This window comes from Miscanthus floridulus, chromosome 14, assembly GCF_019320115.1.
Source record: "Miscanthus floridulus cultivar M001 chromosome 14, ASM1932011v1, whole genome shotgun sequence".
Classification (NCBI taxonomy): Eukaryota; Viridiplantae; Streptophyta; class Magnoliopsida; order Poales; family Poaceae; genus Miscanthus; species Miscanthus floridulus.
In genome coordinates this window covers 25,430,574-25,502,662 of record NC_089593.1, presented here as the reverse complement: position 1 = coordinate 25,502,662, position 72,089 = coordinate 25,430,574, and the positions used below count along the sequence as shown (strand labels likewise).

The window sequence follows — 72,089 nt, the reverse complement described above, 5'->3', positions numbered from 1 at the left end:
GCGGAGGTCCTGAATGAAGTTTGGGCGCTCATCTCCGATGACATGTTCTACGGGATGTCGGGGAGTGCTGACCTCGATGGTGACCCATCACCCCGATCTAGACATTGTGGCCATCTGCTAAGGATATGCCGATGGGTGGAGCGCAGATGAAATCCATGCGTTGGGAGAGTGTTTGGTGCCACATGCACAGATGGTCACTGAGTAGGTCACCGCGCAGTGGGTGGAGGCTCGTCGTTCGACCGTGGGCGCAGACATGCTTCGGGAAGTTGTCGTCCAGCCTATGGAGGCAGCAGAGGCCGGATCAAAGGCGAGCATTGTCCCACCCCCAGCAGAGCCGAACATCATCCCAACTGGAAACGAGCTACCTTCATCCTCGTCAACCATACCGTCAGCCGATACCACCGGGGGGCCATAATAGAGTTAGAGTAGAAATAGTCAGTTCATGTAAAAGATGAGTTCATGGGGGAGCCCCCGTTTGAATAGTTTGCATTCGTGAATATTTTAAGTTCATTTTGTGATGAAATCACTCATGAGGGGAAGCTTGTCCCATCCATCCTTGTTTTTACCCTTGTGTAGCTTTGTTTTTTTTCCTTTCTTTTTCGCACCTAGCCGTTGACCCATAGGCTGCAACCTTAAGAACCTGGGCATGGCCCGTGAGGCTCAGCTACTCATAACCGTAGGTCGTGGTGGGGTGTGATTTGTCGGGAGGTTAAAGTGCAAGTTATGTAGGATACTCAAATTAACAGAATGCCCTTTCGTTTGGGCGCTGCCCTTTCATTTGGGCAAAAAGTATTACTATATGATAGTAAAAAAAGGAGGGTGGTATCGCACCCCCATGGAGCCCCTGAGCGATCTAGGCCAAGAGTGCTCGGGCTGGGGCGCTGTAGGAGCAAACATTGAATGAAAATAAACGGTAAGACCGAGTTTTAGGGAAAGAAACGACATAACTGTTCGATGTTCCATGTGTTGGTGAGAATATTGCCATTGTCGTCCTTCAGCCGATAGGCACCCGGTCGGATCACCTCGGTCACCATGTAGGGTCCTTCCCATGGTGGAGAGAGCTTATGTTTCTCTTTGATTGACTGGGTCCTCCGGAGTACGAGATCACCGACCTCAAGGATCCTCCCCCTGATTTTTCTTTATGGTACCTGCGGAGAGTTTGCTGGTAACGAGCGGAGCAGATGACAGTTGTCTCATGAGCCTCCTCAAGTAGGTCGACCGCATCCTGCTGAGTCTCTGTGGCTCGGTCTTGGTCGAAGGCCTTTACTCTTGGGGTGCTGTGATCGAGGTCGGAGGGCAACACTGCTTCGACTCCATATGCGAGGAAGAAAGGGGTGAACCCTGTGGACCAGTTTGGGGTCATTTTTAGGCTCCAGAGGATCGCTGAGACCTCTACAACCCATCGCCTGGCATACCTTTTGAGTCGATCGAAGATGTGGGGCTTGAGTCCTTGGAGGACCATGCCATTGGCCCGTTTGACCTGACCGTTAGTACGCGGGTGTTCGACCAAGGCCCAATCGATCCTGATACCGTATCCATCACAGAAGTCTAGGAACTTCTTCCCGGTGAAGTTTGTTCCGTGGTCGGTGATGATATAGTTAGGAAGACCAAACCGATAGATGATGTCGAGGAAGAACTTGACTGCCTCTTCTGAGCGGATATTGGTGATGGGCTTCGCCTCCATCCACTTGGTGAACTTATCCACCACTACAAGTAGGTGAGTGAAGCCGCCCAGGGCCTTTTTGAGGGGTCTGACCATGTTGAGGCCCCAGACCGCAAATGGCCAGGTGATAGGGATGGTCTGAAGCTCCTGCGATGGTAGATGAGTTTGCCGAGCGTAGAACTAGCATCCTTCACACCTGAGACAACCTCCTCTGCATCTCAGAGTGTAGTGGGCCAGTAGAAACCTTGGCGAAAGGCTTTCCCGACCAGCGACCTCGGGGCTGCGTGATGTCCGTAGATTCTGGCATGGACTTCGAGGAGGAGCTGTTTCCCCTGGTCGGTCGGGATGCACTTCATGAGTACTCCCGATGGACTTCATTTGTAAAGTTCATCACCTATGGCGACGAACGTCTTGGTGCGTCTAGCGATTCATCGCGCTTCAGTTGTTTCTAGTGGGAGAACCCCCTTGAGGAGGTAGGCGAGCATGGTGCTCTCCAGTCGACCAAATCGAGTGCCATCATGGCGATGTCGGCGGGCGACATTGCCATGGAGGCACCAAGATTGTAGCCCCCGAGCACTTGGTCGGGGTCGGGGCACATCGAGGGGTTGAAGCCCCCGGGTACCAGATTGGTGTTGGAGTGGTCTGGCAGAACAACCCGAAATAACACACTTACGGAGGCGCTTGTCTTCCACTGACACTAAGTGCCCTGAGAGCGAGCTACATCGAGCAGGTTCCGTCGAGCACACCCCGAGGGAAAGCCCGATTGATCCATATTTTTCCCCAAGGACCCAATAATGAGAAGGAGTTACAATACTTAGTCCATTTCATACATCCAGAGTTCTTAAAAATTATATTATTACATTACCAACTTTAGAGTGTGGAATATTAAACAACAGAATGAAAATAAACATCAATTAAACATCTATCGATAATAAACAAGGATCTGTCTGTGCCAACAGAAGAATCCTTTACACAACGGCTACTCCTCAAGTAGTACCAGCAATAGGGGTAAATAAACCCTGAGTACACAATGTACTCGCAAGACTTATCCGACTAGTGGGAATAATTTCCCGACTCCAAGGGATATGATAAGCTTTATGGTTCGCTAGTTTCCTTTTTTTTGTAGAAAGCAATACTAATAGTGGATCCTTATTTATGTTATTATTAGCAATCATGATTAATTCTTTATCTTGCCATTCTATGTAAACACCTGTTCTACTTTCAAGCAAGAGTTGAGCAAACAGTTCCATTTCATCACCTTTCATCTTTTAGTTCTTACTACGATGCTAGACTATAGACAAGCCGTACCGTATTGTCCGGCGATTCACGAATCAATGTGCCCAGCTGGGTACCCCAAAACACATGCTCCACTTGTACCCTAGGCACAAGCAGGACCAACCCATCACTCTCCTATCACGGGGTCCAGGTCCCTATCTAAACTTGGACTCCAAGCCCCCGCTCCTAAGTCCCAGACTCAGTGCAGTGCTTAGACCTCCACCATCCTCACCTCCAATCAGTCGGTCTAGAAAGAGCTGGAACCCACGACAAGAGAGCAACAAGTCTTCCCTGCACCCATACCCAAGTATGTACTCAAGATAATAAGTCTGTGACTTGCCTAGAACCCAATGCAATGGCCGGTCCTTAACAGACACAGACAGGGAAAAAGTCTAACCAAGTTATGCCCTGTTGGCCGTAGGACATAACCTCTTACACCCACCAATACCCAAACCATATCCCTGCCCGGTCTCCAATTTCCTTTCCACCATTTTATCATGAGTGATAATAATCACCTATTGTGAGTAACGGTAGGTTACTCACGCTACCGAATCCTGAACAAAGCAGCTACTTGACCTATACTAGTAGGACTCATAGGTAAGTATATTTATGCATGTAGTTTTCATGAAATGCATGTAACGTAAACGCACATCATATATATATATATATATATTCAATGAGCATTCAAAAATAGGGGTTATGCACCGGGGCTTGCCTTGGGTAGGCGATGTGTCAACAGAGTCAGCAACGAATGGCTTTGGGGCTCCCTCCTATATGAGAATCTCCTCCTCGTACTCCTCAATGATCTCCTCGAACTCTTGTTCGCCCGCATGAACGAACTCTACCAACTCGTTATCTACATGCATGAAATGATGATGCAACACTTAGTAATACATCAACAACGACTCTTAAAATACGAACACACATATCAAGCTACTATGCTAGTTCTACAGACTAAGGTGCTAAGTTACCTATTGTTACCACAAACAAGTATGAAACACGGCATGTACTATCTTAGCAACTAAAGGTATTCTTACTCTTAATACCGATTTACTATATATATACTAAAACAATGGGTATTAGCTACCCTATATATCAGTCTACTCAAGTGCTACAAAAATTACAGTGAGCACATAATAATCTAATGAACCTACTGTAAAAATTTCATGGCTAAAGCTATCACCAATTTGCCACAAACATTCTTACAAATATTAAGCTAAATAATACTAAGCTTTCCTACATGAATTAATGAATGTATCATTATCACATATAATTATAAACTAACTACACCAACAGATAGATAGCATTTTTGTGAACCTAACAAATTTTGTTTTACTATTTTTGGACATCTACAAAATTTAATATAATTTTTCAAAGTTCAGCTCGAAACTAAATTGAATAAACCTTTACTACTTTACTAGAAAATGAAAAACCAAAATCCACCGCGCGGCCCGTGAGCGAGCGGCGCGGGCCACTCCCGCGCAGCGTGCGCGCATACTCAACCCACCAGCACGGCCCACGCGACGTGGCCCAACTACGCGTCGGTGGCCCATGACAGGGAGACCCGCGTGCGCTAGCCATTTTGTGAAAACGCCCTCGGCCTACCCGATAATAGCGCGAGCACTAAGCGTACTATTCCATCAGTCTGTGATTATGCAAAACAGCCCCTGCAATAACCTGTCTTCACATCAGGGAGGTCCTTGACCTGACTGCGCACGCCGGCGTGGTGACCAGTGGCACCGACGGCTCCCGCCAGGCACCCGGGACCCTCCTCGCCCTATCTAAGGAGCCGGTACCAGCCTAGGCACGAACACGAGACGTTGCGTGATGAAAACATGAGCCAGGACACCGTAGTAAAGTTGGACCATGGCGGCGGAGCTCCACGGACCCAAACGAGGTGGTGGTTCGACCGGAGGCGGCCCGAGCCAAGCTAGGCGCGTGCACCCGGACGGTGCGGTGGTGCACCGTGGTGGTAAGACTGCGTCAAGGGTGGCTAGGAGGTGATAGCAACCTGGCAAGGGTGCATTGGGTGATGAGTAGGTGGAGGCAAAGTGGGCAGTACAACAGATCGAGCGCAAGCAGCTCTGAAATGGGGGCCTTCCGCCGACGCATGCCGATACGGTCTTATCGACCTGACGGGAAGGAAGCTCCAAATTGGAGCATGGCGCGGCAAGAATCACTACAAGATGGGGTCAGGTGGCTGGCTGACTACAGAACGGAGCCACGGGGAAAGTTAATTGGACCAAGATGACTCCACCAAGCCAAATTGAAGGTGCGGGTCCGGTGACCATGGCAACAGAGGAAACAGGGGAAGGGCCGGCATGGCTTGGCTCGACGTTGCCGTGGCAGGACGTGGCTGTCAAGTCAGAGTTCAAGCGCGCATGTGCTATAGGCCATTGGGGAATCAGCCAAACACGGTCAGGGACGGTTGGCCGCATTGCCATAATTAGGAAGCCTACGGTGGCTCGGTCCTTTGCGCCGTAGTAGCTGGTGTCGGTCTAGGGAGAGGCAGCAGTGTAGCGTCGCATCAAGTGCGGATGTGATGGCAAAGGCAGGCGGGGCAAGCCCACACGCATGCAGCCATGAAGGATCAGCAGCAGCAGTGGCTACGCGACAGTGGTGGACGGAGCGCAGCATGCCCGGGGACGTAGCACGACACGACGGCGAGCAACTACGGCACTACGCGACAGTAGTCAGGACCAATGTTTTCAAGACATCCGATTAATTGCGATTAATTGTGACTAATCGTCCTGGACGGTTGGAGCTACTTGACCAGGGCCTCTGACTCGGCCAGACCGTCCAGGAAATTGGACGTCCGATTAGTCATCGTCCAGTCGCGATTAATCATCCATCCAGGCTGTGTGGGCGTCCAGCCAGAGAGTGGGCTGCATCTTAGAGTTGGGCCTATCTAGTTGTCTTATATTTTGGCCCAAGCCCATTAGGGTTTCTCTTCTTTCCTACCCCTCACTCCCTCAGCCTCTCACTCACTCAGAAGTCAGCAGAACACACTCACTCCTCTCACCTCTCCCGTCCAGCAGCAGCCGCCGCCTCCATTGCTGCAATTCTGTAGCTCCCTCTCCTCTCCTCCCTTCTAGTTCCTAGCTGCTCCCTCTCCTCCCTCCCTTCTAGCTGCCCTCCCTCTTCCTTGCGGCTACTACTGCAGGCGCGTAGGCCAGCAGATCCAACGGGTGCACAGGTCCAACTGTGCAAGGTAGGAGGACTGCACGACGAAGATGAGTTCCTCCTCCTTAGGTTAGTCATCAGTCATCACCTCCTCGTTCAAGCTTGATGCTCTACCTGTGCTTGAAGCTTATGCTCTCTTTCTCTGTGTACTTGTGTAGATCTGGATCGACAGCGGCAATGTGCAGTGGAAGTGTACATGCCTGAAGCCATTCAAGGAGAAGTTGGTTCTGCTCCAGCCTCCTCAGTTGCCTCAGGCTCAGCTGTTGCTGGTTCAGCATCCTCAGCTGCTCCAGATGTTGCATCTCTTATTGAGAAGGCCATAGCAAAACTACCTCTAGAAATGGCTGCTGAAGCCAAAGATCCCAAGAGGAAGGCCAAATCTCGAGACCCTGGATGGAAGTATGGGTGGTGGCCAGATATTGCAAAGAAGGACAGTGTGCAATGTATTTTTTGTAAGAAGATAACTCCATCAGGAATCAGTAGGTTCAAATAGCACCTTGCTGGAGGTTATGGTGATGCAATTAAATGTGGAAGTTGCTCTGAGATTATTGCTAGAGAGATGGATGCTTACATCAAGAAGCATACAAGGTCTGCAGTTGTGGTAGTTCCTGAAGTTCAACAAGATTCAAAAGAGGGTGAAGGTGATGAAGTTACTGAAGTTGAACCAGAGAAAATGCCTAGTTCTGGGACAAAGACCAAGCAGAAGCAAGCACAAGAAAAGAAGAAAATAGCTCAAGCTTCCATCGCTGCCTATATGGCTGCTGCTGGTTCATCTAAACCAGCAAATCAAAAAACACCAAATCAGTTGTTGCCATGCTTCGGAAGACACCAGAAGAGGTAGTTTCAGAAAGGCACAAATTCAAGACTTCTCAGCCTACTCTAGAGCATTGCACAAAGAAGGAGAACAAACAAGTTGTTGATGACCATGTAGCTGATTTCTTTTATGAAAATCATATACCATTCAATGTCATTAACTCAAGAAGCTGGGAGATTATGCTCGAATTAATTGGACAGTATGGACCTGGGTACCGCTCACCATCCATGCATGAAATTAGGGAGCCATTGTTAGAAAGGGCTGTCAATAAGACAACAGAACTAAGAAAGAAGCATGAGGAAGCTTGGAAAGAGTATGGTTGCACTCTCATGTCTGATGGTTGGACAGATACTAGCCATTGTCATCAAATCAATTTTCTTGCAAACGGTCCAGTAGGGACCTTCTTCCTAGGTTCAGTGGATGCATCAAGTGAGGTAGCTGATAAGGATATGCTAGTAGATTTGTTAGAGAAGCAAATTGACAAGATTGGAAGGGAATATGTGGTGCAGGTTGTCACAAACAATGGGTCCAACTTCAAGGCAGTGGGAAGGATTTTAATGGACAGGATCCCGCACTTGTTTTGGACACCTTGTGCTGCCCATTGCCTAAATTTGCTGCTACAAGACATTGGAGAGATTAAGGAGTTGAACACTGTCATAAATTCAGCAAAGAAGGTGAGCAGATTTCTATACGAGCATGGGAGGATACTTAATCTAATGAGACAACAAATAGGTGGGGATCTTGTGAGGCCAGCTGTGACTCGGTTTGCTACCTCTTATCTCACTTTGGCAAGTATGTATAAAAATAAGAATGGCTTGAGAGCTTTAGTTGTTAGCGAGGAATGGCACAATAATCCCCTGTCTTTGTCTACTTTAAGCAAACGAGTTGAGGATATTATCTTGTCTGCGCCATTTTGGACTAAATTGGAATATTGCTTGAAAGCTTCACAGCCACTTCTCATTGCTCTACGGATTGTAGATGGAGATGAGACACCAATAGCTCCTGAGATCACTGCAGCTATGGATGTTGCAAAAAACACCATAAAAGAATCTCTAAAAGATAAACACGATTTACTTGCCGAGGTAATGGTGTTATATGATAAGAGGTGGGAAACCCAAATGGAGCAAAAGCTATATGGGGTAGCCCTTTTCTTGAATCCAAGCAAGTTCTTTGCCATAAGGGAGAAAGACAAGAGACAAGCTGGAAGGTTAAGAGGCATGTTCAATCAAGTTCTATGGAAAATGGAGACTGATTACGATGTGTCAACCAAGATTTCACAGCAAGCTGATGACTATGAACAATCCGAAGGTGAAGGCTTCTCAATGCCTTTAGCTATAAGGGACAGAGAGAAAAAGAACCCTAGTAAGTTTAGAACATTTTCTTTCCTTCTATTGTGCTGATTCTATTTGGCTATGTGCTGATTGTAGTCTAATTGTGTTTCAGTTCGGTGGTGGAGTTCTTATGGTGGCCATACATTTGAACTACAATGTTTAGCAAAGAAAATAATCAGTCTTTGCTGCTCAGCAGCAGGTTGTGAGCGTAGCTGGAGTGAATTCTCTAGTGTAAGTATCATTGCTAGAGTGTTAGTGTTGTTGCAAATTGTAGATCAATGTGATGTTCTCATGTTAATTTTTTTTCTGCAGATCCACACCAAAAAGTGGAATAGATTAGAGCACAAGAGGTTAAACAAATTGGTTTATGTTAATTACAACAAAAAGATGACAAACATGTTTTAAAAAATTCGAGAACTTGGTTGCAAAGGAAAGAGGAGCAACCCTCTCTTGCTAGAAGAGTTTCAGTGGGATAGTGAATGGGTGGATGAGAATTCTGAGGAGGTGCCTTGGGCTGTTGTGGATGAAGTTATTGGTGCATCTGAGAATCTAAGGAGTCGTAACTTGCATAGGGCTGCTGCTACCCGTGCTGCAGCCAATGTCCAGAAGATTTATACTAGGAACAAGAAGCGTCCTAGGAGGACTTTTGCAGCACCAGATATATCTGGAGGGGAAGAAGATGATAGTGACCATGATGCCCAAGAAGATCAACATGCATCTGATCCTGTGGTACCATTGGAGGAGGATGAAGACACCCGTGGAGATGGAGGAGGCTTTCGTGTAGATGCTGATTTACTTGAGTAGTTCTTATCATTGGCCATTTTGTCTATTTATGTACTGGACTTGATGTATGCACTATGCAGGATGCACTATGGCAGTGGCAGTGTGCCACTATGCACTATGCAGTTCTGGACTGGTTTAAATTATGTGCTTTACTGTGTTAATTTACTTTGTTGATCACTTCATTGCCTTTCACCTAATTGCCTTTGTTAATGTGCTTTATTTTTCTATAATTTCAGTTTGGCAGCAACAGCCAACAAGACAAGAAAGGGCTCTACAGCAGCCATGTAAGTGGCCAGCTGACCTATCTATCTAGAGCGGTAGAGCCTAGAACATGTAGTATACTAGTGTGTGTATATATATATATATGGTATATATTTTATATTGTATATATATATATATATATATATATATATATATGGTATATATCAGTCCCCATATGTAGGGGACGACCAGGGGACTCGTCCAGGGTCGATTAATCGTCCTAGATGACGACTAATCGTCCTGGACATCCTAGACGGTCCTCAGGCGTCCAGGCTCGACCAGCCATCCTGAAAACATTGGTCAGGACTGGCCAAGCCACAGGCTAGCCGTGGCCAGACCGAGGATGGCCCTAACCCAGCCACATGACCACATGCTCGTGGCATGGCCGGGACAACCACGGCGAACCCAGGCACATAGTCACCACGCACCGAAGACAGGCGGCCGAGACATGAGGGCGTGCACGGTTTTTGAAGCACCAATTCTGGTCTAACTAGCCTGCCCAAAGCTCATCCACCTCGATGAAGCTAAAGAGAGTTGGTTAAGCTGCTAATAGGACCTACCCGCTTGAACCAAGGTGGATTGGAGAGGGAGATAGGGGACTGCCAAGCTAGCAGTGCTGACCGGCATCCAGAGCTACAGCTAGGCTATCAAGTTACTATTTTAAGCTTTCCAATGCAATTAATTAGTGATCAAGCTAAACCCTAACCAAACTAACCTTGCTACCATTAGGAAGTATAGACTTTGATGCTAACCACTGAGTAAAAGTATAGCACAAGCCTTGCCTAGGTTTTTCAGTTTTAATCCACCAATATCGCATCGTCACACTGCTTTCAACTCGAGAATTTTGCTACGTCTAGATTGGATTCGCACCAAATTCGATTTCCCAGCTACCAACCATGCTAGCTAGGTAATTCATTTCTCGATCATAGGTATTTCATCGTCACCTACAAAGTTTGTACTACAAACTTTATTAAAGTTTCATCTATGCGTTCTGTAGCATTTTTGTTCAATAAAAATTCGTTCAGAACCCTAAGTGATATAACGCGACATTGAATGTAGCTTTCGTTTTGCATTTCCGACAATCGTTTTGAGTGATAGAAATTAATCTATATACTATATCACATGCATTAACACATAACCATGATGCTCATGACATGTTTTAGCAAAAGATTTACAGTGTACCACAGAGGGTGTTACAAATCTACCCCCCTAAAACAAAATCTCAACCCCAGATTTCATGTGCCTGGTGTGGGAAAAGAGATAAGAATTACATTTTAATGTAGACAACTACCTCGGTGAACCAGAAAGAAGATCGGGGTAATGCTTCAAGATATAGCTCTCTTGTTGCCACGTGGCCTCATTCTCCGAGTGGTTCTGCCACTGAACCTTGTAGAACTTCACCACATTGTTCCTTGTCACTCTTTCCTTTTCGTCCAAGATCTTGATAGGATGCTCAATATACATCAAGTCAGGCTGGACGGGAAGCCCTTCAATTTCCACAGCTTCATCAGAGACCCGCAAACATTTCTTCAACTGAGATACGTGAAACACATTGTGTACCGCTGATCAAATATCTGGAAGCTGGAGACGATAAGCAACTGGGCCACACTGCTCCAAAACCTTGTAAGGACCCACATATCGAGGGGCTAGCTTGCCCTGGACACCAAACTGATGCACCCTTCTCATAGGAGACACCTTGAGGTACACATAATCCCCAACTACAAACTGCAAAGGCCTTCTTCGCTTGTCTGCATACACTTTTTGTCGGCTCTGAGCTGCCTGCAAGTGACTCTAAATAATGCTGACTTGCTCTCAAGTTTCTTTGATGAAATCAGGTCCAAAATATCCATGGTCTCCCACTTCAACCCAGTTAAGTGATGTCCTACACTTCTTTCCATACAGAGCTTCAAATGGTGCCATACAAATGCTTTCTTGGTAGCTATTATTGTAAGAAAACTCAGCTAACTTCAGGCATTCATCCCATTTTTCAGGGAAAGAAATGGCATAAGCTCTCAACATATCCTTGAGTACCTAGTTCACCCTTTCAGTTTGGCCATCAGTTTATGGATGATAAGCTAAGCTTCTAAGGAGACGAGTACCAAGACATTGCTGTAGTTGCTCCTAGAAATAGGAGACAAAAACTGACCCTCTATCAGAGATGATAGTAAGGGGAACTCTGTGTAGGGTCACAACCCGGTCAAAATATATCTGGGCATACTTCTTGGCTGTATATCTAGTGTCTACCAGAAGAAAATGAGCAGACTTAGTGAGACAGTCCACAATGACCCAAATAGAGTCATAGCCCTTGGATATGCGGGGTAAACCCACAATGAAATCCATGGAAATATCTTCCCATTTCCACACAGGAATGGGCAAGGGCTGCAAATATCCCAGGGTACGCATATGATCTACCTTAACTCTTCCACAAATGTCGCACCCCACGACATACTAAGCAATGTCCTGCTTCATGTTGGACCACCAATACAAGTGGCGCAAATCATGGTACATCTTGTTGCTGCCAGGATGGATAGACAACATTGAATGATGAGCTCCATTCAAAATCTCCCTTCTAAGCTCTTCATTTGAAGGGACCACCAATCTATTCTTGTACCTCACTAGCCCTTGCTCATCAATGCTATACTGAGGACCACGACCTTCGGCAATTAATTTCTTGATGTGAGAAATTTCTGAAGGGTCTTGCCTTTGCTCCCTAATAATCTGCTCCAGCAATTCTGAGACCAAGGCATTGTGAGCTAGTACCTCAGCATGGTTGAGAGACAAAGGTGCTTCGTCAACCTAAGATGACTTTCGGCTCAAGGCATCAGCTACCACATTGGCCTTTCCGGGGTGATAATGTACCTCCAAATTATAATCCTTGATCAAATCTAACCATCTCCTTTGCCTCATATTTAACTCAGACTGAGTGAAGATATATTTGAGGCTCCTGTGATCTATAAAAATGTGCACTTTTTTGCCAAACAAGTAATGCCTCCAAATTTTTAGAGCGTGGACCACAATAGCCAACTCTAAATCATGAGTGGGGTAATTCACTTCGTGCTTTTTTAGTTGGCGTGAAGCATAAGCTATCACACGCCCTTCCTGCATAAGCACACATCCCAACCCCATCTTTGAGGCATCACAATATACATCAAAAGGTCTGTCAATATCTGGTTGGGCCAGAATAGGAGCAGTGGTCAGAAATTGCTTCAAAGTTTGGAAGGCTTCTTCATAGGCCGGACTACAAACAAACTTGGCTTCTTTTTGGAGCAGCTTGGTCATCGACTGAGCTATCTTGGAGAAGTCAGGAATGAAACACCGATAGTATCCAGCAAGACCAAGGAACTGATGAATCTGGCATACTGACTTGGGAGACTTCCAATTTAGCACATCTTGCACCTTGCTAGGCTCTATAGATATACCTTCCGGTGTCAAAACATGTCCCAAGAACTGCACTCGATCTAACCAAAACTCACACTTGCTGAATTTGGCATATAGCTTGTGTTCCCTCAATCGAGCCAGTACTATCCGAAGGTGTTGGGCATGCTCTTCCTTGTTCTTGGAATATATCAGGATATCATCAATGAATACCACTACAAACTTATCCAACTCTGACATAAAGACTGAATTCATCAGATACATGGAGAATGCAGGAGCATTGGTAAGACCAAAAGACATGACCAGGTATTTATATAGCCCATACCTAGTAGAAAAAGCTATCTTTGGTATATCTTGTGGTCTAATCTTGATTTGATGATAGCCTGAACGGAGATCAATCTTGGAAAACATCTTGGCACAAGCTAGTTGGTTGAATAAAGTATCAAAATGAGGTAAAGGATACTTGTTCTTAATGGTTACCGCATTGAGAGGACGGTAATCCACACACATCCAAAGAGTGCCATCCTTGTTCTTCACAAAAATGGCAGGACAACCCCATGGTGAAGGGCTAGGACGGATGAATCCCTTTTCCAACAACTCTTCTAACTGCTTCTTCATTTCAGCCAATTCCTTCAGGGCCATGCGGTACGGGCGCCGGGAGATAGGAGCAGTGCTAGGCTCTAACTCAATGGAGAACTCCACATCTCTGTCCGGTGGCAACCTAGGTAGATCTTCAGGAAAAATATCCAAGAACTCACATACCATAGTAATAGATGTAAGATCAGTAGAAGCATCAGCATGAGCAGCAACAGGTAAGACTAGACCTGAGGGCATAAGAAGAGACATCCTATCCTCAGAAGAAGGAAGCCGTAACTCCACAACTCTCTTCTTTAGATCCAAGACCACCCCATATACCCACAACTAGTTCATTCCTAGAATTGCATCAATGCCTTGCCCAAGCAACACCATGAACTAGAGACGGTAAGGGTGAGTGGCTAATACTAAGCCCACTATGTCCGTCCGAGTATTAACGCACAACTGCGCACCTGGAGTACTGATTCTATAGGCAAAAGGTATAGCCATAAGAGGTATATTGTGCCGGTGTGCAAATCCTATGCTCATGAATGAATGTGATGCACTAGAATCAAACAACACATAAGCTGGAAGGGAATCAATGGTGAACATACCAGCCATCACCGGTTCATTTTGCAATATTTCCTCAGCCTCCATGAAATTAACCTATCCACATCGGCTCACTAGCACTTTCTTCTTGATAACTGTCCACTTGATTAGCCTGGAGTTAGCTGAAGGCTAAACAAATTGGGCTGGTTGGTTTTGCGATCACTCTCGGGCATAGTGGCCTTCCTTGCCACACTTGAAACAAGCACCAGGCTTGTTCCCTAGTCCTTGACAAGTTGGGACCAGCTGTCCCTAGGGCTGCTGATGTTGCACCTGCTGAGTAGGTGCACGATACTGAGTGAAAGGTGCCTAAAAAGTCTATTGAGGCTGTCAAAATGAATGCCCGTCCGAAGATTGATAGGGCACCCGCCTGACAACCTGTACTTCTACGCCTGGGGTGACTAGAAGACCCAATAGCCACCCGCTTGCGCTTCAATTCTGCCTGCGAGTCACGCTGCAAGCCCTCTATGGCAATAGCAGTGTTCATCATCGCCCCAAAGGTCTGATAGTTTCCAGTATATAACTCCTGCAAGATGCAAGAGAGGCTACGGTAAAAACGATCTCTCTTCTTCTCATCTGTATCAACATGAGTCCCAGCATACTGCGACAAGTGATTGAACTTGTTGATGTAGTCCATCACGAACATACACCCTTGCCGAAGGTCTAGAAACTCTATCAACTTCTTGTTTAGAACACCAGCAGGAATATAATACTCTCTGAAGGCCGTCGTGAACTTCTGCCAGGTCACCCGGTGATCCACCGGCTGCATGGCATTAAATGTATCCCACCATGCACTAGCAGAATCCAACAACTGTTGCGCCGCAAAGCGCACCCTCTGCTCATCAGTTATGGTGAGCAACAGAAACTTTTGCTCCAAGATACGAAGCCAATGCTTCACATCTAGAGGCTTAGCCATCGGTGTGAACGTGGGTGGGTGCGTCTTTAAGAAATCCTGACAAGAGCAGGGTCCCTCAGGACCATGGGCACCACCCTCGTTCCCACCATTGCCTCCGTGGCCTCCACGGGTGAAGCCACCGATAGCCTGTGCCAGTAGCTCCATGGCACGGGCTGACTCGCGATGAGCAGCCAATATTTCTGCCATCATCTCCGCATGAGTCATCGGAGGTGGCGGTGGAGGAGGAGGAGCCAGAAGTGGAGCCTCATGGCTCTCCCCATTGCCGTGCTCATTGCCCCGACCACTTTCACCATGGCCTTTGCTCAGACCATGGCCTGCCCTAGCACTGGTGCTCCTACGACTGGACCTCAGGTTCATCTGTAACAGATAGGAACCAACCACTTAGGACAACCCTCCAAATCAGAAACAAGGGATTAGAGAAATGATAAGACGTTTATTAAAGCATTCTTTTAATTTATCCTATCAATTTACTAATCCAAATTATACGTGTAGGGGGAATTTAGTTTAAGCAAGATTCTATTATCATGATGCATGCATCGGCCTGTACGCTCACTCAAGCTGGAATATAGCGGCATTGGCAAAATTTCGGCACATCACACACTCACTTTCATACGCTAAGTGATTTCTTATGCAACATAAGTCAGTGTACCTATAGAAATCTGATTAGATAAAACCAGTGCCGCTATCCTACATAGACCATATTGCTAGGGTTTATACTTATTTAGATAATTTTATCGCATCCTACTTTTCGCAAACTTTTGTTGGTCAGATTTTTAGGTTTTGTAAAAGAATGACGAAACTCGTAGACTCATTATTGGCTCTGGTACCAACTGTGGCAGAACCGCCCAAAATAACGCACTTACGGAGGCGCTTGTCTTCCACTGACACTAAGAACCTCAAGAGCGAGCTACATCGAGCAGGTTCCGTCGAGCACACCCCGAGGAAAAGCCCGAATCATCCACATTTTTCCCCAAGGATCCAATAATGAGAACGAGTTACAATACTTAGTCCATTTCATACATCCAGAGTTCTTAAAAATTGTATTATTATATTACCAACTTCAAAGTGCGGAATATTAAACAGCGGAATGAAAATAAATATCAATTAAACATCTATCGATAATAAGCCAGGATCCGTCTATGCCCACTAGAAGAATCCTTCACACAATGGCTGCTCCTCAAGTAGTACCTACAATAGGGGTAAATAAACCCTGAGTACACAATGTACTCGCAAGACTTATCCGACTAGTGGGAATAATTTCCTGACTCCAAGGGATATGATAAGCTTTATGGTTCGCTGGTTTCCTTTTTTTTGTAGAAAGCAATACTAATAGTGGATCCTTATTTATGTTATTATTAGCAGTCACGATTAATTCTTTATCTTGCCATTCAATGTAAGCACATGTTCTACTTTCAAGCAAGAGTGGAGCAGACAGTTCCATTTCATCACCTTTCATCTTTTAGTTCTTACTATGGTGCTAAACTGTAGACAAGCCATACCGGACTACCCGGTGATTCATGAATCAATGCGCTTAGCTGGGTACCCCAAAACACATGCCCTGCTTTACCCTAGGCACAAGCAGGACCAACCCATCACTCTCCTATCACGGGGTCTAGGTCCCTGTCCAAACTTAGACTCTAAGCCCCCGCTCCTGAGTCCCGAACTTAGTGCGGTGCTTAGACCTCCACCATCCCCGCCTCCAATTAGTCGGCCCAAAAAGTGCCAGAACCCATGATAAGAGAGCAACAAGTCTTCCCTACGCCCATACCCAAGTATGTGCTTACGATAATAAGTCTGTGACTTACCTAGAACCCAATGCAATGGCCGGTCCTTAACTGACACAGACAGGGAAAAAGTGTAACCAAGTTATGATCTGTCGACCGTAGGTCACAGCCTCTTACACCCACCAATACCCAAATCATATCCTTGTTCGGTCTCCAATTTCCTTTTTTCCATTTTATCATGAAAGATAATAATCACCTATTGTGAGTAACAGCAGGTTACTCACGCTACCGAATCCTGAGTAGAGCAGCTACTCGACCTATACTAGTAGGACTCATAGGTAAGTATATTTATGCATGTAGTTTCTATGAAATGCCTGTAACATAAATGCACATCATATATATATATATATATATATATATATATATATATATATATATATATATATATAATCCATGAGCATTCAAAAATAGGGGTTATGCACCGGGGCTTGCCTTGGGCAGGCGGTGTGTCAACAGAGTCAGCAATGAATGGCTCCGGGGCTCCCTCCTATATGAGAATCTCCTCCTTGTACTCCTCAATGATCTCCTCAAACTCCTGTTCGCTCATAGGAACGAACTCTACCAACTCGTTATCTACATGCATGAAATGATGATGCAACACTTAGTAATACGACAACAACAACTCTTAAAATACGAACACACCTATCAAGCTACTATGCTAGTTCTACCGACTAAGGTGTTAAGTTACCTATTGTTACCACTAACAAGTATGAAACACGTCATGTACTATCTTATCAACTAAAGGTATTCTTACTCTTAATACCGATTTACTATATATATACTAAAACAATGAGTATTAGCTACCCTATATATCAGTCTACTCAAGGGCTACAAAAATTACAGTGAGCACATAATAATCTAATGAACCTACTGTAAAAATGTCATGGCTAAAGCTATCACCAATTTGCCACAAAAATTCTTACAAATATTAAGCTAAATAATACTAACCTTTCCTACATGAATTAATGAATCTATCGTTATCACAGATAAATATAAACTAACTACACCAACAGATAGATAGCATTTTTGTGAACCTAACAAATTTTGTTTCACTATTTTTGGACATCTGTAGAATTTACTATAATTTTTCAAAGTTTAGCTCAAAACTAAATTGAATAAACCTTTACTACTTTACTGGAAAATGAAAAACTGAAATACACCGCGCGGCCCGCGAGCGAGCGGCGCAGCCCACTCCCGCGCAGCGCGCGCGCATACGCGACCCACTAGCGCGGCCCAACTGCGCGTCGGCGGCCTGCGATGGGGGACCCACGTGCGCTAGTCATTTTGCGAAAACACCCTCGGCGTACCCGATAATAGCGTGAGCAGTAAGCGCACTATTCCATGAGTCTGCGATTATGCAAAACAGCCCCTGCAATAACCTATCTTCACATCGGGGAGGTCCTTGACCTGGTTGCGCACGCCGGCGCGGCGGCCAGTGGCATCGATGGCCCCCGCTGGGCACCCGGGACCCTCCCCGCCCTTTCTAAGGAGCCGGTACCTACCTAGGCGCGAACGCGAGAGGCTGGGCGATGAAAACATGAGCCGAGACGCTGTAGTAAAGCCTTACCATGGCGGTGGAGCTCCACGGACCCAGGCGAGGTGGTGGTTTGACCGGAGGCGGCCCGAGCCGAGCTGGTTGCGTGCGCACGGACGGTGCAGTGGTGCACCGTGGTGGCAAGACTACGTCAGGGGTGGCTAGGAGGTGATAGCAACCAGGCAAGGGTGCATCGGGTGATGAGTAGGTGGAAGCAAAGCCGGCGGTGCAACGGATCGAGCACAAGCAGCTCTAGAGTGGGGGCCTTCCGCCAACGCATGCCGATACAGTCTTATTGACCCGGCGGGAAGGAATCTCCAAATTGGAGCATGGCATAGCAAGAATCACTGCAAGATGGGGTCGAGTGGCTGGCTAACTACATAATGGAGCCATGGGCAAAGTTAATTGGACCAAGGTGACTCCACCAAGCTGAATTAAAGGCGCGGGTCTGGCGACCATGGCGACAGAGAAAACAGGGGAAGGGCCGGCATGGCTTGGCACAACATTGCCGTGGTAGGACGTGGCTGTCAACTCGTAGTTCAAGCATGCATGTGCTACAGGCTGTTGGGGAATTAGCCAAACATGCTCAGGGATAGTTGGCTGTATTGCCATAATTAGCAAGCCGACGACGGCTCGGCCCTGTGCTCCGCAGTGGCTGGCGCCGATCTAGGGAGAGGCAGCAGCGTAGCATCGCATCGAGTGTGGATGTGATGGCAAAGGTAGGCAGGGCAAGCCCATGCACATGCAGCCATGAAGGATCAGCAACAGTAGTGGCTACGCGACAGCGGCGGTTGGAGCGCAGTGCGACCGGGGACGCAGCACGACGCGACGGCGAGCAACTGTGGCACCGCGTGACAACAGTCAAGACTGGCCAAGCCATAGTCTAGCCATGGCCAGACCGAGGATGGCCCTGACCTAGCCACACGACCACATGCTCGTGGCACGGCCGGGACGACCATGGTAAACCCAGGCACACGGTGACCATGCACCAGAGACATGCGGCCGAGACATGAGGGCGTGCACGGTTTTGGAAGCACCAATTCCGGCCTAACTAGCATGCCCAAAGCTCATCCACCTCGATGAAGCTAAAGAGGGTTGGTTAAGCTGCTAATAGGACCTACCCGCTCGAACCAAGGTGCAGTGGAGAAGAAGATAGGGGACTGCCAAGCTAGCAGTGCCGACCGACATCCGGAGCTACCGCTAGGCTGTCAAGTTACTATTTTAAGCTTTCCAATGCAATTAATTAGTGATCAAGCCAAACCCTAACCAAACTAACCTTGCTACCATTAGGAAGTATAGACTTTGATGCTAACCACTGAGCAAAAATATAGCACAAGCCTTGGCTAGGTTTTCCAGTTTTAATCCACCAATATCGCATCGTCACATTGCTTTCAACTCGAGAATTTTGCTAAGTCTAGATCGGATTCGCACCAAATTTGATTTCCCAGCTACCAACCATGCTAGCTAGGGAATTCATTTCTCAATCGCAGGTATTTCATCGTCACCTACGAAGTTTGTACTACAAACTTTATTAAAGTTTCATCTATGCGTTCTATAGCATTTTCATTCAATAAAAATTCGTTCAAAACCCTAAGTGATATAACGCGACATTGAATGTAGCTTTCGTTTCGCGTTTCCGACGATCATTTCGAGTGACAGAAATTGATCTATATACTATATCACATGCATTAACACATAACCATGATGCTCATGACATGTTTTAGCAAAAGATTTATGGTGTAACACCGAGGGTGTTATAAGTGGGTTTGGGTCGGATCCTTCAGAACGTGGGTAGACGGCTCATGGAGATCGTTGATGAAGACCCCATCTGGAGACGGAACCCGCTTGGCAGCCAATTTTGCGAGGAAGTCAGAGGCATCATTGTCCTTTCGGGGGACATGATGTAGTTCAATCACTTAAAACTTGTCCTCGAGCTTGCGTACCTCCTAGCAGTATGCTGCCATGAGAGCGCTCTTGCAGGGGGACTCCTTCATGACTTGGTCGATGACCAACTCTGAGTTGCTGTGGACATATAGTCATGTGGTGCTGAGCTCGACGATGATGCACAGTCTATTGATGAGGGCCTTGTACTTCACGGCATTGTTTGAGGCTGAAAAATGGAGACAGATCACATAGCGCAGCGTGCTCCCATCTGGGGAGATCAAAACTACTCTAGCCCTTGAGCCGGGCGCCATGACCGACCCATTGAAATACATCATCCAGTACTCATGGGGGACATCTAGGGCCAGGAGCTAGACTTCCGTCCATTCGGTGATGAAGTCAGCGAGAGCCTGAGACTTAATAGCGGTGTGGGGGATGTACCTGGTGTCATGGCCCATGAGCTCAAGAGCCCATTTAGAGATTCATCCTACGGCATTGCGGTTGTGGATGATGTCTCCCAGCGGATACAAAATGACAACAATGACTTTGTGATCGGTGAAGTAGTGTAGGAGCTTCTAGGTCACCATCAAAATAGCGTATAGAAGCTTCTGGGCCTAGGGGCAGCGAACCTTGGCATCGACGAGTACCTCGACAACAAAGTACATCGGTCATTAGACCTTCAGGGGGTGTCCCGCCTCCTCCCTCTCGATGACGTGGGTGGCGCTCACAACACGGTTGCTCACCACGATGTAGAGGAGGAGGGATTCTCTCCGTTCAGGAGCGATGGGGATTAGTGCCGATGTCAGTGATGCTTTGAGGCTTTCCAAAGCCTGCTGTGCCTCCTTTGTCTAGACGGATGCGTCTGTCTTCTTGAGAAGTTTGTAGAGAGGCATCCCTCGTTCGCCTAGTCGAGAGATGAACCGGCTCAGGGCGGCCAAATAGCGGGTGAGCCTCTGCATGCCCTTGACGTTGCGTATCGGGCCCATGTTGGAGATGGGCATGATTTTTTTGGGGTTGGCTTCGATGCCATGCTCAGACATGATGTATCCGAGCAGCTTCCCCTTTGGAACTCTGAAAACACATTTTCGGGATTCAATTTGACGTTGAACCTTCGGAGGTTCTTGAATGTTGTGGCCAAGTTTGTGATCAGGTCGCTAGCTTAAGCCGTTTTCACCACTATGTCATCTATAGGGACGGTGATTGTTGGTTTCGGCATCTCGACTTGGTCAGGTTGGCCGGGCAGGTCAATTTGGTCGGCGAAGCATCGCTGCATGCACCGTTGATAGGTGGCGCCAACATTCTTTAGACCGAAAGGTATGGTTACATAGCAGTACGAACTGTATGGGGGTGATGAATGAAGTCACGACCTTATCGGACTCTTTCATCACGATCTAGTGGTAGCCTGAGTCGGTATCCAGAAAGAAGAGGATTTCGCATCCTGACATGGAGTCAACTATCTAGTCTATGTGTGGCAAAGGAAAATAGTCCTTTGGACACGCCTTATTGAGGCTAGTATAATCAACACACATTCTCCATTTCTCATTCTTCTTTTTCACAAGAATAGGATTAGCTAGCTAGTTAGAGTGGCATACCTCTTTGATGAATCTGGCTGCCAGGAGTTTGGTGATCTCCTCGCCTATGGCCCTGCTCCTCTCGTCGTCGAAGCGACACTGGCGTTGCTTGGCAGGCTTTGAGCCCGGGACGATGCATAGTGCATGCTCAGCGACCTCCCTTGGTATGCTCGACATGTTAGAAGGTTTCCACACAAAGACAACACCATTAGCACGTAGGAAGTTGGCGAGCTCGCTTTCCTATTTGGCCAGGAGCTTGGTCCAAATCTGCACCGTCTTAGTCAGGTCGGTGGGGTCGATCCCTACCACCTTGGTTTCCTTAGATGGATGGAAGGCACTTAAGGAGGTCAGCTCATTGCAGTCGAGGACTGCTAGAGTCGACGAATTCTCGAGCTTCGGGAGCTCGGTGGAGTTGATGACGGCAGTGGCTAGCTCATAATGCTCGTGGTCGCATGTATAGGTGTGCGAAAAGGTGCTACCCATGGTGATGACGCTGTTCGGTCCCGTCATCTTCAGCTTGAGGTAGGTGTAGTTGGGGATCGCCATGAACTTGGCATAGCATGATCGCCTCAAGGTAGCGTGGTAGGACCCTAGAAAGTCCACCACCTCGAAGGTCAGGACCTTCGAGCAGAAGTTGGCTCGATCGCCAAATGTGATGGGGCAGGTCGATCTGCTCGAGTAGGTACGCCTGCGTCCCTGAGATCACACCATGGAAGGGCGAGCTCGCTAGGTAGAGCTCCGACCGGGGGATGTGCATGGCATCAAAGGTGTCGACGTAGAGAATGTTGAGGCTGCTGCCTTCGTCCATCAGCACCTTGGTGAGGCACTTCTTGTGGACGATGGGGTCGATGACGAGCGAGTAGCGACCCGGTCGAGCGATGTGGGAAGGATGGTCTCTCTGATCTAAAGTGATCAGGGAGTTCGACTAGCTAAGGAAAGAGGGGATGGCCGACTCGGCGGCGCATGCCTCTTTGTAGCGTACCTTGTGCTGGCGCTTGGAGTGGATGGTGTCAGATCCCCCAAAGATTATGAGGCATTCCTCGGGGTCGGGGAAGCCATCTTCATCCTTGCCTGCCGTGCCTCCTTTCTTGGCCTCCTCCTCCTTGCCTTTCCCCTCCTTTAGCTTGCCGGCTTGCCACAGAAAGCGCTTGAGGAGCTCGTAGTCCTTGAGAGGTGCTTGATAAGGTAGACGTGGTTGATGCATGAACTCTCCATGAGCTTGTCAAAGTGGTCGGGCTGGCCCTATTGGGCTGCTTGCCCGCTCGATCAGCCACAGCGACAAAAGCTGGGTTGGCCGGTCGACGCCGATCCTTCTTATTCTTCTTGCCCCTTTGTGTAGAGGGGCATTCGCCTTGGTCCTCGCGCTTGGCCTTGCCCCTATCCCGACCGCCGCTGAAGACCGCCTGACTGCCTCCTCGCTGGAGGCGTGGTTCATGGCAATGTCGAGCAGGTCGCGGGCGGTATGGGGCTTCACATAGCCGAGCTTGTGGATCAAGGACTCACTGGTTGTCCCAGAGAGGAACGCGCTGATGACGTCCGCGTCGGCGACATCAGGAAGGGAGTTACACCGCTTTGAGAACCTACGGATGTTATCCCGTAGGGACTCGTTGGGCTCCTAATGGCAGCTCTAGAGGTCCTAGGAATTCCCAGGACGGACATATGTCCCCTGGAAATTTTCGATGAAGACCCTCTTGAGATCCGCCGAGTCGCGGATGCTGTCAGGCGGAAGGAATTCGAGCCATGCTCGAACATGCTACCCCACATAGATGGGGAGGTACTGGAAGATGAAGTGGTCATCATCCACTCCTTCGGCTTGGTAGGCGAGCCAGAAGTCTTTGAGCCATATACCGGGGTTCGTTTCCCCGGTGTATCTGATGATGTTGGTGGGCGGTCGGAAGCACTGTGGGAACGGCACTTTCTAGATGTGACGACCAAAGGCCCATGGCCTCAGGCCGTCCGGGCTAGGGCTTCAGTTGTTTGGTCAGCCACCATGCCTGGGGTGCGTGTCCCCGCACTCCTCGATGGTCAGGCCAGGGCCCGTGCCGCCTGCTCTCGCCGTCACTCGATAGGCGTCATCATCATGTCGGGCATGGCGTCAATTGTTGATGACTCTACGAGCATCATGGTTTGGCCCGAGGCGTTCACGCACAAGTGGTCGGTGTGGAGTGGGCGCCGGGTCACGTTGCGGTGTAGCCACGACTTCCTGCCCCACACCCGACAATAGCAGTGGTGAGTGGACAGAGCGATTCAACTAGTGCAGCCCTAGTCCTCCGGTAGGGAAAGAGGCCATGAGCCGGTGTCACGATGCGGAGGTCTCCGCCTATTGAACGACGGCGGTCTCCACCAGTGCCCGGAGGTTCCGGTGGATTGCCTGTTCCTGAGGGTCGGCAGGCTCAGGGAGGCCGCGTAGCAGCATCGCCGTAGCAGCGATGTTCTGGCTAGCCCGAGCGAACTGAGGGGGGGTCATCCCCTCCGTCTAGGATGTTACGCTGGACCTGACGGGCATGACCCCAAGCACCACTTGCCGGGTTATGCGCACGTGGCGTAGGATGCTACGCTGAGCGTGGCAGCGAGGGTGGCAGCTGGCTCTGCCGCCTTTGTTGTAACTCCTCGCCATGTTCCTGCACACGCGTGAGGGCCTTCGCACGGGGGTCTAGAGGGGTGTGAGTTTGGAGAGACTCCGCTACCACCGGTGGTTGTCCCGGGGCGTCCACCATAGCGCACTCTTGGGACAGAGGGTGGCCAGGTGCCACGACATCACCGATGCTGGAGCCATCGCTTTCGACCTCATCATCGATGAGGTCGTGAAAGCAGGTAGGAGCATAGCCCACCATCCCCACGAACTCAGACGTGAGAGGGGACGGCATCAGCATCATTCAGAGCCCCCGCGCGCATGCGTCCATGGGGGACGCGAAGCCGTAGGGGAACCGATCGCACGGTGGTCGTAGTGGGGACAACGGGGTCCCTCTGGAGAGTCGGCGAAAGGTGTTAAATAGTGAGTAAAGAACAACATTTATGTTACTCACCGTGGATTTTGAGCCTAGCATGGGCTCGAGGTGAAGTGCGAGTGTCTCGATGTTGAGGTCGTCGAGTGGCGCGGGGCTGGGGGACGGTGTTCCTCCTCCAGTGGACGCCGGGATGAGCGCCTCCTCGTGGAGGTGGAGTACGCCGAGCCGGTCGGCGATGAAGTCTAGACTCCCAAAGAGGAAGGTCTAGAGTGGCACGATGATGGGAGGAACCCACATCCCAACAGGTGGGAGCGTGGGGAACTCCAGCGAGCCGAAGCAAATCATATCGCTCGAGCCCGCCATGCCGAAGATGGTGGAAGGTGGGACATCCGATGACCAAAAGCGTGAACGCACAACGTTCTCCCAACGGACGGCGCCAACTATTGGTGCGAAAAGTGACCAACAAGTAAATATTTGTAGTTTTGATGTACGTTGTGATCGGATGTGGCCTAGCATTCAATGACACTGGATTTATACTGGTTCAGAAAATGTGTCATACGTCCAGTTTCAGTCAGTTGGTGACTTTATTCCTAAGCCCAGGTGCTCGAAGTTTGCCGTGGGGTTACAAATGAGTAGGAATGAGAAGGGGGAGTTAGAGGTCTGGTCGGAGTTCGATCCTAGTGGCTGAGAGTGACGGATGCTGTAACGTGCGCTAAGTATTGGAGCGTATGCTCGGTGTAGCTGTCGAGTTCTAGAGCTATTGAGCTGTTCGAGTCCTCAGGTCGTCGAGTCCTCGAGTTGTCTAGCCCTTTCTTTTTTTTCTTCTCGAGAGAGCTTTTAGGAGAGAGCTCATCCCCTTTTATAGTTTGAAGGAGATGGCCTTACAAGTCAGAGAAAGAGAGAGAGTGTATACGTGTGCTACCTAGTCTTGTTGCCCACGTTATCGGGTACGAGACGGTTATCGGCGTCCACAATACTGTTTATGTTCAGACGCATCTGGCAAGCTCTACCGTGTTCGCCTGGTACGGCAAACGTCGGTGACTACAATACTGTTTGTGCTCTGACGCGACTGGAACGTTGTATAGTGCCCGTTTGGCATGGCCTGGTGGCACCGTCCTGCAGGTGCGTAGGACATGGCAGGGTACAGTCCTCGGTATTGCGGTTGACTTGAGCGCCTTACCTTATCTGCTCCGCCTGATCTCTGGGCCCTCACCGAGCGGGCGTCCCCGGTCAGTCATTCCCAGTCGGTCCCGACCGTGTCGGTCGGAAAAGAGCAGCGAGCAGAGGTCGGGCGTATCCTCGGTCGGAGAAGGAGGTCAAAGCCGGACTGCGGTCCCACCTTGGCCAGGCCTTCCGATCGGGGACCGAATCCTTTGTCCCAGCCTGTCATTATGTATCTGGCCCGGCCCAGACGTGCGTTGTCAGTGCGCCGCCTGCTAAGCCGGGTTTTATAGGGAAGCGGGTCCATTGGGGACCCCGGGTTTATGAACCCGACACACCCTTTCCCCCGTTTGTCCACCCCTCAATTCTCTTCTGCCCCTCGGTCCGTTGTGCCTCATTCTCACCCTTCTAGCTTTGAGTTTGGAGCTGTAAAATCTGTGTTGGCGTTACACGACTCAGACGCTCATGTCATTGTTTAATCATTAAGACATCATTATCTAAAAAGAAGATTAACTAATACATATAGCTTATACCATAACTCATCATATATTAACGTTCTGCAATGTTTATTTAAATAATCAACTAAATTTAAGGCACCCTCAAAATTTCTTAAACGACCATATTTCATATGTATGCATCACATTCCACAGTGTGCATTGGCCCCATTTGCTTGTCTTAAAAATGGCTTGTTCGGCTTCTTTTTTTTTCAGCCGGAACAGTGTTTTTTCTCCCACAACAATTCAGCCGGAACAGTGTTTTCAGCCAGTTTCAATCAAGTTTCAGACTAGCGCCTATGAAAAAGTTAGCTTATTTCGAGTGGCTTTAAATTTCTTTCAAGTTAAAACATAATTTTGAGCATGTTCTTTATTAAGGAACTTCAGATTTCACTTAAGCATGTACGCTAGTAGATTACACGATAAAATATTACATTTTAGACAAAGAATGTCGATGACCGTTATAGTTTTTTGGAAACCATTTTGAGGTTCAATGGCATGACGGAAAACTTAAAATATCGTTCTAAGAAGAATTTTAATTTTAAAACTACAAAAGCTATGATGCAAGATCTAAGCAAAATGACCCTAGGTCCTTTGTTTTTAGCATCCATTCAAAAAGTTATAAAGATTTTTAAGGTCCCTAGGTCCTTTGTTTTTGGCTTGACAAAAATACTACATAATATAAAACTCAAATATAGCATTACATAAAAGAATTTTAGTTTCAATGCTACAAAAGCTTGATTGTGATATTTGGTATAAGCAAAATGTGTCATCTTTGATTTTTAAAGGGCGGATCCAGAAACAGGCTGTGCCCCGGGCTAACTACTAGGCTCTTCTCGCTTCGGAGGGGACTAATGAGCTGGCTGACCTTTTTATGTGTCTTTTGTGATAGTTATCCCCTCAGTTCTTGGCCCTCGCCCTGGGCTGTAGCCCAGGCAGCCCGGGGCCTAGATCCGCCATAAAAGGTAAACAATATTAGTTACACCAATTATTTCTCAAGCACACGTCGATGATGTGCGTAGAAAGTGTTTGCGGCAATAGCGATACCAACACTTTCATTTAGGGTTTGTGGATTTGAAGAAAATTTCTTATTTTTTTTGTGTTTTTTGGGAATGAACTAATTCAATAAAATTCTTAAATAATTTCTACGAAATTCATGTATTCCAAAAGGGCCATTAAATTCATCCATTTCCAAAAGGGCCCTTAGACACGTTGTGAGTTGACCATAATAATTTCTCACTCCATGTCTTTCCATGTAAAAAGAGTTAATTTCTAAAAAACCTAATTTGAAACATTAGCCCTTGTTTAGTTCCAGGAAGTTGTAATTTGGGGCTACTGTAGCACCTTCGTTTTTATTTGACAATTAGTGTTCAAACATGGACTAATTAGGCTCAAAACGTTCGTCTCGCAATTTCCCACCAAACTGTGCAATTAGTTTTTTTTTCCGTCTACATTTAATGCTCCATGCACGGGCCGCAAACATTCGATGTGACAGGTACTGTAGCATTTTTTGAGATTTTGGGGTAGAACTAGGGCTTAATGCTTTTGTTTTAAGATTTAAGAAAAAGGCAGAAACGAATGAAATTGCTTGATCAAACACGACCTTCTCGGTAGCCGTGTTGTCGGCGTTGTGGCGGTGGCGGGAGATGGACGTGGATCTGGAGTCGTCGAAGCTGTGTGGGAACGACGACGGCCACAGGAGATCGGATCCGGAGAAGGTTGCGGGTGAAGTGGCTAGCGGCGGCGACACCAAGAGGCAGCGCCAGGGCAACAACGACCACGACAGCGCTATTGGGATCTCGATGGACGACGGCGGCGAGGAGGCTGAGGAGGAGGAGGAGGAGGACGGCGACGAGGCGGTGTGTCGTGGTTGGGAAGTGCACCGGAAGAATTGGCGGCTCATGATGGCTGGCCACGGCGACACCTGGTCCTTCGACGCGGAGAGTACGTATTCACTCACAATCCCTCTCGCTCACCGTTCCTCGTCTTCTACTCTTCTCTTTTCATGGTGAATTTGCTGAAACTGGCCGTACACAATTCAGCACATTTTTCGATGCTTATAGATAGACAGTGTTTTTCAACGAACGCACAGTGTTTGCTTGTCTTATGAGACGTACTATTTCAACGAACGAACAATATTTTTCTCCCACAACAAATCAGCTAACATTACTTTCAGCCATGGTTTTTCAGCGAAGCCAACGTGCCCTTAAAATGCTGGCGACTACACGTTTGCTGAAATCCTGTGTTGCTTTTCAAACCCGTATCAAATGTGCCTTGTAATCCCATATCAAATGTGCATAGACAGAAGAACAACAGGAAAGGATTTTAGTCCCATATCCTACTCCCACATGATGCATGACTCACTGGAGACTGGACTGACAAATACGTGCCCTGTTTTTTTTTTTCTAATTAATCAGCGGCGTATGGTCCCATGCGCTACACAGACGGGCCATTAGTGCTGCCAACCTCTGCTGGGCCTTGCAACACTATGGAGGTCTACTTCGTCAAGGTGACTGAGATCAAAGCTGGTCTCCAATGGCCACTGGATGTCTATGGTGATGTCGCCGTGCGCGATTCCCTGGATCACAAACACAACTACCTCTTCCGTCGCGGAAGGAACGAGTGCCAGACCCTCAGCTCACCCCAGGCATGTGCAAACATCTGTGTTTTTAGTTCTCTTTTAATCCTTGATTGATGCATGGTAACGAAGTTTTCAAAAAAGCATACTTGACTGGAAGTCAAGTTAATTGGTGAAACTCGGTTACTTATCCCCTTTAATCCTTGATGCGAGGTCAGAATGTGTCCACCACTGCTCTGTATATGTGCGCATTCGTACATTCGTCATTTCATCCTACCATTCTTTGTAGTTTCACTGTAATTCATCCAAAAGGCCTTCAGTTCTAATTTTCTAATGCACCTGCAGATGAATGAAAATAATTAAGTAGCAAAAGGGAATGGGGATCCTAAATGCACTTGAAATTCACTGCCTTTAATTTGTGCGTGCGCGCATGCAGGATTCACTCTTGGAACTCAGAGGCCCTAGCCGCGCGATCCTGCTGTGGGGCAAGCCTGTTTTCGAGATCGACCTCAAGGTGAAGCAGAAGCAGCAGGGCAAAGGGACGAGCTCATCATCTGAAGACGACGCCATTCTGTACCTGGACGTCACCGGATACAGAAACCTTTCTTACAAAGGCAAAGTCAGCTACGCCCTGACACAGGTGCTCTCAAGCAAGCGCAGCACGGTGGAGGTGAGGTTCGCGCACCTCAAGCGCTCCATCGAGGCCACCGTCACCGCCCGGATCGTCAAGGGGTCAGGCAACCTCAGTCCTCAGCGCGCGCCTCACTGCTTTCACCACGAGTATCGGCGGCGGCGACGACGTCGCCGTGCTGTTCGACTCCCGAGGCCACAGGGTGTCTGTCTCCGAGGACGGGACAGTTGAATTGCTGCGCCGCGTCGTTGTTGTGGAGGAGCAGGGGCAGTTCAACTTTCGCTTTAAGGCCGTGCAGCTAGGGGACGCCGACGCTCCCGAGAGCAGCAGCAGCAGCAGCGCTCGTTTTGAGAACGAGATGAAGTTTCCAGCCAGGTCGGCCCACAGAAGCGAACGTTACCTTCAGATTGGGTCGACAAGGCTGCATTTGTTGGTCGCCTCGCCTGGTCATATCTTCCATGATCGATCAGCTTGTTGTCAGATCAGATCATAACACCATGGTATTGCTTTGGATGGAATGGACTGAACCGTTCTGGCACTTTGCATCTTCTTCATCGTAATAACTTAATCAATGTGCTTGTGACCTGATATATGCATGGTGTGTGGTAGTGCTTTTGGCTTTGAATAGTGTTCATGACGATTTGTTCCATGCATATATATTCTACTAAATCGCAGTGCTTGATTTGAGAAAGATCTATGCCTAATTATATAGGGTCTGGTAGTGTAAAGCTCATATGTCACTTAGATCTATATATGCCGTCTTATATGCTTCGTTAAACGCATAAATAAAGAGATGAAAGAGCTCGAAATGTATCTTGTGTTTACGTACTCCCTCTGTTCCAAAATAGGTATCATTCTTACTTCTCAAAAAGTCAAACACTTTTAACTTCGATCAAATACCAAAGAATATTAATATTTATAATATATAATTAGTATCATTAGATCGTTGAATATATTTTTATAATAAACTTATTTGAAAATATAAATGTTGCACACATTATTTACAAATCTTATCAAAGTTTAAAAAATTTGATCTACACGCATCCCATGACAACTTGTGTTTGGAACGGAGAGAGTATTTCATTGGACCCGTCCAAAACTGAAGAGTGAAATATGGTAGCAGCCTAGCAGGCCCTTCGTCCAGACGTCCAGTTCAATTCAGATTTTAGAATACAAGTGGGACTTGGGAGTATACCTTTCACCTCTTGTTCAATATTCGATCTTGATTTATCTCTTTGATATGTACTGTTGCTTTTTTTATAACAAAAACGACAATCGTATAGTATATATATATATATATATATATATATATATATATATATATATATATATATATATATATATATATATATATATATATATATATATATATATATATATATATATATATATATATATATATATATATATATATATTAAAGATTTATGGCGCGCTGAATGGGCAGCCTCCCAGAGTGTCCACATATGTTCTATTTAGTTGGTCCGTTAGATCGAAATTTCACGACTCAGATGAAGCGCGTCACAACCAGTCTTTCTCCGTACATTCGGCAATGGATAGATGAAGCAAGTGCACACATTCAATGAAGTAGATGAAAAATTGAATGGCCATGCATGTAAGGACAATATAAACTATGGTGAGTCGACCCATCTCAGATAAAGGCAGCCTTCATAGTCAATCTTTGCTTGGGCTGGCTGAAAAATATCTGCCTCTCCACTCGCTTCTCCCTGGCTCCACTCTCTACCACACTGCTCCTCCCTCTCTCTCTTCTTTGCGGTGCGGGCATACGAATGGACAGATCCGGCGGAGGCTCCAGCGGCCCCGGCGTGCGGCCTCACCTAGGGCAGGCCCCACGTGGAGGTGGCGCGGGGCGAGCGCACAGCGGGCGTGGTGGCCCAGCGGTGTGGGCCGAGCGCGCAGCGCGGCGGCGCAGCGTCCCGGCATCATGGCCTCAGCAATGCCGGGCTCCCACGCGGAGGCGGAGGCGGCGTTGCTGCTGTGGCGCGCGGTGGGCGCCAAGCTGCTTGTGTCGGTATCGTCGCACCTGCTCTTCCGCGCCACCGTGCTCGCCACGCTCGCGCTCGTCGTCCTCTTCGCTGTGCACTACCCGTCCCTGCTCTCCCACTCCTTCAGCCTCTCCGTGTTGCGCGCGTCCAGCTCCGGCTCCTCCTCCTCTTCCTCCTCGCCGCGGTCTCGGCACTCGCACCGGAGCCTGGTAGGCTCGGGGTCATCGTCGTCGTACGGGTGGGGCTCGGCGTGGGAGCAGGAGGTGCGGCGCAGCGCAAAGCCGCGGCGGGACGGGGTGCTATCAAGCGACCGCCGCCAAGGTCGCCTCCTCCCACCTGCGCTGTGGACCACAGCGGCTCTCCGCCCTAGCCCCACGCAACGGCGCCTCCACCGGCAGAAGAAGTCGCATCGCATCTCCACCAGCGGGGGCGCCCAGATCCACATCTGTGAACGTCGCCACCGCGCATCCCATAGATGAGGCACAAGGGGGGGGGGGGGGGGGGGGGAGGAGGTTGTTCGCTACCGGACCAACCCGGCGACACTACTGCTCCGGCCCGTCGCATCCCAGATCCCACCATCGCCCCCGCGTCTATGGTCCATGCCGGGGCAGAGCTCGTCCGTCCAGGCCACACGGTGTTGGTGCTGCTAAGCCCTCCGACCAGGCCTCAGCGTGTCGTCTCCAGGTCTGCACGGCGTTAGTGCTGCTGGTCCTATTCAATGGTGAGCCCTGCTGTTGTCTCCCTCAGATCTGCTAGATATTTAGTAGATGCAACTAACCTTTTTTGTTGAATTGTTGGAGCATTGGGATATGCAAGTCAAAACTTTATACACATATTGATTTGTTGTTGAATTTAGTAGCAATATATTTTTGCCATGAACGACAACAACTTTCTTGTGCCATGAAGGAACAGATGCTTGATTGATGTGTAGGAGTATTGTGCCATGAAAGAACAACTTTTTGTTCCAACCTGAAAGTCTTGGTACCACACAACACTTACAAGCAAAAATAGGAAGGGTCTCTGATTTTTCCAGTTTTGCTAGACAATAGAATGTTCTCTAGTCAATGTACGTGAGCAGGAAAATTTATTTGACTTCGAATCTCTGAAAAGATGTGTGTGAGCAATACGATTCCTAAATATTGCATTCTTTTTACTAAAATTTGGTGCCTGTACATAAAAACAGTGTAAGAAACTTAATCATTTTTGTACATTGTATAGTTGTTTGAAAAATTGGAGCCAGCATCTACCGAAGAAAAAGTACAGAACAAAAAAAAAAAAACTGGATTGCTCTATCTAAGGTGAAGATGCCACTTTTTGTGCAATTGTTTTTCTTATTCCTGTCATTGCATGATCATGTGTAGGAGTCATATTTGGACTAGTATAGAATTTTATCATGTTTCTTCAAATACATTGTGATAAGTGTGTGTTCAAATGCTCTACTGCAAAGATGGATTTACCATGTGCACACAAGGGACTCTTCCTCGTGAAGATGGACGCCTGTGGGCTTCCCCAGTGGCAATGGCGCAGCATGTGTGGTCGCTGAGTTCTAGGACAGCAGCCCAGGACACCTCAGGTTTGTCTGTTGCGCACACACATAACCTATTTTCTCAAATGCTCTAGTGCAAAGATGGATTTTCATAACTGTTGAAGCATGTGTTTCTCGAGCGATAGATTTGGGGCTGGTTATATATGTATCATCTAAGTTAATTCAGATAAGGTATTTCGTCTAAAAAATTAGATGAGGTATTTGATCCAAAAAAATTCAGATAAGGTATTTTTTCAGTACTTTGCTTAGTTATCCCTTTAGTGTGACTAGGATACTTGTTAACCTGCTCTATATGTCTAAACAATGTGTGCAATTTCAGCTAGAGGTATAAGATTAATAATAGGAATCCATCCTGCAGGCAACAAATGCTTGTGAAACACCAAGTGAGCAGGTTTAAAATTAAGTTATATCTGATCAATTTAAACAAGGAAAAAAAGGAGTGACCTACTACAATTATGTACAAACATATCTTTATCTTAGAAATGGGGCATTTGAGTTGATTGGGTTAAAGATTACTTCTCATTAGGTTGTGGTTTAGTGTGGATAAGTAGAAACAGGGCTAAGATTCTAATATCACATTGGAATGTCAATCAATGTGCATTTCCTTGCTAATCTCGTCAGTTTAGAAATCTAAAACTACATGTACATTTAACAGAGTTTCATGTACTCATGGTATCTTAGGTTCCACAGAAGATTCTGAATAAGGAGCTGGAGTTCTACAAGTGTGAGGGGAATCTTTCCCAGTCGAGAACGTCCACAACAAGCTTAAACCTGCAGGCAACAAATGCTTGTGCAACACCAAGTGAGTAGGTGCAGTACCTTACTATGTATTTGTCCGATTTTGTTCTGTACATGTTGCTGCAGTCTTTGCAAATTTAATAAATTGTCTGGATGAACAAGTGGTTAGTACGAAATTCATAGCATCTAGTTCTTGGTGAAATTTTACAAGACATACATCCATGCCACCATGATGATCAGTTCTACTCCTAGGGTGTTCTTCGCCATGAGCTGGGAAACAATATAAACATTTTTACTGAAAAACAATTTTCTTTTTACAGTAACTTGGTGATAGACTGTAGAGAATAGAGCTATGAGTATAGCTAGACGCTCAGTATATGCAATTTCGTGAACTTGTTTGTCTAGTGCATTGACTAAATACTGCATTTTTTACTGAAATTTGGTGCCTGTACACAAAACAGTGTAAGAAACTTATGATTCTTGTCCATGTGTAGATGTTTGAGAAATTGAAGCCAGCATCTACTGAAGGAAAAGTTCATAAAAAAACTGGATTGCTGCAAGTGGACGGAGCGAGCAATGCCCCACCGAGCATAGCGCAGTGGATATATGAAGCAAGTGGACGCATTCAATGAAGTAGATGAAAAATTAAATGACCATGCATGCAAGGACACAATAAACTGTAGGTGTACTTTGCATGCAAAAATTTACTACGGTAGGGGAAATTATATCACTGTGCTTTCACGTGTCTTTTACATAAAAAAGTAGCTATGACAGGAGGAATTTACATGTGCCTCCTCCTTTTACATTAATGAATAAATTTTCATGCATGCACGAGTGCCTCCCTAAGCTATCCAGAAATTCACTCAGTAAATTTAAAAGCATTGGCCATCTTCGCCTACGTAGGGTGGGTCGAAAGCAGCTCGACACATTTAATGCCTCCTATAAAAATAAGTCGGGCAGGTAGACACATTTAATGTTTCTCTTTCTTACCATCGGATAAAAACAATTCACCGGCCAAGCAGGAACATTTGTACTTACACATGCATTCATGCATCTAAGAGATAGCTTGGGTTGCGTGCACGTTGCTCCCGAGACGTCTTGGGCTGCGTGCACGTTGCCCCCAAGGTGTTCGATGGTTAGGGTTGGTCACCATTAATATGGCTACCATACTTGCATCTCAAGATGGCAACGGGTACGTACCCGATGGGTACAGGCTACCCGTACCCGCACCCGCCAGATCAAAATCTTACCCGTCGGGTTACCCGTACCCGTAGGCGGGTAGAAAATTCATTCCATACCCGCACCCGACGGGTAATTCTTACCCGACGGTTAATTCTTACCTGACAATATACCCGAGTTCACACACCAAAATATAATAGCTTCCAGCAAAACAAATCAACAATAGAGCAGCAAAACAGAAATATGGGCTGGTGGAGTGGAGTGAGGATGAGGATTAGGGTTTGAGGGAGTTCTAGAATATATATACTCATATGCTTATATGGGCTAAATATGGGCTATATGCTTATATGAGCTAAAATTGCAGATGTTGGATATTATTTATGTGGGTTTTTTTTTACCCGTGGGTATGCGGGTATGGGTAGTATACACCCACACCCGTACCCGCATACCCGATGGGTACAAGAATCCGTCCAATAACGTACCCGCGGGTGCAAAATGTCTTTCATACCCGTCTCCTTATCGGGTAAAACCCGTCGGGTACTCAGGTTTTAGGTACCCGTTGCCATCTTGACTTGCATCTGTATCATGCTGGCAGAGACGTTCGTTCCTCCTCCAACTGCTGCCTATATAAACGCGCCCCGCACTCCTCGCGCCCGACCCGTCCCCGCGTGCCCAAGCCGTACTCCCTCTCCTTCGCACGCGGTGGAACGCCACACTATGAAAAGCGGAAAAGGTAACGTCGTGTTGTCCACGCGGGCCCCAGTCGCACCCACGTCTCCCACCCGCGCGGACACAGTCTGACTCGGCGCTGCGGCCCCCACACGCAAATCCGAATCAGCTCCGTCCACCTAAAACCCCCCTGCTGCATGTCGTTTTGTTTAGATTTTTTGCATGTCGCTTGTTGCATGTGTCTACGTATAGACATGCATGCATATTAAATGGAAATCATTTTTTATATTAAATTAAACTCATCAAGTATTTTGTCGGTATATTTAAGTTTTTGTCACTAGCTTGGTACATCTAATATTATAGCTTCAGTAGTTGCTAGCACCTTTGAGTATTTATTAGTATCTTCAAGTATTTGTCAGTATTTTCTGTGAGTAGCTTGGTACAGCCCATACTATAACATCAGTAGTTATCGACTAGCCGTGATTGATACCATAGGACACTGTATCGACTAATTGTGGATGTCCCAGCAGAACACTTGAATCTCTTTAAATCAAATCCGTTGTTGGATTTGAAGTCCTTGTCCCTTGTTGCGAAAGGAACCCTTGTTGTTTGAATCTTCCCTTGCAATACTCCTCTGATTCTGTGGTCTATGACCCCACCGTCTTCATTGCGTGTAAGTTGGTAGTAGTTGCCTTGTTAAAAGCTTATGGTGCCATGACGAAACCGAGGGCCCCTGTGTGAACAGCTACCACATGGTGACGCTGCTCGGCAGGCACTGGTATCGAGGTTGTTGACCAAGTATCTTTACCAAGCTACACCGCAATACCACTTTTGATACAAATATTCGGGTGTTTGAACAGGAAATCCACAACGGGTTGATGAAATAGTGTTCTCTCAAAGTAAACAAGAGGAGGTGGTTTCGGAGGAAGCATGTATGTTGCCATCTCACTTCATACAAAGGTTGGCGCACATGTGGACAAGGAAGGGAAGAAAAGAAGAACACCTAGAAAAAGTTAGCCTTGGGTAGTAGGGAGTGCTTAGAAAAGCCTGAGTGAATGTCAAGTCCCAACCACTGTGCCCAGCTCGACCACGTTACGCACGCTGGGTCGCTGTCACCGCGTGCACCGCGGACGCCGTCGGTGTCGGGCCCATTAGCACCCTATCCTCGCATGTCCGCGACATCGTGCCGCACTCGCCATCCTCGTGAACTGTGCGCTTCTCCTTTTCCCGGCCTCTGGTCCGCTCTTGATCCTCGCCCTCATCCCCGTACCGGACCCCCTTTTTCTTTTGGGGACACGGCCGCCCGCAAGCCTCCCTCGTCGAGCAAACCCTCTCTCTCCTCTCTTTATTCCCCCCTTCGCTCGCTTGAGCAGGGAGCGCGCCATGGCCAACTTTATACCCACGGCATGAACCGGCAGTGTATCCCATCCATGCCGTCTCCACTTCCGGTGCGCTGCGCCCCATCCCCGTTCACCACTATAAGATGCCCTTGGTCCTTGCTCTTTTCTTCATCCCCATCCCTCTCGAATCCGAAGCAGAGCCACGAGATCCAGTCATCGTTGTGGAACTAGGTTCGTCTGACAGAGGTGTTGGTGTAATCTGAGAAGGGATCTGGTTTTCGAAGAAGTTCAAGTCTACCCTTGGTTAGTTTGGTCTTAGGGTTCACGATGTTTGACTTTTCAGTCTCCTGTTTCTGGATCTGTTGGTCATACGCCATGTTTTGGATAATCATTATCTTGTTGTTTCTCCATTGCCCTCGTCTATCCCGACTTCTGGAGTAAGCCTTGGTTATACTAGGTTGCTCTTAACCATGTAACTTTAAATCCCGGTGTAATTTGGTGTTCGACGTCGTGGAATCTTTTGTGTAATTCCAAATTTACGAAATGTGTTGTAGTTTCTCCTAAGGGGAGTGAATCCTAATTCACTCTTTTGTAAACCCTCATGTTAGGAGACGTACTTGTGTTGTAGTTTTTGCTCTTTTCACCTATAATGTAATCCTAGCCAATGTTGTGCTTTGAATCTAAGGTGTTAGTTGCTTGAGCCAGACTCCATCAAATACTTCTTTCCACTAACATGTCATTGATTTGCTGGCCTAGAACAGGCACCATGTTATGACAACCAACCTCTATGTTCGTTTACAACATTGTAATGAAAAAAACTATGTTACCTTTCCTTCCCATATTTTTCCATTTAATGTACCAAATAGACCAATCTTTCATAGCAACGTGATGAGAAAACATATTAGACATATCAACCATATTTCTCAAGATTTTTCCTATACCAAACACATCACCTGCAGCGAAGCACGGGCAGCAGTGGCTAGTATATATATAACGGACATGCTAGCGCCTAGACGTTTGTTTCGGAGTGCTAGAGCTAGACGGTGCCACATGCGTAAGGAGCGGAGACGCCTGTTTTTGTGCGCCCCCTCGCATGGATCCCACGCTTCTTCCCGCCCTATCATCGCACTTGCTTTGCTTCGCCTGACCACCACGCGTCCACGCTTGCGTGGGTCCCAGTCACTATAACACCCTCAGTGTTACACCCTAAATCAATTAAGCATCATGTTTATGTGTTAATGCATGTGATAAAGTGTGTAGATCAATTTCTGTAACTCAAAATGATCAATAAAAATGTTAAACGAAAGTTAATTCGATAGTTCATGCATACCAAGTAGGGTTTAAAACCAATTTTTATTAAGCAAAAATACTATAGAACATGTGTGTGATCCTGAAATAAAGTTGGAAGTGCAAACTTTGTAGATGACAATAAAATGCTTGCTATTGAAAAATAATATTGCTTAGTAATATTTTCAATAGCTTAGAAATGCAAGTTGAAATGGAGTTCAACTCAAAAAACTTAGGAAAATTTCAAGCTTGTGCACAGCTAGACATTGCTATGTTTAGCAAATTATTTTAAGAGATTGGGTTAAAGGGTGGTGTAGTGTTATAGCTCGATTTGGTAGTCTCATATGTCATCTTGAGCATGGTGAAAATGGTTTGGCTCCTGAAGCAACCATTTAGTTGTTTGGGGTGCTTTAAAATTCATGCGTGTCACATGTCTCAGGTTGCTTGACGCCATGTGCACAGTCATCGCGTGGCCTGCCCATGCCACGTAGATGGAACTAATCATGACTGCTAATAAAACACATACATAAAGATTCACTACTAGTAATACTTTTCGCAAAAAGAAAACCCAGCAAACCATAAAGCTTATCATATCCTTTGGAGTTGAGAAATTATTCTCACTAGTCGGGTAAGTCTTGCGAGTACGTTGTGTACTCAGGGTTTATTTACCCCTATTGCAGGTGCAGCTTGAGGAGTGGTTGTTGTGTGGAGGATTCTTCTGGTAGGCATAGACAGGTCCGTGTATCTTATCATTAGATATTTATTTCAATTCCGCTGTTTAAATTCTGTACTCTAAACTTGGTGTTGTAATAATGTATTTTTGAGACTCTTGTTGTATGAAATGGACTAAGTATTGTAAACTCGTTCTTATTATTGGATTCTGAGTGTAAAACGTGGATTGTTCGAGTTCTCCCTTGGGGTGTGCTCGATGGAACTGTCCGAGGTAGCCAACTTTTGGGGTGCTTAGTGTCTAGCGGAAGACAAGCACCTCCGAAGGTATGTTATTTCAGACGATTCTGCCACAGGTGGTATCAAAACCAATAATGTGTCTACGAGTTTAAAAATTCTTTTCAAAACCTAAAATTTGACCAACAAAAGATTTGCGAAAAGTAGGATGTGATAAAATTATATAAATAAGTATATGCCATAGCAATATGGTCTATCTAGGATAGCGGCACTGGTTTTATCTAATCAATTTTCTATAGGTACAGTAACATACACTGTGTAAGAATTGTTTAGCAAGCGGTGAGTGTGCGATGTGCCAAATTTTTTTTGCGAATGCCGCTATATTCTGGCTTGAGTGAATGGGTAGGCCGATGCATGCATCATGAAAAGAGAATCATGCTTAAACTAAACTCCCCCCACACGTATAATTTGGATTAGTGAATTGATAGGATAACCAAAAAAGAGTGCTTTAATAAAAACTTTATCATTTCTCTAAGTCTCTTGTTCCTAATCTGGAGGGTTGTCCCTAATGGTTGGTTCTTATCTGTATATAGATGAACCTGAGGTCGGGTCGGGGGAGTACCAGCGCTGGGGAAGACTAGGGTGATAACGGTCACGGTGAGGAAAATGGCAACACCAATGGGAACAGCCATGAGGCCCCACTCTGGTTCCTCCCCTGCCACCACCACCTCCGATGACCATGCGAAGATGATGGCGGAGATGCTGGCTACTCGGCGTGAGTCTGCCCGTGCCTTGGAGATGCTTGCCCAGGCTATTGGTGGCTTCGCCCGTGGAGGCCCCGATGGCAACGGCGGGAACGGGGGTTGTGCCTACGCTGCCACGGGGCCCTATTCCTACCAAGACTTCCTGAAGACACACCCGCCCCCGTTCACGCCAACTGTTGAACCTCTGGATGCAGAGCATTGGCTTTGTATTCTGGAGCAGAAGTTTCAACTGCTCACTCTGACTGAAGAGCAGAAGGTGTGCTTTGCCGCACAACAACTTCTGGGGTCTGCTAGTGCGTGGTGGGATACTTTCAATGCCATGCAGCCAGTGAACCATCGTGTGACTTGGCATGAGTTTACCACTGCTCTTCGTGAGTACTATATTCCCGCTAGTTTGCTAAATAGGAAGTTGACTGAGTTCCTAGATCTAAAGCAAGGGAGTATGACTATGATGGATTATGTGAACAAGTTCAACCATCTTGCACAGTATACTGGGACCCATGTAGACACTGATGAGAAGAAGATGGACCATTTCTACCACGGCCTCTCTTACATCTTGCAAAATGAGCTATACACTGGGGGATATCAGACTTTTGGTGCTTTGATGAATGTAGCCATTGCTATGGAGGGACTTCAGTGTGATTCTCAGGCGGAGTGGAAGCGCAAGCAGGTGACCACTGGATCTTCTAGTCATGCACAGGCTTAGAACATACAGGTTGTGAGGAGGGTGTCCTATCACTCTTCGGGTGGACAGTCATCTCACCAGACTCAACAGACTCACCAGGCACCTCCCACTTAGTACTATGCACCTACTCAGCAGGTGCAGCATGCTCAGGGACAGCAAGTTCTGCCTCATCAGGGACAGGGGAACAAGCCGGGTGTTTGTTTCAAGTATGGCAAGGAGGGCCACTATGCTCGAGAGTGTCCATAGAACCAGCTTGCGCAGTCTTCCCAGCCTTCAGCCAACTCTCATCTGGTCAAGAGGACGATTATCAAGAAGAAGGTGCCCATAAGCCGCTCTGGACAAGTCAACTTCACTCAGGCTGAGGAGATTTTGCAGAATGAACCTGTGATGGCTGGTATGTTTACCATTGATTCCCACCCAGCATATGTGTTGTTTGATTCTAGTGCATCACATTCATTCATGAGCATGGGGTTTGTACAGAGGCACAATATATCTCTTATGGCTATTCCTATTGCCTATAGAATCAGTACTTTGGGTGCGTAGTTGTGCGTTAATACTTGGATGGACACAGTTAGATTAGTGCTATACACTCACACTTACCTCCTCTAGTTCATGGTGCTGTCTAGGTAAGGCATAGATGCAATTCTGGTCATGAACTGGTTGCGAGTTTATGGAGTAGTCTTGAACCTTAAGCAGAGAGTTGTTGAGTTACGACTTCCTTCTTCCAAGGATAGGATGTCTCACCTTATGCCCTCAGATCCAGCCTTACCAGTTGTTGCTCATGTTGAAGGTTCTCTTGATCTTGCTTCTATTCATGTGGTATGTGAGTTTCCAGATGTCTTTCCTAAAGATCTACCTGGGTTGCCATCGAATAGGGACGTGGAGTTTACTATTGAATTAGAACCTAGCATTGCTCCTATTTCACAGCGTCCCTACCACATGGCTCCTAAAGAACTAGCAGAAATGAAGAAGCGATTAGAGAAATTATTGGAGAAGGGCTTTATCCATCCTAGCTCTTCATCATGGGGTTGCCTAGCTATTTTTGTAAAGAAGAAGGACGACACTCTTTGGATGTGTGTGGATTACCGCCCTCTCAATACAGTAACCATTAAGGACAAGTATCCCTTGCCTCATATTGATACTTTGTTCGATCAGTTGGCTGGTGCAAAGGTGTTTCTAAGATTGATCTTCATTCGAGTTATCATCAAATTAAGATCAGACCACAAGATATATCAAAAATAGCTTTCTCTACTAGGTATGGGCTTTATGAGTACCGAGTCATGTCTTTTGGTCTCACCAATGCTCCTGCATTCTTCATGTACCTCATGAATTCAGTCTTTATGCCAGAGTTGGACAAGTTTGTAGTGGTGTTCATTGATGATATTTTGATATACTCCAAGAACAATGAAGAGCATGCACAACATCTTCGGATAGTATTGACTCGGTTAAGGGAACACAAGCTGTATGCTAAATTCAGCAAGTGTGAGTTTTAGTTAGATCGAGTGCAGTTTTTGGGACATATTCTGACACCTGAGGGTATCTCTATGGACCCAAGTAAGGTGCAGGATGTGTTAAATTAGAAGTCTCCAAAGTTAGTGCATCAGATCCATTAGTTCCTTGGTCTTGCTGGTTATTATTGGTGCTTCATTCCTGACTTCTCCAAAATAGCCCAACCAATGACCAAGTTGCTCCAGAAAGATGTCAAGTTTGTATGGAGTCCAGCTTGTGAAGAAGCTTTCCAAGCTCAGAAGCACTTTCTTACCACTGCTCCTGTTCTCGCCCAACAAGATATTGACATGCCATTTGATGTGTATTGTGATGCCTCAAGGACTGGATTAGGATGCGTGCTTATGCAGGATGGACGTGTGATAGCTTATGCTTCACGTCAGCTGAAAAAGCACAAGTTGAATTATCCCACCCATGATTTAGAGATGGCTGCAGTTGTGCACGCTCTAAAAATTTAGAGGCATTATTTGTTAGGAAATAAAGTACATATTTATACGGATCACAAGAGCATCAAAGATATTTTCACTCAGTCCGAGCTGAACATGAGGCAACGGAGATGGCTGGAGCTAATCAAGGATTATAATTTGGAGGTTCATTACCATCCTAGAAAAGCTAATGTAGTAGCTGATGCTTTGAGATGAAAGTAGTATCAAGTTGAAGAAACTCCTTTGTCTCTCAACCATGCAGAGGTGCTAGCTCATATTGCTCTAGTCTCAGATCTACTTGAGCAAATTATTATTGAGCAAAGGCAAGATACTTAAGGAATTCCTCACATTAAGAAGTTAATCGCCGAAGAACGTGGTCCACATTTTAGTATTGATGATCAAGGTGTAGTGAGGTTCAAGAACAGATTGGTTGTTCTGTCAAGTGAGGAGCTTAAGAGAAACATTTTGGATGAAGCTCATAGCTCCAAGTTATCCATCCATCCAGGAAGTAATAAGATGTATCATGATTTGCATCACTTGTATCAGTGGCCAAATATGAAACAGGACATTACCAAATACATCTCAGAATGTGACATTTGTGGAAGGGTTAAGACGGACCATATGCGTACGCCTGGATTTCTATAGCCCTTGCCTATCTCTATTTGGAAATGGGAGGATATTTCTATGGACTTTGTTGTGGGTTTGCCCCGCACGGCAAAGGGGTATGACTCTATTTGGGTCATTGTGGATCGCCTTACCAAGTACGCTCATTTTCTCTCAGTGGATACAAGGTATTCAACCAAGAAGTATGCCAAGTTGTATTTTGATCGGGTTGTGACCCTACATGGAGTTCCTCTTACCATTGTTTCCGATAGAGGGTTAGTCTTTGTCTCTCATTTCTGGGAGCAACTTCAGAAATATCATGGTACTAGTCTCCTCAAAAGTTCAGCTTATCATCTACAAACTGACGGTCAGACAGAAAGAGTCAATCAGGTACTTGAGGATATGTTGAGGGCTTATGTCATCTCTTTTTCAGAGAGGTGGGACAAATGCTTGACTCTAGCTGAGTTTTCTTATAACAATAGTTATCAAGAAAGCATTCATATGGCACCTTTTGAGGCCCTGTATGGCAAGAAATGTAGAACACCTCTTAACTGGGTTGAAGTGGGTGATCATGGTTATTTTGGACCTAATTTTATCAAGGAAGCTCAAGAGCAAGTTAGTGTTATTCAGAGTCATTTGAAGGCAGATTAGAATCATCAGAAAACTTATGCAGACAAGCGAAGAAGACCCTTGCAGTTTGAAGTTGGTGACCATGTGTACCTAAAGGTATCCCCGATGATAGGTGTGCATCAGTTCAGAGTCCGTGGAAAGTTAGCTCCTCGTTATGTCGTACCTTATAAAGTTTTGGAATGATGTGGTTCAGTTGCTTATCGTCTCCAACTTCTAGATATCTTGTCAGCAGTACATAATGTCTTTCATGTTTTCCAATTAAAGAAGTGTGTACAAGTTCCTAAGGAAGTGGTGGAAATTGAAGAACTCCCTCTCCAACCTGATCTTTCTTATATTGAGCATCTTGTTAAAATCTTGGATGAAAAGGAGAGTTACTATAAACAAAGTGGTGAAATTTTATAAAGTCCAGTGGCAAAACCATTCGGAGGACGAAGCAACTTGGGAGCTAGAGAGTTATATTCTAGAGCATTATCCCCATCTTCTCCCCGTTGTATCAAGGTAATAGTTTATGTTAAAAGCTCACTCTTACCCCTTTTTCCTACACTAGGCTCTCACACAAAATCTCAGGACGAGATTTTGTTTAAGGGGGGAGAGAGTTGTAACACCCTCAGTGTTACACCCTAAATCAATTATTAAAACATATCATGAGCATCATGTTTATGTGTTAATGCATGTGATAAAGTGTGTAGATCAATTTCTATAACTCAAAATGATCATAAAAATGCTAAATGAAAGTTAATTCGATAGTTCATGCATATCAAGTAGGGTTTAAAACCAATTTTTATTAAGCAAAAATAATGTAGAACATGTGTGTGATACTTAAATAAAGTTGGAAGTGCAAACTTTGTAGATCACAATAAATTGCTTGCTGTTGAAAAATAATATTGCTTAGTAATATCTTCAATAGCTTAGAAATGCAATTTGAAATAGAGTTCAACTCAAAAAACTTAGGAAAATTTCAAGCTTGTGCACAGCTAGATATTGCTATGATTAGCAAATTATTTTGAGAGATTGGGTTAAAGCGTGGTGTAGTGTTATAGCTCGATTTGGTAGTCTCATATGCCATCTTGAGCATGGTGAAGATGGTTTGGCTCCTGAAGCAATCGTTTAGTCATTTGGGGCACATTAAAATTCATGCGCGTCACATGTCTTGGGTTGGTTGACACCATGTGCGTGGTCACCACGCGGCCTCCCCACGCCACGCACATGGCCGTGTCTCACGCGGTCACCTTGTGCCGCCACGCTGGGTCGGTCGGGCCGCCTAGGCTTGGTCGAGGCTGGCCACAACGAGCTGTTGGCCCCGCGCCTTGCTACCCTGCCTCGCGCTGCTGCCATTGGTGCCGCCATGGCCACGCTGCACTGCTATCGCATCACCGTCCTACTGACCAGCCTTGCATCGCGACGCTGCCGCTGGCGTTGCATCTTTGTCGTGTCCGCGCCTGTCCGCTGTAATCCTACATTGCTGCCGTCCTAGTTCAAGGCCGCCACTGCCGTGCGCACGTGGCTGAGCTACCATCACCATGTCATTTAAGGCACTGTGGCCACGTGGGCCACGCTGGTCGGACGCGCGCACGCCTTGTCTATAGCACCTGCAATTGGGTGTCTTGATTGCACCGCTCGCGTCCCGCCAAGGCTAGGACGAGCCAAGCCCACCTGTCGTGCCCTGTCTCTCTGTCTCTACTGTCGTCGTCGAGCCACGCCATTAAATTCGCCAAGGAAAGATCACCTCAAGTCGATTCATCGCGTTGTTGGCTCTGTCACACAGCTACCATGCTACCTGTCCCCCACCCCGTCTTGAATGGTGCCCAGTCGAGCTCCAATTTTGGAGTTTGTTCTACCACCGTGCCGATAAGGCCATGTCCGGCCACGGGTGTGGGCAGCTCTCCCATCGTCCCTCCTGGGCCAATTCACTTGCACCACTAGCATCGCCTTGACTCCCTCTCCACCTTGCGCGCCTTAGTCAGAGCGCTACTGCCTCCCTTTCATCGCTAACGCGACTGTGCCACCGCGGTGCGCCGCCGCACGGCTAGGCCACACGTGGCCAGCCTTCCTATGTCATCTTCCGCCCCAACTATCACCTCACCCTGGTCCATGGTAGCCTCCTGACGCTCACGCGCTAATCAATTAGGGCTGTAGCTACCCCAGCCCATCGGAACAGTGGTGTCGCTGTTGCGGATGGCCGCACGCCGTTGTAGCCTTCCCTAGCCAGTCATGTCACCCTACACCACCGCTTAGCATAGCCGCTCGGGTCAGAGACGGTGATCGATCCATTAGGTGGGCCCACAGGTCCCAGTTGGCCGACGTAGGCGCTCAGTGCCGCTGCTCACCGTGCCGCCGTGCACTGAGTCGTTGGGGTGTGCGCGGGTGAATTAGGGAAAGGCCAGGGGGTTAAGTGAGAAGTTATGAGAGAGGAGGAAATAGTGTTAGTACTTAGTTGTAATTCGGGAGAAGTGCGAGGTCTATTTGGCAAAAAATGTCAGCGCGTGGGGTTTCCCGCCGCGTGCTGCGTCGCGTGGGCCGCGTGGGAGAATTCATTTTTCTTTTTCATAAGGAATTAGAAATAGTTTTCTAATATAATTTTTGAGCTGATCTTTGGTAAATCATATAAAATCATGTAGGTGTCCAAAAATTGTGAAACAAATTTTGGTAAGTTCCTAAAATTGTGCTCTATCTGTTAATGTACTTAGTTCATATATATACATGTTGATACCAGGAGCTATTAAATCATTTGAAAATATTTAATATTGTTAGGAGAATTATTGTAGGAATTTTTGTGGTAAATTGGTGTTAGCTTTAGTCCTAAAATTTTTACGATAACTTCATTGTATTATTATGTGCTCATAGTAATTTTTGTAGCTTTAAAATAGACTAAACATAAGGGTAGTTAAATGCTCTTTGTTTTAAATAGACATTAAATCATTAGTAGAAATAAAGATATATCCTTTATTTGTAAAGCTAGGTGTTTGTTAGTTGAACCCAACACTTTGCTTGGTAAAGATGATAGTTAGCTTAGTGCCTTAGTCATTAGGGCTAGCTTAGTAGCTTAGTATGTGTATTCTTATTTTAAGAGTTACTGTTGCATAAATGCTAAGTGTTGCATCGTCATTGCATGCATGTATAGAACGAGTTGGTGGAGTTCGTGACCACAGGATAGCAGGAGTACAAGGAGGTGATTGAGGAGTACGAGGAGGAGGTTCTCGTACAGGAGGAAGACTCGGAGCCACTGACGACTGACTTAGCTGACACTTCGCCTGCCCAAGGCAAGCCCCGGTGCATAACCCTTATTTTGAATAATCACTGAATATATATATGTGATGTGCATTTATGTTACATGATTTATATTGAAACTACATGCATAGATAAACCTAACTATGAGTCCTACTAGCATAGGTCGAGTAGCTGCTATGCTTAGGCTATCGGTAGCATGAGTAACATGTCGTTACTCACAATAGGTGATTATTATTATTACTCTCATGATAAAATGGTGAAAGAAAATGGAGACCGGGTAGGGATATGGTACGGGTATTGGTGGGTGTAATTGGTTATGTCCCACGGCCAATGGAGCATAGCTTGGTTATATTGTTTTCTCTGTCTATGTCGGTTAAGGACCGTCCGTTGCTATGGACGATAGTTAGGTCACAGACTTATTATCCTGAACACATACTTGCTTATGGGAGTGGGAAGACTGGTTGCCCTCTTGTCATGGGTTCCGGCTCTTTTCGAACCGACTGATTGGAGGCGGGGATGATGAAGGTCTAAGCACCACACTGAGTCCGGGACTCAGGAGTGGTGGCTTGGAGTCCAAGTTTGGATGGGGACCTAGACCCCTTGACTGGAGAGTGGTGGGTTGGTCTTGCTTGTGCCTGGGGTACAAGCGGGGCATGTGTTTCGAGGTACCCAGCTGGGATACATTGGTTCGTAAATCGCCATGTGATACGGTACGACTTGGCTATGATCTAGCACCGTAGTAAGAACTAAAAGATGAAAGGGAATGAATGGGTCTGATTACTCAACTCTTGCTTGAAAGTAGAACATATGCTTACATAGAATGGTTAGCTAATGAAGTAATCATGACAGCTAACAAAATACATACATAAGGATTCACTACTAGTAATGCTTTTTGCAAAAAGGAAACCCAACAAACCATAAAATTTATCATATCCTTTAGAGTCGGGAAATTATTCTCACTAGTCGAGTAAGTCTTGCGAGTACATTGTATACTTAGGATTTACTTACCCCTGTTGCAGGTGTAGCTTGGGGAGTGGTTGTTGTGTAGAGGATTCTTCTAGTGGGCACAGACGAATCCTTGTATCTTATCGTTAGATGTTTATTTCAATTCCGCTGTTTAAATTCCGCACTCTGAACTTGGTATTGTAATAATATATTTTCGAGACTCTTGTTGTATGAAATGGACTAAGTATTGTAAACTAGTTCTCATTATTGGATTCTAGGTGTAAAATGTGGATTGTTCGAGTTCTCCCTTGGGGTGTGCTCGATGGAATTGTCCGATGTAGCCAACTTTTGGGGTGCTTAGTGTCTAGCAGAAGACGAGCGCCTCCGAAGGTGTGTTATTTCGAATAGTTTTGCCATAGTCACCTGCCCCGCTTGTGGATGCGCATCGCGGATGCGTCTGCCGGCCTCAGGGCCCGTACGGTGACCCACGGTGGCGCCCCAGCAGCTGAGACGGATTAGTGTGGTAGGTGGGTCCCATTGCAACATGTGCAACACCAGATCTACTTTTGCAACATCCATATAAAACACTTGCAACATACGTCCAAAACAACTGAAACACTTGTAACATACGTCTGAAATACTTTTAAAACACTAGAAAAAACTTGAAAACACGTGTGTAGCCATTGCAAACATATGCAACATGCAGGTGAAACACTAGCAACATACGTATGAGACACCTGAAATATTTAAAACATACGCTTGCAACATGTATGTATATACAACATCCAGATAAGACACTTGCAACATACGTCTGAAACTATGAAACATTTTGAATAAACTCTGGTAACATGTGTACAACGATTGCAACATGTGCAACATCTCAATCTATTTTCGTAACATCCAAATAAAACACTTGCAACCTCTAAAACATTTGAAACACTTGAAACATACTTTTGCAATATGCACTTTCAGCGAACATCTTCTTGCTACGTGGGAGAATCAAGGCTCGTCGGCATGTAGAGTTCACCGGTGTAGAGTTTGCCGCTCCGGTGGAGAAGGCCGTGATAGATATGGCACGAGCTGTCACCGCTCTGGTGGAGAAGGTGGTTCGCGCGCTGGAGAAGGCCGCGAAGGGCAAGAGGCTCGATGGAGATGGAGGGAGGTGGGTGGCGGCGCTCTGGTGGTGGAGATGCCGGCGGACGGGCCTAAGGACGCTGTGGAGAACGACGAGGTGGCGCCGCAGAGCGTGGTCGTGGTGGAGCACGGTTGCGGCGCTGCGGTGGAGAGCTTTCTGGAGAATGGAGACAACAGGCTATGGTTAAAGGCGAGTGAATGAGAGGATACGACTGTTGAGCCGCTGCTCTGGTGTCGTGGCTTGCGAATAGGAACGTCCGGACGATTGAACGCTCTGACCACAATATTTCCAAAAAGATAAATGCCTAAGATAGTCTTGTCTGTTCATATAATGCCAACTTTGTGAAAAACTAGTTATTCTCTCTTGAGACCACATTTGACCATTCCGTTTAAACACAATTCCATAACACCGAGCTGGGGTCCGATCCAGATAACAACTCACAATTTATTTTGCCATATCAGACGCAATTCATCTTGTCATCACACACAAATTAGACTAGAATATAATTGAAGGACTCGGCTAAAGCACGAATGCTTTGCATTTAACTCATCGCACACAAATTCGACAATATGTTCGTGAGGGGTCATGACAGACGTGTTTTGCCTATACACGTATGTGATGGGGGGTTCATCACAGACGCATTTTATCTATACATGTCTGTGATGATGAATTGAAAAAAAAAATTCTCAATGCCAGGGTCTTATATACATCATACATGACACGTCAAATTAATTAGCAACTGCTAATTAACAATTGCATATACATGAAGTAATTTCAAAAGCCATTACAGGTCCCTCCAACATACTGCAAGTAATATCAAGCTGCAGGAAGGGCATATATACATGAAGTAATATCTAAAGCTCATCATGTTTCACAGTTACTGCATTATTAAAAATTAAGGTCGGAAAACTTTATGGCATGATGTATACACTTCCGTATGAAACTAAACTAGTGAAGGAACCAACCAGAATCAGCTTCTCCTAAGAAAGAGAGATCTCCCTGGCTGCAGATTCCGGTGAATCCGAACCATGCACACAATTTTTCTCTGAGTCCTGCCCACACATTGCTCTAATGCTGAAATGACAAAGAATACTGTTGGTGACCACAAAAAAGAAAAATGAATAGAGTAATGCAATTTAAAATGTATTCAAGCCCATAACTGGTTCAAGGAAAAAATTATACTCCTTCCGTTCCAAATTATAAGTCGCTTTGACTTTTTTTGGTATATCCATTTTGCAATGAATCTAGAAATTATAAGTAGTTTTTAACCTGTTTGGATGAGATGTTTTGGCCTTTCTTGCATCAGTTGGTCCAATCAAAGTTTGCCATTGTGCAATGGCATCAGGTCTTTCCAGAAGCATAGCAAGAATTGGACCACTAAAGATGAACACAAACAAAAATGTCATGATACAAACTGTTAGTGCCAATGTTAGCCTCAAAGCGCCTAATGCAAATGTACGAGTTAAACTGAACAGAATTTGCAATCCGGGAATAAAAGGGTCAATGAAGATTCAGATATAGTGTGTACTACCAAAGAACGACTCACCTATCCAGAGATCTTTAGAAGCAATTGCTTCTAGTACAATTGTAGCACATTATAAGGCTCTTGCAAGCCAGCAAACTCCCTCTTTTAGTCGGTTGCTACCAATCTTCAGTTTCTGGGCTCAAGGTGCTAGACACGGCTGGGCTCAGTATAATTGTAGGACTGAGAACAAAGAGTGATATCTTACCGTGGCAAAGAATTATGTTGACTCTCAAGTGGAGTTCCTGTAGAAAAACTGATATTAAAAATAGAAAATTATTAAACTCTGTAAAATACTTCATACATTTGCATCTCCATATTTTCTTAGGCATGGAAAGATATAGGGAGCAGAATTCTTAGCAGCAACAGCCAAAGGACAGGAGTAGCTAAGGCCATGTTTGGTTGAGCTGTGGCTGTGGGAAAAAGCTGCTGTAGGCTGTGAGCTATGGAAAAGCTGCTGTGGGCTGTGAGCTGTAGAAAAGCTGAAAGCTGTTTGGTTAAACAAGTATAAAATATACCTTTTATCTTTATCTCTCTTGAAACAACTATGGAAGAGCTTTTTATTCCACCAATTTCGAAAAGCAGAAAGCCAAAAGCCAAAAGCAGGGTCAAACCAGCTTTCAAAAATAAACTACGGAAAAGCAGCTGCTTCTGAAAAAGCACCCTCCAAAAGCAGCCCCTTTGGTTGGGCTTTTGGCTTTTGGGGCCAAAAGCCAAAGCCAAAAGGCCAACCAAACAGGGCCTAAGAATGACAAGGTTACCTTGTATTTTTTTTTTCTGTATATCAGAAAGTGAAAAGGATATCGATGGACCAATAGATATATATGTTCCCTGCAGGTAACTGCTAGGAGGAAAAAGATGAAAAATAATCAGGTGTCGAGCTTTGTGACAGTTTTTCCTTTTAAGGAAAAGATGCCAGTCTTAGCAGGAAAGTATTTACAGCCTTGCTAAGTGCTAGACCAGAAGGAAACTACTCTAATGACTGACAACATACAGGATAACCACAACTAACAACTATAAATAGGTGAAACTACTTGGTAACACATGTTTTATACGATCGATGCTTTTGGAACAACAAACGAAGATTGTGACATATAAATTAGTGTAAATTACTACTAGTAATCTACAGCTCTTTCATTTTGAGCAACAAAAGGTGCAGAAGACTGTCCACCATACAAGGTATTTTCATTTTCAGTAAACTACTACTATTAAAATTTCACAAACCACAGAAAATAATTGATCACTTGTACTTACCAGATGAGACATAGCAATGTTCATGGGATCTTGCATGTGAAAGGCAAGTTGACAATCAGCTAAGCTTGAATTTATGCCTTGCTGGGACAAACACAGGAGAAATCATAAAAACAAAGGTTTTCAGAAAGCGATTCGTGTATGATTTCACATGTGCAGAAAGAAATCCCCTACAACTTTCATATTATCACGTTTCAAACGAAAGGCCATTTAATACGCAAAAAGCCAGAACTACACAAGCTGTAATTTCACCACACATGTTAAATGTTTTTCTGACTACAGCACAAACAAGCTAAACATTTTTCCCTCATCTCAAACTACAGTACAAACAAAAGGCTAATGATTAAGAAGGGAACTACAGCACAAACAAAAGGCTACAGAGCAAACCTTCCGTTAACAGAAGCGTCAGAAGCACTATCTCTGATCCTAGAATCATTTAAAAAAAAAAAAAAACTCTGATCCTAGAAGTACAGAAAGAGAGAAACCAGTTACTAACAATACAGAGACATGAATTTCAAAATGATTCAATAAGAAACGTCCTAAAAGAATGATGTGCATTCTAACCATAATGCTCACACAGCCTTGGTCTTAACCTAACCAACTTCAGTACAAAGCAATTACATTGAGATGATAATGTGGCTCTATTTTGCAGAAACTGGACAGCTCCAACTCAATATCATCGACATGGGTATGAGAAACTGAAATTATTAGCTAAGAGTTACTGATCTAAATTCATTTACAGGAAACACATGTAATGGAAATTTTTATACTGATCAACAAGCATAAGCATAGTATGAAGTATTACTGTATTAGGCACCATGGCACTAGTAATAAACAAATCACAGAGGCACAGATCACAAACTGTAGTTCAGGAAAAGAGGAATGAACTAAGTAAAGTTGTGAAGGCACAGGCACACATTCACATAAAGCATATACCTACATAATAACAGGACACAGTCATACATCTACCAGGCTCTAGCATCTCAGGGTCCCAAGCAGTACATATTCTCAATGCTTGTGTGGACGCACCAAAAGTATATCTAGCCAAAAGATCGTTCAAGCATGTGGCCTTATGTAAACAGTAAAATACATATATAATCAGAGTAGAAGCATGTGGCCTTATGTTCAGAGATGTTAAGTCAGTAAAAAATTTGACTCGTACCTACTTTCATCATCAGTAGAACCATCTGGCCTTATGTTCAAGCATGTTCAGAGTAGAAGCTAGGCTAGTTAACAACCTAAACTCAGTTTCTGATCATCATCATTTGTTTCGTTGACCAAATTAATGTATTCCGATGGCTCTCGTCTCGCCTACGGCGCCCCTCGCGCCGTCCCCGCCGCCCCAACCGCCACCGCCGCTCCCCCTCTCGCCGCCCATCACCTCCACCCTCCTCTTCTCAACCACCAATGCTAGCCCGCCCGCCGCTGCGCACCCGTCGCCGGAGGCGCTCCTGCCGTCGCCTTGTCCTGAGCAACCCGATGACCGCCCCCGAGCCGCAGCGAAGATCGCCGCCATGGTCGACATTGGGAGGCCGGGCCTCGGTTTCCAGGAGCTTCTTCTCCATGATTGCTACTCCACGGCGGCGCCTTCGTTCCTGGGCGCTGCTCTTCCCGAGCCAGGTACTCTCTGGCTCACTCCGTCCACCTCCTCCGTTCCGATCAGCCTGAACTCCAAGCAAGTTTCCAACATTCTTTCCTTCTGCCTCACTGCTCCTCCGGTGGTGTTGAAAGCTCGCTCCAGTGGTCCGTTTGTGTTCTGGGTGACTGTCGGTCTGTCGCGTCGCAGAACGTAGCTCGTTTAGTTGCTTTGCGTGGCCTCCTCCGCTTAGGCTCCATGGAGCTTGTCGTCCATGGCGATGCGGCTGAGGCGGCGGCCGCCCGGCTAGCCCTAGCCTTCAATGCGCCCCAACTACCTTCCACCCACTCGTGCGCCACTGTTCATGCCAGGGAGACAAAACGTTCGTGCACGCGGCGCCCTTTTCTCATTACGCCTGGGAGACGCTCCCCCCTACCAGCGACCCTGTGCCCATGGCGGTCACCGCGCCTATCCAGGCTAATGCGGGGGTTCAGGTGAATCCCCCCGCGCGTGCCTTCAACGACAACATCTCGCTGACCACCACTGAGGTGGATTCGGAGGGATCTACTCTCCAGGGCTCTTCCCAGCCCTCGACGCCGCGCTCTGAGCTGGATCTGGGCGTGCTCTGGATGCCCAACTCCGGCGACATGGAGTTCGCCTCGCGCGTCGCCTACGCCTCCATCAACATCGACGCGCCGACTGACAGCCCGGCTCCGTTCATCCATGCTGCGGTCTTCTCCGTGGCCAGCGACGTCCACTACCGTATGTTCCCCTCGTCCCAAGGGGATATGATGCTCGTGTTCGATTCTTCCATCGAACGCGACATGGTGGTTTCGCCGCTGCAGCTGCGTCCCCGCCGTGGCCGCCGTCCGACGGTCCGACTGGCCGTGCCGCTCGTCATGACGGTGCCTCCTCCATCACCCCGCTCCCCTCGCCGCCTGCTCTGCTGCCGCGCACGGCTGGGCGTCCTCCACAGCGCGCCAGTACCAGACTCGCGGCTAGGGACCCGGGCAACTTCGTGGACATGACCTCCAAGGCGGTGTCCCGCAAAGCCTCGCAGGAGAGTCTTGCTCCTTGCTCCGATGAGCTCAAGAAGCAGGTCACTTCGAGCCGTGTCGTCCTCAAGAAGAAGAACCCCCTCAAGGCGCTGGACCTCTCTCGGCTTGCCAAGGCGGCTGGCCTCGATGGCTCCAGGCGGCGTGCGGTTGCGGTGGCGGCAGGCGGCAGCCACCGGACGTTACCCATGGTCGTTCCCCTCACGTGTTGCCTGCTTCGTTTGCATTTGGTGTTGCTGTGTCTTAGGTCTGTGTTCGTCTACTTAGCTCTGAACTCGTCCAGCTTTCGTGCTTGTGTCAACTTGTTGTACCAGCTTGAAGTACCCATGAATCGTTTGTTTCGCAATTTTATCTTACTCTCCTGGAATGTTTGTGGCCTTGGCCAAGATGAAAAATGCGCTGTTGTTCGTGACAACATCGCTAAGAACCGTCCTCAGCTTGCCTGCCTTCAGGAGACCAAGCTGGATACCGTTAGTGATCGCTGCGTTCGCTCCTTCATCCCCTCTAACCTTGACGCTTACCATGCGACCCCGGCTGTTGGTTCGCGCGGCGGACTCCTGACTGCGTGTGCGTGGTGTTCGAACCTCTTCACCATGACTGACCAATGCTCCTCTGACTACACCCACTACCGTGTTCCTCCGTTCCAACACCTCTGACCTCCGGTTCGTGGTGACCAACGTTATGGTCCTTCCGATCACAGCTTTACACTGACCAATTCCTGGCGGAGTTGAGTACTGTCGCTGCCACCATCTCGGACCCATGGATTCTGATCGGTGATTTCAACCTCACCCGCTGTCGCTCCGTAAAGAACACGCCGGCTTTCAACTCTTCTCTCGCCACGCGCTTCAACCACGCCATCGACACGCTGCAGCTTATTATCGAACTACCCCTCCTCGATCGGTTGTTCACCTGGACTAACACATACGCTTGCTAGGCTGGATCGAGCTCTCATCAACATCTCCTTCAGTGACGCCTTCCCTGGCACCACCCTCACCTCTGGTAATCGCCCCACATCTGACTGTAGAACTTATAGGACCATTATGAGCATAGATCTAGTCGGGTACTTACTGTTGAATAGTATCATGAATTCTAGAACGTCTACTAGAGCAGTAACAGTAGGTAGAATGAGAGAAAGGGAGAGGTAGAAGATGAACATGTCAAACCTGACACCACAGTGGAGGAAGATCCGCTCGTGTTTGCCATGAAGTCGATGTAGCTCTCTTTCATTTTCTGTTTACATCCGCAGACGAGGATACATTCTCATTGTCGCACGCAACGTTCCCATCATCGCATACAACATTTACATCATCACGTAGTGATAACAAATAAAGCTTATTTTGTAAGATAGCAAGACCAACACATGCATTATTAAATGTTATCTTAGATTTGCCATTTCCAAAATGACAATCATATCCATTATTGTCCAAGCATGAAACACTAATCAAGTTTCTCTGTAACGAGGGAACATAAAGAACATCTCTAAGTATAAGTGTGAAGCCATCAACAAGCTCTAGAGAAAGACCGCTAATGGCTTCAACATATGTTCGGACTCCATTTGCAACTTTAATGTATCTTTCGCTTTTTTGTGTAGTCATCGTCGAACGGAATCCCTATAAAGAATTAGCAACATAAACAGTTGCACCTGAGTCAATCCACCAAGTAGATTTCGAATACTGTACATACAGGTATTCATTTATGAACGTAATAATGTTCTCACCTTTCTTTGCCATGATCATCTTTAAGTAATCGGGACAATCTTTCTTATAATGTCTTGTCTTCTTGTAATAGAGACATTGATCTTTCTCTATTGTGAACTTATTTTGCTGAGGCTGATGCAGTATGGGACCCTTTTCCTTTGACTTTAAGGAGTTAGTATTATTTTTTTTTTCTTATTGTCTTTCAGATAATTGATAGTGCCACCATTGGCAGCTTTCATTCTCTTCTCCTCTTGCACACATATAGCCATGAGCCTCTCCATGTCACATTTCTCGGGATGTATGTTGTAGTTGACAACAAAAGTATCAAACTCTTTTGCCAATGAAGCAAAAATCAGATGGATAAGGAACTCTTCCTTGAGAGCCAGATCCATTGATTTTAGCTTGGATGCCAAATTACTCATCCTTAGTATGTGCTCTCTTATGCCACCATTACCTGAGTACCTCTCCGTCACCAGCTGCTTTATCAGCTGGGTAGCATATGTCTTTGAAGAGCCAGTGAACTGACTCTTTATTCTTTTGAGGTACTCGGTGACGACGGTGTCACACTCTGGGATTGAGCCCACAATTATAGGCTCAATCGTGTTCTTTATCACAGCCAAACATTTCTTGTTGGCAGTGACCCACTTCCTATGCTCAAGGTCATAGGACATTCTTTGGGATGCAAAATCCCTCTCTTTGGTTGCCCAAGCGGCATCAGCCTCATTTGTCTCCCTTACCGGTGCCATAGGCTCAGTGGGACACTATGAGGTGACTACCCAGTCCACCTCAACCAAGATAAAGGCCAGGTTAATCTTTTTCTTCTACTCCGTGTAGTTATCACCTTTGAGAGTGGGGATCTTTTTGATACAACCCATCAAGTTGTATCCGCCTGAAAACACAATTCATATAGAGTGAGAACATAAATAACAACAATAACAATTGTATGCCTTAGTTCCAATATTGGTCAAAATTAATGTAACACCCGGTTTTAAGGACAAAGCCGAATGCACACCATATGTGAGCCTAGTAATCAAACCTCACATATAGCTACAAATGAAGGGGCAATATCAATTCACAATGCTTAATATATAGCGAACTTAGCAAAAGAGATAACCTTAGAAAGCAATCAACGGGTAAACAACTCTGATCTCCAGGTGCAGACTTCACTCCACTGGATCCAACTGACTAGTTGATCACAAGCCTAACTTCTCAAGTCTCTGACAAACTGTTATCCGGCCTGAGGTGTGGGGGAAATTGCAAGAGTGAGTCCATATCGAACTCCGCAAATATAGCAACAAGGTAGTGTATTCCATAGCCACATGATCAAGTATAATTGAATAATAAATAGCTCAAAATAACTCAGTTAAGCATAATTTAACAAGTGCTCATCTTTGGCGTAAGAATCCCTTGGCCGCTCGTGACCGTGAGCACGGCTGATATATCAGTTTATTAAACTCTGCGCAGAGGTGTACACTTTCACTGTAAGTCGTGAATTGCCCTTTCGCCTGAGGTCGCGAGCCTCTTAACCCTCTACAAAGGAAGGCCAGCAGGGTTCACTATGAAGCCTTTCAAAGGTTCCGTCTAACCGGGAAGGGCCGCAGGGTCATCGGATATAGGAACCCCCCTTCCAAAAAAAGGCCGCTACCATAGCTAGGCTCAACAGGACAGAGGCTATCCTATACCCAACTCGCAGTATCCTCTAAGCTAGCTAGAAAAAGACCTCATACTGAGCTAAAGCCAGAGCCATATAGCCCTCATAGTTGTACTGTAAGTCCCGGATGATCACTTTCAAATGAGACCTTGTGGAGAGGGAATTTAACCCTCCTGTTGTTGCTAACAAGTCATCTTTTATGTTTATAGCATATTCATTAATCAAGTTTCAAGATCATGGTCACAGAAAGAAAACCCAAACTATACTTGCCTTAAACACCGATCCTTTGGTAAGCTTTAATCTTCAACGTTTTCTTCTTCTTCTTCTTGATCTCCAACTTCTTATAGATCACCAACGCAAAACTCACCGATTGGACAAGACCGAAAAGCACAACACAAACATCCGAACAAGCATGCATAGCAAACATACTAGATTAGAACAATACACCAATCAATGAAAAGATTCGAAATCTAATCTACGCATTGCTACGATCACACACACGCGAAAGGCACACTAATCGGAGCTACGGTAAAACAGAAACATCTATCGAAGAATTTACGTTGGAAAGAAAACTATATGCTTTATCTATTTTAATGATCATAAAACATGTATAAGATATCTCAGGGGAATATCTAAAATTGAGTTAAGTCATTTTATACTTGAGTTATTAGATTTAGAAAACTAAGATAAATTAATCATATCTTAATTATAAATATTTTGATATCTTTTATGCAAATTAAATTGAAATATAATAACAAATGAGAGTATATATATTCAAAGTATATATGTCACATTTAAACTTGGCAAATTACAATTTAAAGATATACATGTTTATGTCACTAATTAATCATATTTTATTAATCAACATATCTCATATTATATAAAGTATTTAAACTTTACTTTGGAAATATAGAACATGTGAGAGCAACTAATAGAACAATTATATTATGTCTCATAATTAATCTAAGCAAGTCATAATTAAAAGGGCATTAATGTTGGCATACGTCATATTTTATAATTATAAAAGATTATATATACTTTTAGTCATTTAAACATCTATAAATTAAAAACATAAATCATGTGAGGGCATCTATTCATACTTAACACATATGCAACATTCAACTAATTATAATCTAAGACTATACTGAAGTTACTGATTAATCAAATTAACAGATTATGTATAATCACCGAGATATAAAACCTATATTGTTTCTAGTTATAAAACTAATTATAAGCATGTTAACCAATTTAATATTTAGCTATATATGAAAAATCATGTGACATGAAAACCATTAGCGCTACTGCGTAGAGCACTTCGACACGAAACTAATGCAACGAGAATGAGACGAAATGGAGCTAAAATAATGAAACGGCGAAGGATTAAAGATCAATGATAATTACCGAATGACAATCTTGTAAATACTCCATCTTCTACCTCTATTCGTCTTCACGTACGCAGCCATGGGGAAACTACTGTTGCAGCTTTGTTCCACCATGCAGGGAGAGGAGGGGGCCTCGACCAGCATGGAGGGATGACCGACCGGTCGCGGCCGGCGGCGGCGTGACGCCAGGCCACATGGCCCACAGAGCCGGGTTGACCCGCACCACCGTGCAAGGTGCGTCGGCGGCCTTGCCCTGCCAAGCAGGGCACGTGAGACCAGGGGCCGAAGCGCGGGGGTGAACGCGCGGGGCTGGGGCATCAGGCAGCTGTGCGGTCGACCTCCTGGTGGCGGCGCACGGGACCAGCTCTGGCCGGAACGGAGAAGGAAAGATGCCGGCCATGGATGTCCTCGTCGGGAAAGAGAGAGAACTGTTAGGGAAAGCATCAAACGGACATGGATTCGAGAAACGAAAGACATGATGGCGTAGAGGACGAAGAGGGCTACCTTCTAGTGGTGGAGGTTGTCGTCGGGAACGGACGAGATGGCTAGAAAAGCTCGCCGAAGAGTTCGCCGGAAACCTAGCTGTGGAGAACTTCGGCGTTCGATCTGCGGGGCTACGTGTGGCGGCTCGAAAAACGGACTGTACTTCTGGAATCCTCGCATCGAGGGCTACGCCGGCATATATATATATATATATATATACGTAGGGTTTGGATATTTTGGAAATCCGAGATATTTTAGTAAATATTGATTTTCGGAATTAAAATAATTACAGAAAATCAGGAATTACTATTTGGGCTCCGAAAAATATCTTCGAGCTCCGAAAAATTCCATAAAAATTCCTAGGAATAGATAAGAGGATAAGGAACACAACCAAAGTGGTTTAGCTCCCGAGAAAGACTTTTGCATTGATCAAGGAAAAAGATAAAACTCCAAGAAATATGAATTTAATTCCGAAAAAGGTCGGAAAGATTCCCGGAAAGAGAGGCATCGTCCTAACGTGTCTCAAAACCTTTTCCATGCCTTTAGATTTTAAAAACAAGGCATCTTATCTAACTTTTATTTTTGCAAATTTTCAAATTCTTTTTAAACCACTACTTGAAAGCAATATTTTAAAGATTGAGATTTGAATTTATTTTCCAAACCACTCATCACAAAAGTATCAATGCAACGGCATGTATGCGCAAACATGTTGTTACCCTTATGTTGGATTTTAATTTAAAGAAAAATTTCTTTTACCTATGTTTTTATGAGCACAAAACTACAAAATAAATCATTTTTACTCTATTTCTAAAAGTGCAAAATTTGGGGTGTTACAATTCTACCCCCCTTAAGATGAATCTCGTCCTCGAGATTCGGAAGATGATGATCAAGACACTAGAATACACACTGCCATTGGATCTTCACTTTCTCGAGTAGTTCCACCGTCTTGACAAAGATTCCTCTTGACTTTTACTCCAAATAGCATACTCGCTGATCCCAAGATGTTGATAGGCCCTCTAATTAACTCTCAAGTATCCACAAACCAACTCTCTGGTACTCTTCCAATTGTTAGGCCTCTTCTCTTTTCCTTTTTAACAACCTCAATGAACTGTTGCAGCTGGGTGCTAGCTTATTCTTCACACTGACACTCCATATGCTTCTCACAAAGACTACTTTGGAATCCATTGGGTGACAAACTCTTGTCCTCACTAATTCCAAAATGTAACACAATACTTCTCAACATGTCTTGCTAGATTTTTTTAGTCCAAGATATCAAATCGACTACTTCATACATCCATATTCCAATTGATCCTTATTATTCTCTTAGTCCAAAGTAGATTCCAACTTCAAAACACTATTAACTATATATATGCTCAGGTTGAGTTGTGACTCTTAAACACAAAACTTAATCCATGGTGTCGTCCAATCTTCTTAGCATAGCTCTTCCAATTTGCTAACGGCATTGGCAACGACTTTTATTTCTTCTAAAGATAACACATACTTCTAAACCAAAAACATTTGGTTAATTGAACCCACACTGATGTCACAATCTCAAACCAACTTACTGAAAATGACCCTTAGATTCTTATGATTCACGTAGATATCACTCTTCATGTCCAAGTAGATAATACCACTATGCTCCACAATGGATAACTCCAGATCTCATATGTCAAATAGTCCATCTCAAGCCTCCATAGTTGTCTTGATGCACAATTCACTGCTTTTCTTACATAGAGCACATCCATATCCTTGCCAACCGCTTTATAAAAGAAACTCTTGTGTTCAACACTATAATACCTCTAATGAACGTGTGATAGAATCTTACCATTCCGAGGAACTCTGAATCACTCTTGCATACTTAAGCGGGTTCCAGCTCAACACATCTCTCTTGAGCGATTGTCCGTATAATTCTATCATTAGAGACATCCCACAACCAAAAAGAGAACTCCATCCAAACTAAACTCACTTAAGTTGCCAAAGAACCAACTGTAGAGAAGTCCAATCATCATATTTTCGTATGCCATCAGTGCCAACTTGTCTTGAGTTGAAGGTTGAACTCCCAAGTGATGATAGCTTGAAGCGAAGACCAATCCTGACAAAATATTTGAGCTCCTTGTAGATGATCCAACCTGTTAACAATCTTGAACAAAGATCCTTGTGTCTAATAGTGATTCCTCAACCATAGGAATAACCGACACTTGCAAGTGAAGCTCTAGATTGTATGAGACCTCCATCTTGCGATTCCTTTATGCCTTGGCTACCCCCCTTAAGAAAAGATCAAGTAGGGGCACCAAAGGATAGCTTGCTTCTTCTCCTATTTGATCTATCCAATATATTCCAAATAAACTTATGTGCAAAAACAATCTGATTTCTCCAGCGAGTAAAAAAAAATAGCAGAATAGTAAAACTGCTATAACTCCTGTTCTATAAATCCAATAGTATTGTACTTTACACCGTTGGAAAGCTCATGAAATTATCTACAACGTTTATTTAGACCATGTTCTCTGATTCTGAAGTTAAGTTGATAAAAAACAGACCACAACAGAAGCTGGTTTCAGATTCCGGACAGAACAGTAACTTCAGATTATGACAGGTATAACTTTTAATCCAGAACTAATAATGAGGTGATTCTTGCGGCATTGGAAAGATACAGAGGTCTATTTATTCCCACAAAAATTTCATAGCCATTGCTCGAACAGGTAAAAAGTTATGACCAGAACACCACAGACTGCTCTAGATTTCTGACAGCACAGATACATCCTCTTATGATTTTCATAACTCCATAACCATAATAGCTATCAGGGTGATTCTTGAGGTTAGAGAAACATGTTGAAGTCTAGTATTCTCTAAAAGTTTACCATGATTTTTGATTGCCCGAAAACAGAGATATAAACCAAGGATGACAGGTTGCTCTAGAAAGATAGGATAGGAAAACAGGAGAAAACCAAAACCCAACTATCTATTCATTAATCCTTATGTCTTATGCTTATAAACTAAATGAATTTGTGGAAAATACCACAAAATCATTGCACTCATTACAAAGATTCAAAACAAAACATAATCATAATGACAAGCCAACAAGCAATTAGGGTGCACAATTCAATCATTGACTTACACTTGCGATACTATCGTCTTCTTCATATTATGGGTAAAGATCCTATAGCTTAACTTCAAATTACGCGAGAAGGTGGTAAGACAAGATTCTAAAAGCATATCAAAGCAAGGAGTAGATGGGAACAAAAAGCTTTTAAAGAAGCATCAAGGAGGGGACAAATATCAAGGGTAAGAATGTAGTAGGAAAGAAAATATCAAGGTTTATAGAACACGGATTTTTGCTGTAACTTGTAAACCTTAGAACGACCAGTTTCTACTAGGATTGCGTCCTACAGTCAGCATTGCTCTAATACCACTTGTAACACCCGGTTTTAAGGACAAAGCCGAATGCACACCATATGTGAGCCCTAGTAATCAAACCTCACATATAGCTACAAATAAAGGGGCAGTATCAATTCACAATGCTTAATATATAGCGAACTTAGCAAAAGAGATAACATTAGAAAGCAATCAACGGGTAAACAACTCTGATCTCCGGGTGCAGACTTCACTCCACTGGATCCAACTGACTGGTTGATCACAAGCCTAACTTCTCAAGTCTCTGACAAACTGTTATCCGGCCTGAGGTGTGGGGGAAATTGCAAGAGTGAGTCCATGTCGAACTCCACAAATATAGCAACAAGGTAGTGTATTCCATAGCCACATGATCAAGTATAATTGAATAATAAATAGCTCAAAATAACTCAGTTAAGCATAATTTAACAAGTGCTCATCTTTGGCGTAAGAATCCCTTGGCCGCTCGTGACCGTGAGCACGGCTGGTATATCAGTTTATTAAACTCTGTGCAGAGGTGTACACTTTCACTGTGAGTCGTGAATTGCCCTTTCGCCCGAGGTCGTGAGCCTCTTAACCCTCTACAAAGGCAGGCCGGCAGGGTTCACTATGAAGCCTTTCAAATGTTTCGTCTAACCGGGAAGGGCCGCAGGGTCATCGGATATAGGAACCCCCCTTCCAAAAAAAGGCCGCTACCATAGCTAGGCTCAACAGGACAGAGGCTGTCCTATACCCAACTCGCAGTATCCTCTAAGCCGGCTAGAAAAAGACCTCATACTAAGCTAAAGCCAGAGCCATATAGCCCTCATAGCTGTACTGTAAGTCTCGGATGATCACTTACAAATGAGACCTTGTGGAGAGGGAATTTAACCCTCCTGTTGTTGCTAACAAGTCATCTTTTATGTTTATAGCATATTCATTAATCAAGTTTCAAGATCATGGTCACAGAAAGAAAACCCAAACTATACTTGCCTTAAACACCGATCCTTCGGTAAGCTTTAATCTTCAACGTTTTCTTCTTCTTCTTCTTGATCTCCAACTTCTTATAGATCACCAACGCAAAACTCACCGACTGGACAAGACCGAAAAGCACCACACAAACATCCGAATAAGCATGCATAGCAAACAAACTAGATTAGAACAATACACCAATCAATGAAAAGATTCGAAATCTAATCTACGTATTGCTACGATCACACACACGTGAAAGGCACACTAATCGGAGCTACGGTAAAACATAAACATCTATCGAAGGATTTACGTTGGAAAGAAAACTATATGCTTTATCTATTTTAATGATCATAAAACATGTATAAGATATCTCAGGGGAATATCTAAAATTGAGTTAAGTCATTTTATACTTGAGTTATTAGATTTAGAAAACTAAGATAAATTAATCATATCTTAATTATAAATATTTTGATATCTTTTATGCAAATTAAATTGAAATATAATAACAAATGAGAGTATATATATTCAAAGTATATATGTCACATTTAAACTTGGCAAATTACAATTTAAAGACATACATGTTTATGTCACTAATTAATCATATTTTATTAATCAACATATCTCATATTATATAAAGTATTTAAACTTTACTTTAGAAATATAGAACATGTGAGAGCAACTAATAGAACAATTATATTATGTCTCATAATTAATCTAAGCAAGTCATAATTAAAAGGGCATTAATGTTGGCATATGTCATATTTTATAATTATAAAAGATTATATATATACTTTTAGTCATTTAAACATCTATAAATTAAAAACATAAATCATGTGAGGGCATCTATTCATACTTAACACATATGCAACATTCAACTAATTATAATCTAAGACTATACTGAAGTTACTGATTAATCAAATTAACAGATTATGTATAATCACCGAGATATAAAACCTATATTGTTTCTAGTTATAAAACTAATTATAAGCATGTTAACCAATTTAATATTTAGCTATATATGAAAAATCATGTGACATGAAAACCATTAGCGCTACTGCGTAGAGCGCTTCGACACGAAACTAACACAACAAGAACGAGATGAAACGGAGCTAAAATGATGAAACGGCGAAGGATTAAAGATCAATGATAATTACCGAATGGCAATCTTGTAAATACTCTATCTTCTACCTCTATTCGTCTTCACGTACGCAACCATGGGGAAACTACTGTTGCAGCTTTGTTCCACCACACAGGGAGAGGAGGGGGACTCGACCAGCATGGAGGGATGACCGACCGGACGCGGCTGGCGGCGGCGTGACGCCAGGCCACATGGCCCGCAGAGCCGGGCTGACCCGCACCACCGTGCAAGGTGCGTCGGTGGCCTTGCCCTGCCAAGCAGGGCACGCGAGACCAGGGGCCGAAGCGCGGGGGTGAACGCGCTGGGCTGGGGCATCAGGCAGCTGCGCGGTCGACCTCCTGGTGGCGGCGCACGGGACCAGCTCTGGTCGGAACGGAGAAGGAAAGATGCCGGCCATGGATGTCCTCGTCGGGAAAGAGAGAGAACTGTTAGGGAAAGCATCAAACGGACATGGATTCGAGAAACAGAAGACACGACGGCGTAGAGGACGAAGAGGGCTACTTTCTAGTGGTGGAGGTTGTCGTCGAGAACGGACGAGATGGCCAGAAAAGCTCGCCGAAGAGTTCGCCGGAAACCTAGCTGTGGAGAACTTTGGCGTCCGATCTGCGGGGCTACGTGTGGCGGCTCGAAAAATGGACTGTACTTCTGGAATCCTCGCATCGAGGGCTACGCCGGCATATATATATATATACGTAGGGTTTGGATATTTTGGAAATCCGAGATATTTTAGTAAATATTGATTTTCGGAATTAAAATAATTACAGAAAATCGGGAATTACTATTTAGGCTCCAAAAAATTCCATAAAAATTCCTAGGAATAGATAAAAGGATAAGGAACACAATCAAAGTGGTTTAGCTCCCGAAAAAGACTTTTGCATTGATCAAGGAAAAAGATAAAACTCCGAGAAATATGAATTTAATCCCGAAAAAGGTCGGAAAGATTCCCGGAAAGAGAGGCATCGTCCTAACGTGTCTTAAAACCTTTTCCAAGCCTTTAGATTTTAAAAACAAGGCATCTTATCTAACTTTTATTTTTGCAAATTTTCAAATTCTTTTTAAACCACTACTTGAAAGCAATATTTTAAAGATTGAGATTTGAATTTATTTTCCAAACCACTCATCACAAAAGTATCAATGCAACGGCATGTATGTGCAAACATGTTGTTACCCTTATGTTGGATTTTAATTTAAAGAAAAATTTCTTTTACCTATGTTTTTATGAGCACAAAACTACAAAATAAATCATTTTTACTCTATTTCTAAAAGTGCAAAATTTGGGGTGTTACAATTAAAACATACAATTGTCCTCTACACTAATTCTACATCACCGTTGGATAGAAATAGAATTAATGCATGACAAAACTCATCATAAATAACATTATAATATTACCATTAATCAACGTTGGTCAGAATAATAACAATATTATAATCAATTAAAATATATCCATTTTTCAAAATTAAATTCTCCCATTGGTTCAAATTTAATAATAAAAATAACAACTTTAAATATGCAGCGATAAATAAATCTCAATTTAGTGAATTTTACCCACAGGAAAATTCTCTTTTCTATTTTCTTTAAGCCGTTTATTCATTTTCTAGGAAATAAATATTTACTGGAAAAAGAAAAAAGAAAAAACTAATTCATTTCAGCACTGTTCATTCGGCCCAGTCGGCAAAACGGCCCGGCCCAACTCCCTTGACGCGCGCGCTGTGCCTCCCAGGCCACAACCTGGGCCTGGGCCGGCAAAGCCGTGCGGCCACGCGCGCCTGCCTGGGCCGATCGCTGGCCCGATCAATCTGCACCGTCCGCGCCGATCCGACAGCCGTCCACGCGCGTCGCATGAACAAAACGGCGACTGCAGCGGCTCCCTTGAAACCCTAGCGCCATTCTATTCTTTCCTTTCTCTCTCTTCGCCGCGCACTTGTCTCTCCTCAGCACAGCAGCACCGAGCAGCCGAGCAAAGAGCAAACGACAACGAGAGTGAGCAGAGAGCCCCGGCGCCGTCGCCGGCCCCCTCGCCGGCATGCGCGCTCCCCAGCGGGTGAGCGCGCCGCCGTCGAGTGGCCTGGCCACGGCATCTATTTGGCTAGAGCCCAGCGAGCAGCGCCCCTGGCTTGGCCTTCTTCTCCCCGCGCGCTGGCAAGGCAGCAGTACGCAGCGGTGAGGTAGGCCTCCTCTTCCCCAACATCCCCCTCTGATTTGCTTCTTTCTTTTGTTCTTCTCGGATTCAACCGATTGGAGATCTAGGGTTAGGTTCTTGGGTTTCATTGTTCTTTTTCCCCATGATTGATTCACGGGTTTAGGGTTCGGCTTTTACCTTCTTAAGGCCGAAACCCTCTTCTTCTTCTCCTTTCCTCAACCCAGTTAGGGTTCGGGTTCAACCGAACCCTTTGTCTTCTCAGATCTGAACCGGATCTGACCTTTCTCTCTTTTCTAACAACTCTGTCGAGATCTACACCTAGTGGACCGGCTCCGATACCACTGTAGAACTTATAGGACCACTAGGAGCATAGATCTAGCCGAATACTTGCTGTTGAAGAGTATCATGAATCCTAGAATGTCTACTAGAGCAGTAATAGTAGGTAGAATGAGAGAAAGGGAGAGGTAGAAGATGGACGTGTCAAACCTGACACCGTAGTGGAGGAAGATCCACTCACGTCCGCAATGGAGTCGATGTCTGCGCTAGGGCAGCGACGGTGGGAGAAAACGGCATCGGTGATGCGCGGTGGCGACCGGCGGTGAAGGCAGTGGAGTCCGGTGGCGGCGCGGCTGGTGGCTTCCCATCACTGGCTGCGCGCCCTTTAGATCAGATTAGGGTTTGTCGGTGGGGAGCTCGGCTCAGGTCAACCTCGTGGTAAGAGCCGCCAGCCCCCACATCTTTTTATAGCGTAGTGTGACAGGGGCCCTCTAGCCATGGTGGGCTGGGCGCCCCCGATCAGGGCGCGAATCAAAGACCCAACTGAACCGTTGGGTCCAGTTAGGATTAGAGATCAATCTAACACTGACCACACTCCACTTCTTACTTCCATCCAAACAAAAATCCCAAAACCGAATTCTTTTCGACTTGAAAGATCATGGCTCCTGGATCACTCCTTCCTCCCCTCGGTTATCCCTGCCTGGCAGTCTGTCCCTCGGCTTGGGGATAAGGCACAGGTCTTGGTTGCTCAGATCAAGGCGGCAAGGCAAGCATCAAAGGTTTGGCTGCGTAAGCATCGCTCTCCCCCTTTTATCTATCACAATTGCCATTTCATTATGTGCCTATTTGACTACCACAAAAATGATTTTAGGAGACAACCTCTCTGATCAATAGATATGAGTGTACATCTAGAGACTGCCTCTGTAAATAAATGGTTAGACGATCTCTAGGCAAATGTCTATCTCTGGAAACTGGTTTACATAAGTGAGTGGCCATTCTAAGCGTCCGTCTCTAATAGTCGATTAGCAGAAATAATTGCATCAAAAAAATTCATAACTTTTTCATATGAACTTGGACGAAGACTCAAAATTTTAGCTCTCTACGCGTTCAATAACTTTGTAGTTGAAAAGTTTTTTATTTGGAACTATTTAGAGTCTCAAAATATTGTTTTAAGCTTGTGAATTTTGAGATTTAAAATTTTCCAACAACATCATATGTTGACATGATCTTAACAAAGTTGTAGCACTCAATACAATCTACAACTATATAGTTGAAATGTTTTGGATTGAAGTCATTTAGAGTCCCAAATATGTGTTTTGAGTTACAAGTTTTTGAAATTAAAATTTGTAATTTCTAAACGATCTTGAATGTTCATATAGTTAATACAGAAGTTATAGTGGCCGGTCTGATATACATATTTTTGTTGTAGATAAGTTTTTGATTTGAAGTTTTTTAGTGCCTCAAACATTTATTTTAAAATTCACATGTTTTGAGATCCAAAATTTTGATTTTTTCAAACAATCTCGGATGGAGACACATCCTATACCAAAGTTGTAGCGCTTGACAAGATTAAAAACTTGGAGTTGATTTTTTTATTTGTGTCTATTTAGTAGCCAAAATATTAAATACTTCATCCATCCCTAAATAAATCAATTTCTAGAATCTATGCTAGTCAAACTTTTTTTAAGTTTGACTAACTTTGTACAAAAGAGTAATAACATCTATGACATAAAATTAGCAGCTTATGAAAATATATTCTATGGTAGATCTAACGATACTAATTTGATACCATAGATCTTAACGTTTTTTTTTCTAGAAATTCAGTCAAAGTTTAAAAAATTTGACTTAGGACAAATCCTAGAATCTATTTATTTAGGGACGGAGGAGTACAAGATTACAAAATACTTATATAAAAAAGATAAAATCCTATAGAGATAAATGCATCGTAGGTCCATCAACTTTTTGTGCTATGTCATTCAGGTCCATTAACTCTGAAAGTACAGATTTGAGTACATAAAATTTTTAAGTTGTGCCATTTAGGTCCATATCCCTCAGTTTGGGGAATAGATCCTACGTGGTAATTGTCAGTAGCCACCGTGTCCATAGGTCATGTGAGCAGCACGTGAGGCCCCTTTGCCAATCATTTTTTTGCCGATAGCCCCCTATCCTTTCTATTTCCTCACTCTTCACCCCTTCCTCTCCCTTCCCTTCAAAGCCATCGTCCCTGGAAGGCAGATGACGGAAAGGCGCTGGGTGGGACGACAGAGGCGGCGGGTGGTACCAATGACGACGTAGCCGGTGGAGGCGGTGAAGATTGTGCGGGGTGGTGGTGCCGAGCGCTGACTGCCATGCCGATCGCGGCCAGTCGGCACGATGGTGGCCTCTTTGCGAGCACTAGGGGCACATGCGCCACAGTATGGTGAGTTCTTCTATGTCATGAACTCTGAAATTGGTTGGTTTAGGAGGTATTTCTTGCGTCGATTAGCTCGTTTGTTGCAGAAAAGATCTTCTTTTGTCAGCTAGGGTTTCATGTATTGGTCATTTATGCTGTAGATTTTGGGGTTTTCTTCTGTAGGCGCTGATGACCAAGAATTCTCAGTGGAAATGCATCACGGGGGTGCTTTATTTCTCAAGGGTTGAACAAAGGCTATCTGGATGAAAGAGTTAGTTGGTTTGACCACGTAGAAGTTGCTAAATGGTCTCCTCTTTTCATAGAGCAACTTGTTTTTAAGTTACACTACCCAAAGAATCCAAACATGAAGGTGTTCTGGCTGCTACCTGGGAAGAATCTTTCAAATGGGTTGAGATTAATTTGGTCTGACACAGACACAATGGTAATGTCCTCATTAGTTCACAACTTTAAGAATTTTGTGCTGTATTTGGACCATGATGATAACCTTTCTAGTTTACAATGGGATGACATTGTTGCAAACCCATTGAACTCACCTCCCAAGGTTTTCAGTCCTATGAAGACTATGCATATGGACAATGCAGATAGTGGGAGGGTACCTGAATTCTGTGGTTATGACCGAGTTGATGACATAAATGATGGGAGCTTTGGTGATGACAGAGATGATGACAGTGCTGGTGATGACAGTGAAGAGGACCCTAATTTTGTTGATTCTGACTACGAACTGGCTGTAGATGATGATGACCTTTTTCAGTATGTAGATGATGAAGAAGGAAGGAAGAAGAAAGATAAGGGCAAGAAAGCTTTGAGTGTTGTATCAAATGTTGAAGATGACATGTCAACAGAAGACGATGAGCTGCAGTTGCCTAAATCAGATGATGAAGGTGGAGAAAGCCTAAGGTTTTAGAGTTTTAGAGAGCAGGATACGCATAACCCAATATTTAAGTTGGGTCAATTGTTTGCAACCCCTGAGATTCTAAGGAAAGCAATTACATAATATAGTTTGAAGCATAGGGTTGAAATTAAATTACTAAGGAATAAGAAGAGGATTGACGCACACTGTGCAGAAGGTTGTCCTTGGAAGTTGTATGCTTCAATGGATAGCAGATCCCCTGGTATGGTTATCAAGCAATTCAATGGACAACACACATGCCAGAAAAAATGGGTTTTGAAGAGGTGCACATCGAGATGGCTTGCTGACAAGTATCTAGAAACATTTAGGGTAGATCAGAAGATGAGCCTCATAAATTTTGTTAGGTCAGTACAGAGGGACTGGAACATAACTCCATCAAGGTCCAAGCTTGCTAGAGATAAAAGATTAGCTATGAAGAAAGTTATGGGAGATGAGGTGGATCAATACAAGTTACTTTGGGACTATGGTCATGAAATTAGAAGAAGTAACCCAGGCAGCAGCTTCTTTCTGAACCTAGATGGCAATGTATTTAGCACATTGTACATGTCATTGGATGCATGTAAAAGAGGTTTCTTGACTGCATGTAGGCCTATCATATGCTTGGATGGATGCCACATTAAGACTAAGTATGGTGGACAAATACTGATAGCTATGGGCATTGATCCAAATGGATGTATCTTCTCAATTGCCATTGGAATAGTGGAAGTGGAATCACTAGTGACATGGAAGTGGTTTTTGGAGACACTAAAAAAGGACCTTGGCATAGACAACACATATCCTTGGACCATCATGACAGATAAACAAAAGGTGAAAACAGCACTATATCCTTTGTTGTAGTTGTTTGCTAGGTGAAAACACCATTTTCATATGTTTGTACTTTTTTTAGGGTCTTATTCCAGCAGTTCAACAGGTCTTCCTTGACTCTAAACATAGGTTATGTGTCAGACACCTATATTCCAACTTCCAACACCACTTCAAAGGTGAAAATCTCAAGAACTAGCTTTGGTGTTGTGCAAGGTCAAGTTCAATACCTCAGTTCAATAGGAACATGGAGAAAATGAAGACCCTAGATCATAAGGCCTATGAATGGTTGGACAAGATGCCTTTCAACACCTGGGTCAGAGCTTACTTCAGCACTTTTCCAAAGTGTGACCTATTGCTGAACAATAGCTGTGAAGTGTTCAACTGTTATATCTTGGAGGCAAGGGAGATGCCAATTCTTAGTATGCTAGAGCAGATCAAGGGACAGCTAATGTCCAGGTTCTACAAAAAGCAGAGGGAGGTGGGAGAAGAGTGGTAGGGAC

General features: G+C 45.1%; 2 protein-coding genes and 1 pseudogene across 2 annotated transcripts; 2 read left to right on the top strand and 1 right to left on the bottom strand.

The window, feature by feature from the left end:
• Positions 1-10,597: 10,597 nt before the first annotated feature.
• LOC136503219 (uncharacterized) lies at positions 10,598-14,780 on the bottom strand. The gene is made up of 3 exons (XM_066498366.1): positions 14,243-14,780; positions 13,448-13,509; positions 10,598-10,843 (listed from the first exon to the last, which is right to left on the bottom strand). The coding sequence occupies exons 1-3, from the start codon at positions 14,778-14,780 to the stop codon at positions 10,598-10,600; spliced, it is 846 nt and encodes a 281-aa protein (XP_066354463.1).
• A 13,019-nt stretch (positions 14,781-27,799) lies between these two features.
• LOC136503218 (uncharacterized) lies at positions 27,800-29,984 on the top strand (annotated as a pseudogene).
• Positions 29,985-39,721: 9,737 nt separating this feature from the next.
• LOC136503217 (uncharacterized) lies at positions 39,722-40,501 on the top strand. Its single transcript, XM_066498364.1, has one exon. The coding sequence runs from the start codon at positions 39,722-39,724 to the stop codon at positions 40,499-40,501; it is 780 nt and encodes a 259-aa protein (XP_066354461.1).
• The last annotated feature ends 31,588 nt before the right edge of the window (positions 40,502-72,089 follow it).

Coding starts and splice junctions, on each gene's coding strand:
- LOC136503219 (XM_066498366.1), bottom strand. CDS start 14,780: ATGGCTAAGCCTCTAGATGTGAAGCATTGGCTTCGTATCTTGGAGCAA. Junction 13,510..14,242: donor CCCCAGGCGTAGAAGTACAG/GTTGTCAGGCGG, acceptor TTATGCCCTCAG/GTCTAGTCTTACCTGTTGCT. Junction 10,844..13,447: donor ATCTTACATCTATTACTATG/GTATGTGAGTTC, acceptor CACGTATCTCAG/TTGAAGAAATGTTTGCGGGT.
- LOC136503217 (XM_066498364.1), top strand. CDS start 39,722: ATGAGGCCCCACTCTGGTTCCTCCCCTGCCACCACCACCTCCGATGAC.